Below are 72,089 nucleotides of genomic sequence, written 5' to 3'. Positions count from 1 at the left end.
AGCACGGTATCCATCATCCGCTGAAAGGTGGCAGGTGCGGAACAGAGACCGAAGGGGAGAAGTTTGAACTCGTAAAGCCCGTCAGGTGTGACAAACGCTGTTTTTCAAGATCCCGTTCATCAACTTCGATTTGCCAATACCCGGATTTAGGATCCAACGAAGAAAAAAACTTTGCATGTTGTAGAAGGTCCAATGCGTCGTCGATGCGTGGCAATGGATAGACATCGCGCTTGGTGACACGGTTTAACTTTCTGTAATCTACACAGAAGCGTAGTGTCTTGTCTTTCTTTCCGACTAGCACTACAGGGGAGGCCCACGGGTTTGTGGACGGCTGGATCACGTCGTCTTGGAGCATATCTTTCACCTGCTGCTTGATCGCTTCCCTTTCCACTGGAGACACTCTGTAGGGATGCTGGCGAACAGGACGTGCTGACTCGTCCTTAATAATGCGGTACTTTGTGATGGACGTGCGCCGTACTTTGGACGACGTTGAAAAACAGTCCGCAAATTCATTCACAAGACTCAATAGACGGTCTTTCTGATGGTCTGGCAGAACAGCATTAACGTGAATCCGTTCATTTAGGCTTGGTAACTCCGATTGCTGAGGCGATGCAATTTCCAATGTGCCAATGTCAGTAACGTCAATGATTTCGCGAAGAAAGGCGATTGTCGTTCCTCGCGGTACATGCCGATACTCGTTGCGCAAGGTTTGTTAGCAAAACGAATGAACATTTGTTTCACACCTGAAGAATTCCTCTGGCTATGCAAATATTGTGTTCAAGAAGCAGGGGAATGTTCGCCTCAGCAATTCCTTCGGCGCCGTCGTCCATTTCTCATAGGACAACGGTAAGCACGCTTCTCTTGGGTGGCAACGAGACGTTATCATCGGCTACGCGAAGCGCAATGTCACGGTCGTTGCCATTCCTGTTTGCTATGGCTTGCGTAGTAGCGAAGCTGACTCGAGACTCTTGCAGGTCGATGATGGCACCATTCGTCTGAAGGAAATGCATGCCGAGTATAAGGTCCTTTGAACATTCGGGAAGAATGACGAAGTCGCTGACGTACGTGAAGCCCCTAATGTTGACTCGTGCCGTGCACCGGCACACTGGAGTTATGAGGCCCTCCTGCAGTACGAATCTGAGTTCCAGCCCACTGCGTCGAAACTTTGTTCAGTACACGCACGAGATTCTGGCTCATAACAGACGTGTCCGCACCCGTGTCGATTAACACCGTGACTTCGTGGTCATCTATGGTAACTGGTACGTCGCAAGATACTCACACCAATCTGCACTGGTTTCTCTACATCTCAATTTCGTCATATCGCTGTTGTCGTAGTGTAGGGTCTTCAGCGTTCGCAACGTCAGCGACCTCACCTCCACAGGTCGCTGGACTCAGTTTGCCTGAGTCGCAGGGCTGGGTGAGCGACACCTTGTTACGATCGGCCTGAAGAGGGGGCGGGAAGACCTGTTTCGGACTCGTGACAGTGACCGGGGCTCACGCAATCGTGGGGCGAACGATGTCCTGGCGTCCGCAAGCCATGAACGGCGTGCGTCGAGGCCTGAAGTCACCAATTGCTTGTTCAACGGCGGCACACCATGAAAGTCCGGGACGTTACTCACACCATAAAAGATCGGGGACAAAGAACTTCGCGCAGCTTCGGCATACGACATGCGAGGCTGTGGCTGCCGTACCTCGTGCTGTGGTGTCTCGCTCCGCTCTGGGACTTGGACTGCCTGCCTGATTTCCTCCCGGACGACCTCAGCCAGAGCGAGTCGCGGTACCGATGCCGGAGCCACCTGAAGCTTTTGGAGCTCTTCTCCAACAACAAGCCTAATGAGCTCCAGAAAGGCGTCGGTATTGTCAAAGGGTACAGCGAGAGGGTCACGCGATAAGGTAGACACGTCGCGGTTGTGCTGCCTTGTTCGGTGCTGCAGTGCCTTTTCCATTGACATGGCTTCAGCGAGAAACTCTGCAACGGTCTTTGGTGGATTGCACATCAGGCCTTCGAATAACTCTTGCTTGACACCATGCATTAGGTTCCTGAGCTTCTTTTCTTCCGGCATGGACGGTTCCGCGCGTCAGAAAAGTCGGCACATATCTTCGACAAGCATTGCGATGCTTTCGTTCGGCCGCTGTACTCACGCCTGAATTGCAGATTCAGCTCGCTCCTTGCGATCGAGGCTGGCGTATGTGCTGATTAGCTGCCATCGGAATTCGTCCCAAGTCGATAGGGCCGCTTCACGGTTCTCAAACCATGTCCGCGCATAGTCCTCGAGGGCAAAGTAGGCGTTGTGCAGCTTGTGCTCCGGAGTCCAGCCGTTGTATTTGGCGATGCGCTCAAAGTGATCGAGCCAGCCTTCAACATCCTCGAAGGTGTCCCCATAGAAGGATTTCGGGATTCGCGGCTGGTTAAGAACGACTTCGGTCGGTGCAGCTGAGGAAGAAGGAACTGATGTACTCATCCTTCTGACACGGTGCATGAGGTAGAGGCTCGTGCTCAGGTGGTAGTCCTTGAAGTCGACGGCTTGTCCGTACGTGAACAAGAGTCACATCGACCGGACTTCGTGCTGGGCTTGTAGAGGGGGTTCGACCTTGAAGCGGTAGCATGTACCCAGCACCTCCACCAGAAGTGTAACGTAGGCTTAAGACAGAAGCTTGAAAAAAATAGACGCGTCCCTTTAATGGCGAGCCAGAAGAACGAGCAGGTTACGCGCTTTATTGTCTTTCATGGCGCCGACCTTCGCGCGCCCCGTCTCGCGGTGCAGGAGCCCCACATCATTGTGTCAATATGTTCGTACTCTAAATCCGTTATTAGCGCACGCAATAGTGCCATTGAGAGCCTCGTTGACTTCAGGGATGTACTATGAGACTCGCTCTCACTTTGCGGTCAGAACCCTTGCGTGCGACTCGCGCATTAAAGAAACAGAATACAAGAAACTTGCTCAAATTACGCGTTCAAACCTACAAGAAGATTCGCGCTTATTTATAAGTACTTCCACGCACTAAATGAAACTCAAATGCTGCCGTCTTCTAAATACACGTGCGAGACTCACACAGCCTTAGACATACCGTTACATATTACGTCGAAGAGAAATGAAATCTGTATAGTATACCATTACTAAAAACGATCCGTGCAGCCCGTTTCTAAGGCGCGGTACTCTCTACGTGCGTGCAGGAAGAACCATCCGAGGAGTTCTAAAATCAGCTGAAGTAAACTACAGAATAACCAGTGTCTAACCTGATACAGTGTTATTTTGAGAACTCGCGAAATGCGAAAACAACGTCTTAGTTTAAGGAATCTCACGCGAACTATCTCCATATCTCTGCGAGAAAAAAAAAAAAACACTGACTCTAGCCTTTCTCGATTCCTGAAAGCAAACGTCAAATTAACTTGAAAGTTTATCTGCCTCTACCACGATTAAGAATCGCAACACTCGAAACGGATTCTGCCACGTCAGTTATATAAGTACGCGCTCGTGAGTTGCAAGTCACGCATACACGTCGGCAGCGTGAAGTGCGCGGTGGTGGTTGCGTCGGCGGGCCCCGTCAATAGACAATTTGACTGCAAGCGGTATCGTAAAATCTTCAGCGCGGCACGCCCACCGCTGTCGAACAGAGTAGACGCTTCTGGAACATTCCCAAACCAGGGCCTTACGGAAAGCGGGATTATTTTTTTTTTTTTGCAACGCTCATTTTCCTTTGGTTCTTCATATATTTTCTTGCACCATCACTATTGCGCCGAGTTAATCTCGGCGATAACGTGTACGGCGCACGAAGGAAAGACGCCTGGGCGCAGTAGCGCATGCGCGAACACTTAATAATCGTCAGTGAAATATACATGTAAGAAGCGGCCGCCGAGAGGCCCACCCGTCATACTGAATTTGACGTGTCAGCTGGAAGAGCGATTGACGACTTAAAACGCCATAACAACCACTTCACCGACTCATTTCACCGCTGAGTTCTAAGCGGTGAGGCGTGCTCGAAGCTTCGCGTCGCGGCTACTCCAATTATGACCTCAACTTCTGCAAGCCCGGTTACCCGGCTAGCACGACCCATTGGTGCTCCTGGAATGCATATGCTACGCCCGGTGGCCATTTCATTCCTTCTCATGCATGAGCTGTTACGTTTGACGCAAACGCTTCCGTTGCTGTCTCAAGTCGCGCCTGCAGTCAAGTTTTATTTTGTTTGTGTGTGCCTGGGTAATGAACTGACTGCGCCAATCAACTGGAGAACAACGAAGCAGCTGTCGCCGCCACGTGCCTCCAAGCTAACCAACAAGGTGGGCCACTATATACGTATATAGTTTAGGGTGACGTAACCTGTATTCATTTCTTGCTGTTCTGTCTACACGATGGCCATTTCCTAGTTTAGACGTTGCTGCGTAATTACCGTATTTGCACGCATGTAACGCGTTTTCTTTTTTTTTTTTTACCCTCGACATTTCTTGCCATGGAACGCGCGTCACCTTATATTTGGGTTCGTGACACGAATATAACGTTCGCTTTTTACTTTCATTTCGCCTGCTCACTGTCAAGCTATTAACTACCCGTGTATTTTGCGCAGTCTTCTCATGATAAAGAGCGCTGTTGGTACATCAATATTGTAACGGCGCAATTGTCGCAACTCTGAGCAAGTCGATAGACGCTGTTGTGCAGGTCTTCAATGTCGCACGGTGGATCGCAGTGCAATCCGTGAAATGCATTGTGTTAAATTGTGTCGCGGCCATTTCTGAGCTGCTGTTTGTACGATAACCTTAGTGGGTGTCACAATGAACGATGCCATTCTCGCGGACAGTGCCAGAGCCCATTCTTTTACTTTATTCTGCGGCGGCAGTTCATACTGTCCGAAACAACCCCTACCAGGGGTTGTCTCGGACCAATACCTTCACTCGCGGTATTGACGTGAAAATACGGTACGATTCACGTCTCGCATGCAGTTGACATATTTTTTTCGTCTTCCTCACCCTAGGTGAATCCCGTGCGGCCTAGTGACCGTGTCAGTACGACGGGGTGCAACGCAACCAAGTGACCGTGGCACTACTCCGAGGGACAACGGAGCAACCGTCGTCGCTACGTTCGATCTTCGGCAGTTATATTCACCAGGTGCGATTCTAGCTTGTGAGGGTGGCGCGGTTATTAAATCAACTAATTGGCAATGTTAACTGTTTAACTGATTGGCAAGAGAAGGCCGCTGCCACATTGGGTCGTCGTCGTGACGGAAGCGAAGAGGACTGGGTGGGGCGATTGTAGCTTTAGGCTTAGCTAACACTCGGAAGGGTAGCTCGCACTGCGCAGGCTCCAGCTGGCAGGGGTCCTCTCTCGTTTGCGACACGGACATCGGCCCATTCCGAGTGCTATTGCTTCCCGGTCATAATTTCGCGTGTCGGCGCGCGCCAAATTCGCGTGTCGGCGCGCGCGAAATGGGGAAGTAAATTGCACCCGGAATTAATTAGTGCCAGGTTTCTTCCAGCAAAACAGAAGAAGAACGGACGTTGCCTACGGTCTGCAGCGCGGCGCGCTGCGGCGAAGACGGTGGTGGGTGGCCAATTTTCTTTTTTTTTTGTCTTCCGTATGTTCTCGTCCCTATTGCTGTGTCACGCCGTGCTTTCGTCGCTCGACAAGCCAACCACCGTGGATTGGTCCCACCGCCCAATCCAGCGATATGACGCTTGTCTTGGTGAGTACCTGCTTTCTGGTTACTTCCCTCATTTAACAAGTGCCCCCTCCCCCCTTTTTTTATCCAGATATGTAACCTGTGCCTTGGCCCCTGGCACCCAGTTCCTGCACCCGGCCGTGTCTCGCACAGATGACGTTCAGCAGCTGATCGTGTGTTCACTTCTGTTCCTGCCTCACTGCTATTGTGTCCGGGTGACGGAAGATGCCTGCAATCCCCGCCCTGCAGAACTTCCACTGCACGTAAGTATATCAAGTTATTCCAGCCCATGCTGCGACGGTGTGCTGACAGGTTATTCATAAGATGTCCGTTTGTCATTTCAGGCCGTGTCTCGCGCAGATGACGTTCAACACCTGTCTGTCGTCCAGCAGCTGATCGTGTCTTCACTTCTGTTCCTGCCTCACTGCTATTGAGTCCTGGTGAATTAGGATGCCTGCAATCCAAGCCCTGCAGAACGTCGACTGCACCTAAGTATGTCAAGTTCTTCCAGCCCATGCTGTGACGGTGTGCTGACAGGTTATTAATGAGATGCTTGTTTGTCGTTTCAGTCTGCAACCCTACATCTGCGGCCCATCAAGGTCTGTCCCACCAGCGTAGTAGGCAATGACACCAAGTACAGACCGCAGGGAGGAAGGCGTTGCTCTCGCCACTCATCGCATTGCTGCTCCCGAAGGCGTCGTGCTGCAGGACACGTTCTTCTCTGCCTCGACGAGGCCTCAAAACTATGAAGTCCCAAGAAACAGCACAACGTCGCATGACATGATCATCTAACATCCCGGTTCGAGTTGTTTGTTCCACCCTATAGCAGTGCGACGGCCACTCGATGAAGTCGCACGTTATTCAATGACTTTGACCGTATGATGTGGGTAGAGAAAGCCCAGGTAACATGCTGTTCTAGCTCGCCGTAGTAGTACACTGCTCATACTCTAGCATTATGTTGATCTGGGGATTCTTGCTTATTACGTTCATTGACATGCTGTGCTTTTGTAATGGTATACTGATGCTGGTTTGCGTTGCGGAAGTGTGTGTGTGTGTGTGTGTGTGTGTGTGCGCGCGCATCCGTATGAGTGTGTGTGTGTGTGTGTGCGCGCGCATCCGTATGAGTGTGTGTGTGTGTGCGCGCGCATCCGTATGAGTGTGTGTGTGTGTGCGCGCGCATCCGTATGAGTGTGTGTGTGTGTGTGCGCGCGCATCCGTATGAGTGTGTGTGTGTGTGTGCGCGCGCATCCGTATGAGTGTGTGTGTGTGTGTGCGCGCGCATCCGTATGTGTGTGTGTGCGTGCGCGCGCGCGCGCGCGTTCGTATGCTCCTGCGCTCATTTCATCTGGTAGTTAACATCATTCTGGCGGGGGTGCGTTTCCTATTCATCCACGAATTGTTTGACTGGTTTCTTGCAATTGGTGACATCCTTCAGTAAGCTCGTTGAATGTTCAGTAGTGATGGTTGCAAATTGTTTCGGCTACTCTTGCAACGTACAACTGGTCCACTCACATATTTAGTTTTGGCAATTGTCAAATACTTTGGTATTCCAATGCATTTCTATTGGTATCTTTTCCTTATTCACATATTCTTGGTCTTTCAAGTGACTCATTATGGACAATGCAAAACAGCCTCAATGTACCCTAACATAAAGCACGTGGTCTGAAATAAAGGCATTAAATCTTATTATTATGAGCGCATCCTTTGAAATCTTGTGCTGGCATGGCACCGAGCTCTTACATTTTTACCTGTGTGCTTTCATTAATGATGCTGGTAATAAAGCAGCGTACCACTCGCAAGTCAAGGCAGGTTCTGGATCGCTCTTCGGATAACACGACCACACATGCCTGCCGTGTTCAACAAACTGTTTTGTCACAGTTCCTTTTGTTCTACGTGAGTGTTCACTGCCCTGTGCAAATTTACCTGCCTGTGTTGATTTAGTGGACATTTCTGACACGTATTTGCTCACCGATATTCCATGGAACTGAATAAAATAGCAAGGATATTTTTTCATAGTACGTTTCTTGCACTGTTTTCCCCTATGTGAACAAGATTGTCAGAGCTACCTCCTACACAATTGTTTGCCCAGTTGCTTGAAGTGTACAGTTCTGAAAATTAAAATTGAGCCTGCTCACTGGTGTTACAGGCCCGCTGCAATGACATTTTGGACATAGACCCAGAGTAGATCGTGCAGCCACTGCAAAATTCTGCATTTGAAATGCCTCTATCAATTTTCAGCATACTTGCAGCATGCTGAAATTTGGAGGCCATGATCTAGGATCTCCATCCCAGCATTGCCGCTTAAACTGGTTTGAGTGCGTTTTGTTACATACATACTTACGTACATACATACATAGCACGTCGAAAGTACTTGTCGTAGCCTAAGAAAGCTAACACAATATTGCGCAAGCAAGTAACCCATCGTGCGATGTCATCCGACCTCCCTTGGCTGAGCCTTGCCGCCGAGAAGCTGAAGAAAGCGGAGTTCCTCCCTCGACGTGGTACCCATGGCGAGGACGGACGGTGTGCTCGACCATCTCTTTGTCCGCGAAATCAGAGTCATTAGACTTCTCATACGTATATTTCTTACGCGTATAGGTGCACTCCTCATGCGTCTGATACCTCAAACGTATACATCGCCCTCTCCTTATCGCCATGAGCGACAAACGAGAAGATGCAGTGTTATCTACTAGCGCTGCCGAACCGATAGACACTTCGTCCTAAACTGTGCAAATGTATAGAGCACACATATCGGGAGAAATATAGCTAATTGCGTTACCGTCACCAATCATCTCCATAGGATGAATCTGCCGCCAATGTTTTCTGTCTCGCAGAAGGCGCGTGACGCAGATTTTCTGGTGGCAGATGTTGTCACCAACGGGGAATTTCTAGAGTGTGAACGGGGAGTTAGGATTGCGTCACCTTGTGACAAGGACAGAAAATGTGACATTCAGTGCGCACTGGTCACAGCGTCAAGCTTATTAACGCATGGCTAGCTCGGCAAGCAGCCCGGACTAAAGGAAAGGAAGAGTCATTCTTGCTCACCGACATCAGTTTCATATGAACGTGTTTGATACCACCGTCTTTTCACCCAACGGCAACTAGTCGCCGCAAGGGCTGCTGGCTTTTATTTCATGGCGTGGCTTTGGCCATGTGTCGTAATTTTAGGCGTATATACGCGCGCGCCTGACATGCTCTGTTATGGAATTTAGCGGAAAATGAGTCCGATATTTCATGCCATTGTACTTTAAATAGCGTGTTTTGTCGCACTCCTAAAGGGCCTATTTTATGAGCTCAGCATTGGCTGCAAACGTTCACATGGTAGTGGCGACATAACGGCAATAATGAAAATGTTTATTAGGCAGCTTAATCACCAGACTTAAAGTTTTCGTTCTTGCACATTTGTTGTGGACATTTTTTTGCCTTAGAACTTAATATTGCGCATCAAATCCCATGCTTTGACAATTTAGCGGCAAATGTGTCTGCACTACAAGTGTATTTGTTGATCGTTGTGATCTTCTTAAACAAGACAAAGGTTTTTGGCCAAGAAACAAAAAAATTATCCGGAAAATAACTCCCTCGCTGGAAGCACCCTTGAAAACAAACACGCTTGACCACATCGAGGAAGGCGTAGCTATTGTACAAAATTCAGCAGGCGCCGTGCCAGTGTGTCACCACAACATGCATTCACGACTTCAAGAACTAGAGGATCACTCACGGCACAATAACCAAATTTTTTATGGTATTTCTGATTCAAAACAGACGTGCGAGCAATCTAAGGGGAATATAAGAGCGGTATAAACTCGAATTTTTTATGTATTGCATAATAGCTTTGGCAAGCGCGCTCATCGCCTTGCCAAATGCAAGCCCAACAAACACAGGCCCACTATTAATAAATTTATCTCGAATAAACCGAAAGATAAGGTACTTAGTGCTCGAAGTAAAGTGAAAGAAATAGAAGTTACAGAGGCTTTCGCTTTAAAATGTTTCTGCCACTGAATATTTTTCACTGGCCACATTGCAGGCCCGAAAGAAGCTTGTCGAATTGACCAGAAACCAACCAGGCACGCCAGCATTTCAACTCGGATACAAAAAAAAATGTTCTTGAACAAAAACCAGTACCATTACGAATCTAAAAGCAGTAGCGTAAAAGAATGCGCACCAAGCTCTGGAACTTAGAGCCGTGAATCGCTTCGCACTAGGGCACCTCGTCATAGGAATACGCGAGGGCCAGTAGGAGCACGCAGTCGGGCATTTCAGTTATTTAATTGCCATAGCAATTATACGGACACTTCAGACGCATTTCTGCCGCCGCCGTCCCTGGTGTCACCGTTGCCGTGAGGCTACGTATAAAGTGAAAGGGCGATAAAATCGTCGCCGCGAGCCGTACGCTGTATGTGTGAGTGAAGGCGTGCAAGAGGGAACCGGCGATTGCATGCTCAATCTCGCACACGACAGGGACAGAAGCGGGAAGGAAGCCCGCCGTCTTTCATTCGTGCTTAACGCTCCAGGGGGAGGGGGGCAAGGAGGGAAAGGGGGGGGGGGGAGGCGGACGTTCTAAGCCGCGCGCGCCTCGCCCGTGCACCCGGGCCGCTGTATCTTGAACGCCCTTGTGGCGGGTACAAAATCCGCTAATCGCTGTGTTTTCGTAGCAGAGACACCACCTTAATGTCGCCGAGAGCCACTGGTGTGCTTAGAAAGCAAGATTTCAAATTTTTGTTGCCTACCTTTCTTCGATTAAAAGCTAAAGCTCTACCAAAAATCTATTGCAATAGCAATAACTGAAATACACGACATAAAATTGGGAGGAAGCTTAAGCTTCGCTTTTAAGAGTCGAACGCGATAGCATTCAGAGATCCCTGACTGCTACTCATGGTTCCCGACGACTACATCTTATGCAACCGTAATGGTTACTGGCAAACACTGGCGGCGAACGCAATGCACGTAGGCGAGCTTTCTGGTGGAAACGCGGCGTCTTGCGTGGACCGATCCCGAACCAAGCCAAAGAAATTACATCATTTTCAAGTTTCCGTGTTTGTTTCGCACTTTTAATATTTCAGTCTGAGAAGATTTAACATAAAAGGCATGAGCTGTGGGTGTTTTATTTCATGCCAGTTGTTTGTGGATTGTCATTCTCAACCTTCCGAGGAATAGCTTTGCCAAGAATGCAAGACAGGGTATGAGCAACATTAATGATAGAATTGTGTGGCATACTTAAACGTGGTTGGGGATGACTTCCTCGGCCGCGGGTTCCAATGCCGACGGCGACGCCGGATTTTCTGTGACACGTGTAACGCGTTAAAATAACGTGTTAGCATTCATTAATCTACAAAGAAATTGCAACTAATGTTCTGCATAAACGATTGAACGTTTATATCCCAAATCACCTCTCCAGTCATGCGCGCGATGTTGTTTTGAATGTAGCAGGGCAAGCAAGCGTTTATCTTACTCTTTGATTTGCATGCATACATACATAATATTATTATGAATGTATAGTTCTGAAGAAACACTTGCATTGTGCTGCGTTGGTTACACAAGCATTATTTAACCTGCATCATCCTGAAGAGCAGTTGATAGGATCAGTAAATAAAATCAACAAAATTATATTTGAATATTTCTGGTGGAAGTACGTGATCAACGCCTTGTGCGCAATGTGTAGCGAAAATAGAGCTAGTTTCCCGAATCATTAAACAAGTACTAAATATTATTGAAACGACAAAGGACAGGATTGTTTCACAGCATTTGTTTTGAACATCACTGCGCTATTAGCAAACCCATGTTAGGACATTCACCTGACCATATATAACTGACACATTATAAATAACCTGTTTCGCATAGGCTGATTGCTTCTTAGTCGTGGTTGTGAATGATGATTAGAAAGGTTTATTAGCGCGAGGGTCAGTTGTGGCCAAAGAGCTTCATGGCGATGATAATGGCAAGCCAATGGTAAATGAGCTGTGAATTGCGACGGGTGGACTAACACAGCTGTATAGAGGCCTACAAATATTCACTAAACGATGGCTAAAATGTATACCGATTAAAGCTATGACAATGAAAAATGACGCTTGCTACGAACAAAATATGTAGTACAGAGACGTTACATATTTCTATACGTCGCTGTAAGTAGTACTTCTGCCTTAACAGAGCCATCATGCACAATAACTTGGAGACATGTTCCATTTAAGTCGCTACTATCGCAGCAGCAACGTCTGGTTAGAGGATTTACTACGAGTCTCGTGGACTTGTAATGTGAAATAAGCCAGTATCACATAAAAAGTTTATGATTGATTTATTGTAAAAAAACGGTTCTTATACAATGAACAATACCCTATGAAGGGAAATGTTTAATCGGTGCGCTAGGGGAGAGTGCTTTTTACGTTCAACTTTTGCTCCTCGACATTCCAGCAAGACGTGAAGGACGGTTAGCATGTCGTCACATTCATCTAGATAGGAGATTCATCACCGGTCAAAATTTACTAGTGCATGCCATATGCATGGCCTATCCGAAGTCAGTAAAAATGACCTCCGTTCACCCCATTTTTGTTGTTGGTGGCCACTTTCCTTAACACGGCATAAATTAAATAGAACTTATTTGGTGTTTGACTATCCCAGATTGTTTACCAATAACTTCTGAGTTTCTTGCGCAACAATGGTTTTAGATAGCTATGGAGCGGTTGCTAACTATATTTTCTATGGACTTTGTGATTTCAACGGACAGCATGTTGCCTTTATTCCCTCGGTGTCCAGGCACCCAGAATGTTATAACATCATCAAAGCTGAGAGCTGGGCACGTTGATGTGGTTCCATCTTGAAAAAAAAAAACTAGCGCGAAAAAGTGTTTGTCGTTTCCTGCTCGTCCACGTCTTTCTCGCGCTTGATTTTTGTTAAGATGTTATAACATGTCGGTCTGATGCGTAGGTTGTACACACGGAAGTGAACAAATATCAATAATTACAGGATTATTATGTAGTTGCAAAAACACTACACCTTTCACGATGATTACGGAGTCTGTATACAGGGTGTCCCAATTAACTATCATGCTACAAGGTATAAAAATATGAAAATGCCATGTAGCTAAACAGAACCAAGGTAATGTTCTTTGCCGTCACTTGGAGATACTCAGATTAGTTTTTTCCATTTTGTCCAAATACATATTTAGTAACAATTATTTATTCAATTTCTCAAATAATATAATTAGATAACAACTGTCAAGGAAAAAATTGTAGAGCGACATGAAAAACACCCGATAAAGCTTTCTGTTGTTAAATAGGTGCTATGTAAAAGGGTTTTCCGAGCATGAAAGAAGCCCGCGAATACACGCAATATTGCAGCCCGACTGGCCCCTCGAGGCACTTTTCATGTAATTTTAGAGACTACATGAAACTGACATAACGCTGTTGATAGATAAAGGGAGCACTCATTCAATTCTGCATAAAGACTTCGTACACGACTTTTCCTGAAGGCGCCTGCGGCCAGCCGGATGCCTAAGTGGTGAACAGGATCAAGCATCTTTAGGGCACTCGGGATAGCTGACTGATACACCACAGCGCTATTGTCCAAACAAGTGAGTGCACAATTTGAGAGACCGCGGGAGCAGTGACTAAACTGCATAGCTGCGCCTTCTTACAGCTGCGCGCCTAAGTTCGAGAGTGCGTACTGCGCACGCGTGTCCTTTTTTACCTGCCAGCCTGCTCGTTCGGTCGCTTCAACCGCGCACGCGCCGGAACCCGGGCGAGAGCGCGAGGTGCCACTTCTGCAGTCGCCGTGGAATTGCCCGAGTGATGATATCGTCATATTGTGACGAAAACACTTCATTTGTACCTGCAGCGTTCGGAGCGCGCCATCCTCTACGCCTTGCTTCTAGACGTTCCGCGGCAAGGAACACATGCTTTGCGTCACTTTTTCCGAAATCGAATTATGGGATAAGGTCAGGAAACAGCGATGTCTTTTACGCTCTACGATTCCACGGCGACTGCAGAAGTGGCACATTGCGCTCTCTCCCGCGTTCCGCTGCGCGCGGGGTTGAAGCGACCGAACGAGCAATTTGGCGGATAAAAAAGAACGCGCGTGCGCAGTACGCGCTGTCGAACTTAGGCGCGCCGCCATCAGAAGGCGCAGCGATGCAGTTTAGTAGCAGCTCCCGTGGTCTCTAAAATTTTGCACTCGACTGTACGTTGAGGCTCTTGCACATGTTCATTAGGCACTTCTTATCGCTGCCCAATGTTCTCACTGATAAAATTTTGGGAAGGTTCATTGTTATTAGACATATCTGTTTGAGGTGCTTTATGTGCGGGATGAAGGTTAGTTTCGAGTCTAATATGACGCCTAAAATTTGTGTTGTGTATTTGCAGATAATTTCTGTCCGCTATGCTTTAAATGGAATTTGTGATCAGGCCTGTTTCTTCGTGAAGAGAACACAGGGGCCTTTACTCGGATTTAGCTTACATACATTCTCATTGGTCCATTTTGATTCTTTGTGCCGACCAAGCTGAACCTGTCACTTGCAGACGGCGAGTTTACAAGACTTAAAACTCCGCTGAACGTCACCTACTTATACACACAGGAAAATGTTGCTCGTAATGATGCACGCAGATAACTATTTTAACCACGAGGAGAATGCAGCTTTTTCTGGCACGAATTTATCAAGCCTAGAAACAGATGCGAATACTTAAATCCTCTGACTGGCTAGATGCAAATTAATTACAGTTGGATGCAAATAAAACAAAGTACGTCTTTTGAGAGCCGGTAACACCGACGATAACAAACTTGCCTTACATTTTCGTAACAACTTGATAGAACGTGTGGATTCTAATAAATTCTGAGTTTTTTTTTTCATGAGAACCTGTCATGGAATACACATATTAGTTACCTGAAATTAAAACTATCCAGAGTAAAGGAGCATTATCGAAAAGAAGAAATATGATTCCGAGAAAACTCAGAGCATTTCTTTATTTTTCTATGATGGATGGATCGATGCAAAACGTTAATGAAAGTCCTGAGGTACGCGAGTCAACGCGCAGCGGGCCGCTCCCACGTTGGGACAGTTAGGCCATGCCCGACCGCCACATCGTGGGCCCTCTGGACAGCCCATAGTTGCGCCCCGGCATCGGGGCTCTTGATAGCGGAAAGCCACTTGTCCTCATTGATTTGTTCCGTGCCTAGCAACGAGGGTCAACGCCAGAGCATATGGTCTAGGCTAGCGAAGACATTGCAGTGCCTGCACGAACTACTGGCATAAGTGTCCTGATAAAGCTTGTGTAATAAAGCCACTACTTCTAATATCTAAAACATTCTTATTGCCCCCCAAAAAAGTCAATTAGGGCTTTAGAAGGTTTAAAACACAGCGAAAGCACGCAGTCTTTCCTAGACTACCACGGAATATTGAAGGTAGACCAGCTTTACAAACGCAAGCTTGCGACCTACATAAACACAGAAATAAAAAAAGACCGTCAATGTTTTCAACTATCGTTTATGGTAATGAATCAGAATTTTGGTCTTTGAACAATAAATACAGAGTACCAAAATTACGAACCAATTATGGTGAACAAAGTTTAAAATTTTGCCACGGGGATGTGAGTATAGCCAAAATGGATAGGGAATTATATTTACAAGATATATCCAGAGAGAGGCGGCTGCAGGTAAGATGGCAAAACAACAACACGAGCGCTATTCTGATCGTCGTCTTCATTCGTCTTTCTGGCGCATTCTTGCATGCTCGGCAGCATGCGTGCATCAGCGCGCGGGAATAACACGTAACAATATCACATACCTAAACTTTTGAACGAGAACAAGGATCTTATCACAATAATTGAACGGCACTCGTCAGTAGGTGTTTTTAAGGGTGCTTTGACAGAAGCAATTTTTCTGTAAGCTTATTGAGTTGTGTTTTAAACATACCCTAGCTTTCTTTTTTTTGCGACAGATCTTTTTTTTTGCGTCATATTTCTTGTTCGTCATGAGCAAGTGTGTCTGTGTGTCGCGGGATAAGACATGGATACCGTGAGCGTTATGAATTCTGTTTATTGTTTGTTTGCTGCTTTTTACGCACATTTTTTTTCTTTTTCTATGTGACTAGATATTGAAATATTTTCTTGATTTGTATTACCCTGTTTCCTCCGTAGTGCAGTTTGTATAGGGACACGGACCCAGCCAGGTCAAGGAACCACGTTTTGTCCGGGACCCTTAGGTTTCTTGTATAAGGAAACTAGAACAAAATTAATTAAAAAATATTAAGCCAACGTGGAATGGTAAAATACGATCACAGAAACCTCGAAATGATCGTTTCAAGCCAAGAAAAGGCCTATTTTACGAGAAAATTCGCGTCTGAAGCGTCCGCGTACCTCTAGCAACATTCAAATCGCCCGCCCTCCTGAGCGAGTAGTGGTGACGTCATGTTATCATAATGACGTTGTGCCGCCGGTGAGTGCAACGCCGCCCGCAGACGGCGCTACGGCTTTTTTGCGGGAAACGCAGACACGTGGCCAGAAACATAGCCAAGACAGAGCCGACGGCAGTGCGAAAGCGGAAGGGAAAGCGTGCGCCTAATGATAAACACGATGATCGTCGACGCTCGTCGCAACGGACCTTGTTGACGACACTGACAACGGCACATTGTCTCGCGATGCTGGGCTCGAATTGAGCGATTTAAGCTCCGATGAGCCTGACATGCTGCTGAGGGCTCCCGCTGCCGGTGTCGTTGCGTACTACGACAGTGGCCTCGACACCGTCTCTTCAAAGCGCGAAAGCAGCGAGGACTTCAGCAATGTGACGTCGGGCGACAAAGCTGGTCACCGCCTGGACGTGCCGTCGCGTGGACCGTTCGGGCATCCGGCGACATCACATGGAGGTGGCATTCTCTGCTGCTTGCAATTTCAAGTGTGAGTTTAGCGAGCCAGTAACACCTGCGCAGCACTACGCGATAACGGAACTACTGAAACTCGAAAGCACAAGGCGCAAAGCCAAGCGACAACGAGCCCCTTACACCACCCATGTCGTTATCAAGGGTAACGCAAAAAATTTTTTTTAAGAATCTAATAGAAGCAGACAAGTAGCATTTTCTTCCCTCTTGTAATCCAATGAAATGCTCTTTTCAATTCGAGTGGTTGCGTACTAGTGACACTTTTTTTAGTAGTGCCTTCGTCATCGGGTGTCTGAATGTCTCACCTGTCGTCACCTGATTGTCTCTGGGGAGTCTCTTAACGTGTCCTGCATTTACCTTAATTTTTTCGATTACTAAAGCTCTGTTCGAGAGCATATGGACGCCTTAGACATCTATCACTTTATCACTCTTTTACTCTACCACTTTACCTTTACTTTTTGTTTTCCTTTAGTGTTGCTTTAAGACGTTACACCACTCTCTGGCCGTCGTGAAGCTGATTCATTAAAAGCTTTGTACAATACGATTGTCTCGTTGTGTTGGCTTTTATATACTGAATACTTCTCTTGATACATGGTCTTGGACCCACGAGTTGTTAAAACAATATCACATTTGAACTAACACGTCTGAATAGCTTTGTCTTTTTTTTGCGTCGTATGTATGCAGTTAACTAGCTATTTTTCTCTTAGACGACCTTTTTACCTCACCTGAGGACAATGCAATTTTGTAATATCTATTTTTCTCAGTTTTTCATAAGTTATGATCTTGTTGGTTCCGAGATGAGTTGAATCTTTCAAATGCACAATACTAGCTTTTCTTGCACCCTTTATTCGATACCTACACCTGAAATAGCTTTTTCAGGGCTACAGTATACATTATAAAACGGTCTAGAGGTAATTCACAACTCATGACGTTAGACAACTTTCTTGCGTTTTCTACCTAGATTTACTTGGTTGGGAGGCCATGCGTCATGGAAAAAAGCCATATTGCATGGTGATCTATAATATTGAAATAAAAAGAATGAAATACAAATCAAAAAGAATCAAATCAAATCGAAAAGAACGAAAAAGATACCATGTCCCCTCAAATCTTTCTCTGCTGGAACGATATATCTATTCTTTCTGTAGGTTCCAATCAATGGAATGTGCAACGTTTCTCAGGGTTCATCGCCGATTCTTTAGGGCAGTTGAATGCGGTCGCAAACTTCTTCTCGTTTAGGGCGGGTATATTGCACCGTAACACCATGGCAGGGTATTTATCATGCTCTTTCCAATCGTAACCACCCTCCGAGCAAAACGCGAAACAGCCAGCGATAAAGAACGACTGTTCCTGGGTATATCCCAGAACACCCTTCTCTGCCGGCAGAGAGGTGAAGGCTAGCCGAGCCTTGGCAGTTCCGGCCGTGTCGGCGAATGTTTCCGACAGCGCGTTCTTGCTGTGCACCTCGTTTTCAGTGTAACTCTGTAGCTGGCGCCGGAGGCACTCTAAACGGCCGCGGAAGTTGTCGAATGACTGCTTCGACCACCATGTGCCGACTTCCCCCGTCCTAGTGAGGTTGCTAAACAATGGGTCGAAGGCGTGCGTCAGTTCGTGTCCTAATACTTTTCCCATGGCGCCGTAGTGGATCGTCGCCGGCACCTCCTGTGGCATGAACGGCGCTGCCATGATCGCCGGCAGGATGGCCATGATGTGCATTAGGGGCACGTAAAACGCGTTCACGGTGAATGCGCTGTAGTCAAAGTCGTCACGGTAAATGGTCACTGTGGATTCTTTGAAAAGGCGCTTCTGCTCTTGAAGGCGTCTCTGCTTTGTTTTAAACAGCCAATGAATGAACGGCTGCGAGACATTCGGATCCAGGAAAGCGTAGTGTGCCTGGAGTGCTTCGTTTGTATAGAGGTGTTGCGGCAGAGGAAGGACAGTAATCAGGCTGTCGACGTGCTCGATGGCGCCTTTGGCGGTTGATTCGTCCATCCACGAGAGCTTAGCGAAGTTTTCTCGAGTGGCCTTCTTAACTGCGTTCCACGTGTTGTTCGTGTGATTGATGTTACGATGTAGCTCCAGGCTGTCGATGGCAAACCGGCCGAGGGCGAATGGCGCAACCTGCGTGTGGCCAATTTTTAAAGGTGAGCGGGTTACTACAGAGGCTAAACACGTTAACTTAGGCTCAAGCAAGAACAAGGCTTTCAATTGGAAACGAATGAGCGTCAAAACTGCAGAGAAAAGACGCCTGCAATGCAAACCAGCTCAGCTGCTGGGCATATTAAAGAACAACCCGATGGCCCATGGCAAATAGATCTTGCGGTCAATCGAAAAGCTCAGAGGCACTGTTTGAAAAACAGCAGGTCACTGCATCAGCATAGGTGGCAAATCAGTTCAAAAACACAATGTGATCTATAGCATGGCATTGAATGTTTAGGATATGCTAAGGTGCTTTAGCTTTAAACATGAAAGCACGAACGACGCCGAAACAACGGTGTCTATCTAGTACGTAGATTTAGAATCAGTGAAAGCCTTAGTAAGGAGAGCACGTGTTTCTAGCGTGACGAGTTGAAACGTAGTAGGCTAACAAGGCCACAAAACATGGACACTGTGGTAAATTTGCTTGCATTTGAGCGAATGATATTGAAAACTGCTTGCGGATTAGTGGCAGCACGTACAGTGCCATATTACGAAAAAATTTTTGCAGAAAAAATTATTTAAAGGATTTTACCTGCCAAAACCAAACAATCTAGTTATCAGGCACGTGTACTGGGGGACTCCGGAAATATTTTTGCTGAAAGAAGTCTGAAAAAAAGTTCATTCACAAGGCTCCCACTTTGTAAGAGGACTAATTTAATGACGCCTGCTTACAAATGAGCCATTTCTGTGTTATGCATGGCATGAGTCAGTGAGGTTAAGTGCTGATGCTAAGAATGACACATGGCAGCCTGAAAAGAATGAGAAGAGGGCTTCTATTGAAAAGCGAATGTTTGAGAAAAGGTGACTTCGCGCTTCACTCGAAAGTTCCACACGCAAGGGAAGATTGCAAAATATGGCTAAGATGTTCACTGCTGTGCAGGCTATTAGCGTAGGCTGTTTTTTCACGATCCCTAGAAGTGGTTCAGGATCTCTTTTAACGCATCACGCATTTTCTAGTCTTGGCAACTGGTGGCTTGAAACATTCGAAATGTTCATCAACCAACACCAACGCACCTTAGCGTGAGAACGTCCAGTGTTTGGTGACAAACAGGTGCGAAATTAAAAATTACAGAAAAACACACGTCTGGCGTTGTTCGCACCGCAATACCGTTGCGAAATGTTTAAAGACAAATACATAAAATGGATGAATAAATTTCACCCTTAGGACTTCCCTTTGGTCGCACGTGATTCGGTGTTGAGATTATTGAAGCACTCATGCTTGTTCCCCAATTTTCCAGAGGCGGATTACGTGATCACTATCTAGGATTTGCGCTGAATAACGCAGCATACACGCCAATATACGTATATACTTGCCTCGGTATTACATTATTAGCTCAGTTGTCTCATTTTGCTTTCATAAATATTCCATGACGACTAGTTAATGCATAATACATGTCAGAGCTCCTCGCAGTTAAATTTTACTGTATGCCTAAGTGATAAGTTGTACAATGTCGCGTGCCTTCATCAGGGGAAACAGTTAGCAGTTCCCCAATACTTATCTCGTGAGTTTTTTGCTTATGCCATGTAAGTGTATTCTTATCACTTGGTCGAAAATTTCCTTGTTTACCCTAACACACAACTTCTTGCCTTCGGTCCTATGCTCTTGAAATGCAGTCTTAGCTGGGTAATGCATATTTAAATGCGGTGCATTTCAAACGTATTTGTGGTAATTTAGGCTGTTCCTACTGCTCGCAGCGGCAGCATGAGAAGTGAAACTGCCCTAAGCTAGCTATTTTGTTAAATATTGTTCGCACCGTATTCCCTTTGACGGGGCCGTGTACACGCGAGAGGGGTCGAACTAGTCGGGGCTGTAAAAGACGCCATCGGAGCAAGTCGTGAAAGCGTGCACAACAGTGAATGAAGGTAGCCTTACTTGTGGATTGCTTGATGCGTTATGGTATAAGACGAATGTGGCCTTGCGCTTTTATCTGTCAGTACTCTTTAAAATTTCATTTCCTTTATGATGTTGCGATACTGTAGGCTAGATACCAAACCAGTGTGGTTGCATTGTTGTTAGCCCATGATGCTTGCGGTTAAGAACATGTCTGCTAGCCCTACAGTTAAGTGAATTCGTCCGCCTGTATTACAAAACGAAAAGAAACACCCAAAATTTTTTTGCGAAGCCCAGAAATATTGCGAGGAAACTTTTTCGGCGACTAAGAGCCGCAAAAAAACATAATTTGGCTCAATAATTTGGCATTCACGTCTGATAAGAATGTGAATTCGAAATGCCGACAATATTTTGAGTCCCAAGCTTTAAAGCACACTTGCAGAATCAGATAGTCTTGCAGAAAGGCTTTAGTAGCACCATAGATCCACTCATGTTTTTGGCATTATGCAAGGATGAATGAATTGTTTGGTTTGTTTACAGTTCCCAAGCAGCAGAGAGTCCCTTTCCGCACGCTCCGCGTGAGCGAGGGCGATCGCCACTGCTAAAATTTCGGCCGAGGTGGGGGAGTCCGCGGTGGCCGACGCGGTTATTTGCTGCTGGCTGATAACGTTCACGACTGCCAGGGAGTTCCTCCTTTTAGCGCTGCCCGGGCGTCTCTGCATACGCGGCTGCGTCCGTGTAGTACGTATTGTACCTAGCGTTATTGGAGTGCATCGATTGAATATGTACGCGTGCTTTGCTCCTTTCCTTGTTGTACTCGGGATGCATGTTCTTGGGAATTGGGGCTACTGCAATTTTGGATCTCACAGAAGGTGAATGACTACACGCCTGGTCACAGAGCACGAGCTGAAATGTTAGGACGCGTCAAATATGGCCAACAGGAGGACCATTGTCGCAGTGGTCAACGCTATATTCGTTCTGTATTTAAAATGTGTCGGTAACACGCCGCCCTTTTACATCTAATGCGGGTAGTGTCCACACACGTAAAGTAGGCTCTCGCGTGTGACGTCAAAATTTACACACCGCGGAATTTAAAAAATACATAATTTAGGAGCAGTCTTGACCGTGGCCAGTGCAGCAGCAACAATGTTCGCACACAGTGACATACATCTGGTGAGTAACTACAGTACCATAGTACAGTCTGGAAACCCGATTAGGAGGCGGTGCTATGAGACTTGGAATGTACTGAGCTTTTTCTCAGATGTCACGTGCCAAAAATTTTTGATCTCCACTGTAACAACTAGTATGACAACTAGCTTTACGTGCACAAACCTCATTCACTGATTCCAAGCATTTAACCGCGGACTGCAGCTGGGGCAACACCGAAGCCAATTCAGCCACACATTTCGACAGTGGAGACGACACCGCTGTGCGCAGATTGACGAGAATATTCCAGCCTCCGTACAGAACGAGATCAACGTAGCCGGACCGCTTCGTGTTGTCGAGGATCGTTTTGAGAAGCAAGCCACTATTGTTGAGCGTCAGCACGTCCACTGTCTTGCCGACAGCCATGGGCAGGTGGTTGTTGATGACCTTAAGCCAGGCTTCCTTCTTGGTGTGCCCAGTGGTGTCGTTCGCGAGCTTCTCGATGGTAGTGTAAACGGTCACCACCCGTTGGTCGTTGAGAAACACGGCTATCACGGTAGTCAATATGTCTGAGAAAACGGTGTGGATTCGTTTGGCGAAATTCAAGGCCGAATCGCCTGTCCCAGATGGCACCACCGATGAGATGCAACTGGCTATGTCTTCAGCGTCGAATGCGTCCTCTTCAATGTTCAATGAGATTTCGAAAGAGAGGCCATACCGCTTGTCGGTCTTTAGGTCTGGCGTGAGGCTAAGCAAGGCGGGCGTCGCAAGATTGTACTCAAAGGACATGCCCAGTAGGTACTCCATCAGGTCAAAGTTCCGGGGAAGCGTTAACGAAGGCCACTCGAAGTTGAACTTCTTGAATATGTCGAACAGAACCTGCGAGGATGAGATCAGTAGCTCAGCTGCAGGCGTCAACATCTCTCCGTTTGCGTGATTCGCGAAACTCTGCTTTGGCTTAGGCAGCAAAGTGGGCAAGAATGTAGACACAAGAACAAATGCAAGTTCGCTATATTCATGCATCTCTTTCCACATATACTGCAATGCATAAGCTTCTATGCCTGCAATAAAACAATTCTCCATTATTAGGCCACCTTTGCTCAATAAAGTCAGCTGATACCAACGGCTCTCGGTGAAGGTAATATTTTAGTCGTATTAAAAATTTAGCCCCATATACCTGTGGTTACATTTCGCCTCGAAAGTCCCTATTGGATTTTGGTTAACATGCGGCTCCCGCTGGTGTTACAGGTGTATGTTTTGTGACAAGAAGGTCTCCACGAAGTTCTCGAAAGTTTGCTTTCTGTTCCCTTATCTGACCCGATGGTTTGTCACTCGCGAAAGTGACTAGCTGTCTTGAGCATTATTATCATCATGCTGACTTCTCTGCATTCCCTCAATAAATTCTCATCTCTCTGTTTTTCTCCATAAAAAAAGCTTTGCTAGCATAGCAAATTCACTCTAAAAGCTAAGCCTAGTGATATCAAGATATTTCATATGTGGCAATAGGAGGACAACTAGAAGGGCGTCGTATTTCTTTTACCTTTACATTATCTGTGCTGCTTGCCATTGGCCATCTGCCTGAGCTAGAAATATTGTCACGGGCGCGGCCAATGAAGACACTAAGGACAGTGCCGAATGCGTAGAAACAGACTTTCGTGGACCTTACTGACCATCTTGAATGCCGCTGAATCAGATTATATACACTGTAAATACAGTTCACTCTTTCGTTTGACCGTAAAGCTTTGGTAATGTTGCATGCTCTTCAGCGCGCTAGGCTGAATTACGCAGCCGTTACTCCGTGGCTAACTTTGCGAGAAATATTCCAAGATTTCAGCAACTGTGCCTTCCGTCGTCCGGGCACAACCGCGAGATGCAGGCACCTTTTCCGGCAGTGACTGCACCGTTGTTGATGAATGACTTCAGATGTGGTGGAGCTCGCACAGCCACTGGGACCTAATTCTTATGCTAATTAGGTGGTCTTCTAAGTCGTCGATACCGCACTCCCACTAAACTTCAGCACAGTTCTTCGCAAAGCTAACGGCCGCTGTTCATGAATGAGGTTGCGATGCATAAGATGTGCTAATAAGCCATATATATATATATATAATATATATATAGTCACATATATATAGTCACATATATATATATATATATACGTGCTCTTTCTGCGACGACTGCCTCTACTAATAGATGTTGGAGAACCCGCCGCGGTTGCTCAGTGGCTATGGTGTTGGGCTGCTGAGCACGAGGGCGCGGGATCGAATCCCGGCCACGGCGGCCGCATTTCGATGGGGGCGAAATGCGAAAACACCCGTGTACTTAGATTTAGGTGCACGTTAAAGACCCCAGGAGGTCGAAATTTCCGGAGTCCCCCACTACGGCGTGCCTCATAATCAGATCGTGGTTTTGGGACGTAAAAGCCCATAATTCAGTTCAGTTTAATAAATGTTGGGAATTCGAGAGAAAATGGCACCTCTCGCGGGCAAGACTAGCAGCAAGGCGGACAATAGTAAACTCCTCGTCGGTAAATTTCTGGTCTAATTAAGTAAGCTTAAGCCGCCGGTAGCCATTAGACGTTTGTAGTCGATGATAGCTCGTAACTCGACTTTTTGAACAGATCGGAAGGCTTGATTTCAAGCACGCTGGCACGAATACTTGTTGAATTCAAGTTTGAAAGCGAATACATCTTTCTTTGTGATGTAAATACGACATATTGACCGTGTTTTTGCTATGGTTTTAGAATTTAACTTCAAAATTTATCCGTAAGACTCAAACTCTTTTGGAACCGCATGTTGCTGCCTTTGTTCCAAGGGGCAACATGCTTCAAGACCGCCGAACGGTGCTAGTCAAGCTGCAGCTATGCAGCTTTTACCCTGCTATCCTCCCCATAAATGGTACATTTTGTTGTGTTACAAATGTACTGATGTAGTGAAATAAAGCAAATCTCAAACCGAGTGCGTCAGGAGCACGTGTAAATACGTCTTAAAGTCGCAATAAGTGACGTCATGGAGGGACATGTGACATTCCGTAGCAGGCTGGCCAGAAAGCCAAGTCTGCCAGCGAATGATTGGCTATCTTGGCTAGAGCGCCGCGCATGGCTCGTTGCCTTCACCCGAAAAAAGTAAAGAAACAGTGAGTGTCCAGGTCGACAACAGATTCATATGAACCTGCATCGACGGACCGTATTTAGAACCAGATAGTCGCTGCACAGTTTTCTTGCGTTTATTACGTCTTTTTTGTCATGTCATGTACAGTCAACCACAAAAGTTTGCGGACCACGCGAGCGCGTGGCCAAGAGCCTCTTCGCGACACTTCCGCTACGTCACCAGCGATCGACAGCAGCGCTACGTTGAAGACGCATCCCTCCTTAAATCTATGGCCTGTCTATTTTCGCACTGTGCGCAAATATTTTCTACCTATCTCTTTCAACGTGACGCGCTCTTTGTTAGCCAGGGCTACTTGCTTATATTTTGAGAGCAGAATATCAGTACAAGTAATCAGACAGCGTATTCTTCGGCTGTTATCAGTTCTATTTTCGCGTAGCCACGCTGTTTTTTTTTCGTGAGTGCGTGAGTGAGCGGTGAGGCAGCCATGGGACACAGATGCTTAGTCAGTAGGCAGAATTTTTCCGTTCCTCCCCCATCGCTAAGTGACAGTAGCGGCCGGTAAGTGACAGCCGCTACTCCCGGCCAGTGGCGGCCGGGAGTAGCGGCCGGGTTTTGCTGCGCAAAGCCTGAACCACCGCGCTGCTATAGTGGTTACATTTAGAAAAATAAGAAATAATCGGGTGCGATGACTCTTTTTATAACCCTTTGCGACACGGCGTCCTCGTTTGGGGACTCGAACTTCGGAGGCGCGTCCCACGCCACGTGTTTCTTCAAATGACCTAAAACTCAGTGTGCACATTCGTGTCCGCTTCCTGATGGGACAACTAGCGGTCAGTTAACTTCATTGTCCTGCGTATTGCTGCAGATGATCACTTTGCTGGAGACACTACCATGTTAGACAATCGTTCGACGTGCCGCGTTCCAAGACCAACGTCAAGAGTATTTTTTTTCTCCGGTCGACACGAATACAACCGAAAAAGCAAGTGTGCATGCGTTTCGGGCCTAATAGTTGATTCTTTTTATGCAAGCATTGAAGCTGACGGATTTCAGAATAATTAGATAATGAGTTATACGCTAATTAATTTTTTTTACTGAAACTCGCACAAAACAGCACATTGCTTCGTCTTCTTTCTTGGAATGTAATAGTGAGCGTCTTGAAATGATGCCATGCGCATTTGACGCATTTGCAGACAGTGCATCATAATTCGTGTCTGAAGGGGATGAATTTATTCACAAGACATTTACAGAAGGGTCATGAAACATAGGTCTCTCAATGATCTAGTAGGAAGTGAAATGTCCGCCGTTTTCTAGCACCTTATTGATGCGCGTGGGCATCGACTCGTACAAAGATTCAGTAATCTCCGGTCGACCGCGCAGGCTTTCCCATTCTTGTGCGATCGCTTGCCACAGCGTATCGGCCGTGCGGCCGCGGTTGGCTCGTGTGGACAGCCGTTTCTTCAACATGCCCCAGACATTTTCTATGGGATTCAAGTCGGCGCTACATGGAGGCCACTCAAGCTGGCAAACAGCATGTTCTTCTAGCAATGACTGGACGATACGTGCTTTATGGATCGGGCTGCGGTCGTGTTGAAAAAAATAGCAGCCGTCGCTGAAGGGACCGTCCAGCGCATACGGAACGAGGTGTCTAGTGATGACGTCGCAGTACCGTGACGCAGTGAAGGGCCCTTCCAGACGCACAAGGGGACCAAGGCCATCTTTGCTGATTGCTCCCCACACGCTCACGGAACACCGTCCACTGGATAGAACACTCTGTGTGTAATTAGGCAGATATCTGCAAGAAATAGCATACAATTGGGTTCCAGCGGCGCGTCTAAAAATGTTGTGATTCCTCTTGCGTATGAACTTTATAATGCTGTTATAGAGTTGCAATAGAAAACGTGCAAACATCATTAGATAGTACTGAAAGACCCACTGGCAGCTTTTAATTAGCTTCAGAGTAAGTAGTACTATGAAACAATCGTTAATGTTTTCAACATAATACCACTACAGAAAAATCTCGTAATGTCCAAAAGCTCATTTTACGTGAAACATGTTGTGATGCAGAATTAGCTTCGTGAATTAACTGCCCATACACTGTAAACACACCTGCAGTTTAGTGGACGCCAAACCCGCTTCCGTTGGTCCCAGCGCGTGGAAAAAGTTGACTCGTCGCTAAAGATGACATCGCCCCATTTCTCTGTTGTCCAATCTTTCATTGCTGTAGCGAACATGAGTCGTTCTTGTAGCTGGCTGTCTGAGAGGCAGGGCTTCTGTGCTGCTACGAAAGACTGCAGGCCAAGCTCACTCAGCCTTCTTCTTACAGTCTCAGACGATACCGTGAGCGAGAGCGCTTCTCGGATATCCTCTGCACTTTGAAAAGGATCAGCCACGATGGCGGCCGTAATCAGGCGGTCCTCTTCCTCAGTCGTGGCCCTTGGACGCCCACTGCGCTCCATATCTGTGAATCTGTCATCGTCGCGGAAAGCTTGAATAATCCTATTCACGGCAGTCCGGCTCCTGTTGGTTCGGCGGCAGATTTCGCGCTGAGGTATTCCCTCTATAAATAAACGCACAATGTGCCTTCTTTCGTCAAGTGGAACACGCAGCGGCATCTTTCCAAATAGGCAATCACCACGTGGCCTGAAGCAAGTCTACTACGTTTTCAGCGACTGATGCGAAGATGCGCCTATGTGTGAAAGAAAATTTTCTATGCATCCGCTTTTTCTTTATTTTTGATGACAGTGAAACACCTCCCTACCCTTTCTCTCAAGACGCAGAAGCAGCAACGCTCATTGGACCAAGATGCTGCCAACCAAAGTGCGCCAGTAAACGTCGCGTAAAACAATCGTCGCAGCGCTTCGTGAAACTTATCTACCCACTGGCACACCAGTCGACAAAGGTTGCAGTGATTGCTCCGATACTGCTATCAAGCCAGATATGTGGCGGTCTTATCGCAGACAGCGCTCTGCGTCAACACAACGAACTAACAATGTCATGCACGGGAATAAAAAATTAACAGGCAGGCGAGTACCAAGAGGGCTCATATCCGGGAGAGCGCCCCTGTCGCCGCTAGGTGGCGTACCGCTAGGTGGCGCGGATAGGCAGTCTGGCACGCGCTCGCGTGGTCCGCAAACTTTTGTGGTTGACTGTACATTTATGGCTGGGTTACGCGTGCTCCTGACGTGCTCGGCATGGGTATTGCGCTCCAGCTAACTCGGACATATTCATGCCAGCGTGCTTTAACTAAAGTACGGTAGCTAGCTGGGCGAGTCGGTACGTTTGCACCTTTACTTACAGTGCGAATGAATCAACAGAGACCAAGAAGAAAACAGCGCTCGAGTTGTGCCTTTTTGATTTGTCCTTGTTGATTGCTTCGCACTGCAAGTAAAGATGCTTTAACTAAGGCTCTTGTTTGCACTGCTAAAGCCAGCGTAATATAAGCTCGCCATTAGCTGCCAACGTCCACTTGTCATTGTCGAACGGGCTAATGTTAATAAATAAAATGTTTATAGGCTGCTAAATTATACGAAAAGAAGGTATCTTGTAGATAATCTATTATGCTGAGAGTATTATTGTGTCTTGACTAATCTCCAGTTTTTATTATTTAGAAGTGTCTGTCACTATCGGAAAAAGATAGAAGTGAACCGAGTAAGTTATCTCGGAGGTGGCGTCAACGAAACACCCAGATAATTCTTGTATTAGGAAAGAGAGCGCAACATCACGTGGAGGTCAGGTTTTTTGACGACTTGATTTCACTGCCTATTATAGATCCCGCTTGGACTCGAAGGGGGCAATAGCTGTGGGTGAGATGTACTATAAGAAATTGGAAGGAATCTTTGGTTTTAGTAACTTGTAACTTGTGCCTTGGAAATCTGAATTAAAGGATCAAAATAGCAGTCACATAAGATTTTTTATGAAATATGGTATAGTTCCACGTACTAGAAAGAAGTATTGGCTCTCGAGTATGGTCTTTTTTATTTACTCCGTGGTATTGGGTGTAATGCGAATAAGGTATACATTAAAGTACATGTAATGTTTTTATTTTAGGTAGTGATTTATTAAGTTTTCTTAGGATGGAAGTATTCGGTTGTTGCAGTGCACTTATTCGAATATTAGATCTTCACTTTCTTGAGCGATTTTATCCAGAAGAATGTAATTATTGATGCGATATTTGGCGACTCTTTAAGAAAAATAAAGCCCGATGCATGTGTCCAACAGGTCAGCTGAAATGAGCATTGAAGCAAAGAAAACGCTACGGTAACCCTAACATTTTATAGCGAAGCTGTCTCTGGCTAGGGTTCCATGCATTTTTCGTGTCCGTAAACACATCTGCCTGTGCAAAAATTCAGGTTCCTAATTTGATGCAAAATACCTTTATTCTAGCTATGCAAAAGCTTATATGTCTCATGAGTTGGATATGCATTTTCAGGATATTAATTATCAGTAGGCATTATTTTTAAAATTAGTAGACTCTCAGGTAGATAATAAGGGTTTCTCAAACATTTGTCGCTGTGCGACCCGCGTCGGCGATGTTTACGCTCGCACCGCCCTCTTGTCGTCGTTCTAAACGTTTGCGTGCCTAGTTTCCTTCCGCTCTCCCGGCGTGGCGGTCCCTTCGCGCGTGCCTACTTTCCGCCGGGTGGCGGTCCCGCCCCGCGTGTCTAGTTTCCTCCGGCTACCCGAGGTGGCGGTAGTTATCCACGAGAATATATGCCGCCTATCAAGACCACCGATCAAAATAATAGTGTGTGTGCGTGTGTATCCGTTCAAGAGATACAAGTTTGTTCATACCTGTGATCTCAATTCTGTGTCACCTCAATGTCGTGTGCCAAACTGATTCGCTAATAATCCACCCTCACAGCAGTGGAATGGCGCGTAAGTTTTTACGAAGCCGTCAGATTGACTTGACAAATGTGCAGAAGGCTCGGAGCCCCGTAACGTGGTCACTAGCTAGAAGAAAATTCCTGTGCCGAATTCAGAAAAGCGTTAAAGGTTTGTTAAGCGAAATGAGGAAAGGACAAAGCACATCCCTCAAAGCTACTGAAAGACGTGGGTGACGTCATTTCGTCCACGATTGGTGCTAGCCTTCCCGTTTCAAACAAGAATCTTAAGCGAACCATAAGACAAAGATGGTGGTCGTCTGCTCATCCCGTGGCCTGTTACTCGCTCTGCGCATGCAAAACAAATGGGCGCTTCCGTAGGAGCGTTATGAGTGCAGATTGCAAGGAAAGCTACAAACAATTCCGTGAGCCGCGCCCTTTTTACCAAGAACTGCGTGTCTCTAATGATACCAGTCACTTGGATTTATATGTATATTTAGTCATGCCCTTCGGCCTCTGCAACGCGCCAGGTACTTTCGAGCGCATGGTGGACACGATCCTTCCAGGCCTCAAGTGGAATATTTGCCTTTGTTATTTAGACGACATTGTGGTCTTTTCCTCCGATTTTGCGTCCCATCTAACTCGTCTCGAACAAGTGCTCGCTTGCCTCTCAGCTGCAGGACTGCAACAGAACTTGAAGAAATGCCAACTCGCCGCTCGAAAGCTTACGATTCTAGGGCATGTTCTTTCGAAGAACGGCATTCTCCCCGACCTTGCCAAACTTACAGCCGTTTCAGCGTTTCCCAAACCACGTACCATGAAAGATCTCCACAGCTTTATCAACCTATGTTCTCATTTACGATGCTTTATTCGCAAATTCACTATGAGCATCAACCCTTTGACCAAGCTCCTCGCTGGCAGTAATAACCTTCCGGCATGGTCTCCTGCTTGCGACGACGCTTTCGACGAATTGCTCCGTCTCCTTACGTCGCCTCCTATACTGCGACACTTTGACCTCTCTGCACCCACTGAGATCCACACGTACGCCAGCGGTGTCGGGTTCGGCGCCAATCTTGCTGAACGGAAAGATGGGTTTGAAGAGTACGTCGTTGCCTATGCGAGCCAAATTCTCAACAAAGCCGAAGGCAACTATGCGGTCACTGAAAAAGAATGTCTTGACATAATTTGGGCCATAGAGAAATTTCGTCCTTACGTTTACGGGCGCCCATTTGATGTAGTGACCGACCACCACGCCCTGTGCTGGTTGTCGTCACTGAAAGATCCAAGTGGTCGCCTCGCTCGATGGGCATTGCGCCTCCAGGAATACGACATCCGCGTCGTGTATCGCTCTGGTGGGAAACATTCGGATGCAGACGCCCTCTCCCGTTGGCCCCTGCCTCCCGACCCTGTCTGCTTCACAAATACCACCTGCGATACCACCGTTCTTGCCATCTCTGACATGCCATCTGAGCAGCGCAAGGACCTGTGGGTGGCTTCTATTCTAGACTTTGTCTGGCCGGACTTCAGCTCCCACTTCTCGGACGTTGCGTCGGCAGGCTGAGCACTTCACCACTCGGGAAGACGTGCTTTTCCGGCTGAATTACACCCCCGGCGGCCGTAAGTGGCTCCTCGTCATTCCCCGCCGCCTGCGCTCCGAAATATGCTCCACTTTCCACAACGACCCACAATGTGGCCACGCAGGTTTCCTGAAGACGTATTCACGTATTAGGCTTCGGTACTACTGGCGTGGCATGTACCTTTATGTTCGACAGTATGTTCGGCCATGTTCCGCCTGCCAGCGACGCAAGATTTTTCCTCAACACGCTGCCGGCACCTTATTACCTCTGCCATGTCCCGCCCGACCATTTGACCGCGTCGGCATCGACATCTACGGTCCCCTTCCCAGTACACCAGACGGTAACCGTTGGATAATCGTTGCTGTCGATCACCTCACACGGTATGCCGAAACTTCACCTGTTCCATCGTCCACTGCAAAAGACGTTGCCACTTTCATTCTTCACAATCTCGTCTTTCGTCATGGAGCTCCTCGAAAGTTGCTGAGTGACCCTGGTCATGCGTTCCTCTCCGACGTCATCACCGCATTGCTTCGTGAATGCCTCATCGTTCACCGCACCACTAGCGCCTATCATCCATATCTCACTATGTACATCTCGTCAGACCACTCCAATTGGGACCGAGTGCTACCTTTTGTTCCGTTCGCTTATAACACCGCCATTCAAAGCACAACTGGATTCTCCCCTTTCTTTCTCTTTCACGGACACGAACCTTCTTTCACCATTGACACTATTCTTTTATACCGACCCGACGCCTCAGAGTCCACGACTCAAGCAGTACATACGCTGAAGAATGCCGCCAACTTGCACGTTCATTCACATCACAAGACCAGGGGCGCCAGAAGCAACACCGCGATGCATCCGCTACAACTACGTGCTATGCTCCTGGCTCACTAGTCTGGTGGCGCGTCCCGTCCACTACACCTGGCCTTTCAACGATGCAGGTCTCCAGTACCAGGGTCCATATCATGTACTTAACCAAACGTTTCCTGTGAACTACCTCATCGAGCCGTTAGAACCGTCTTCTGACCATCGTCGTCGCGGCCAAGAAATTGTCCTCGTGTCGCGACTCAAGCAGTTCTATGATCCCCCTGTGTTTTCTTGCCCCTAGGTCGCCAGGATGGCTCCTTATTCCACGGGGGGTAATTGTACTGAAGGCCAATGACCGCGCTTCGATGTCTGGGAAAAGAAGACGACGATTAACGGTGGTTGTTGACACTCTAGCTCGCGCTCGCCAGTAACCAGACCTGCCTTTCAAATAGCTTTCTGCAACGCCAGGTCCAGGCCTGCTTGAAGACCAAAACTCCCATTTTAATATGTATATATATATATATATATATATATATATATATATATGTGTGTGTTTGTGTGTGTTTGTGTGTGTGTGTGTGTGTGTGCGTGCGTGTGTGCGCCTATACACGTGCGTGCGCGGGGGTGTCGGCTTGGCGTGTGTGTGCGCATGTCTTAATATACACTCAGACATTCCATTCCATAATAAACACTCAGACATATCAATTCTTGCCACCGGCAAGAAGAGCAAAAAAATACCTGCCAGCCTACAAGCAGCGTCTACAGCCTCTACAGCGTCTGCTCGGGCAGATAGGCCCAAAACAACTGCGAAGATACGGCGTGAGCTGGCGCTCAGCGCCACGGCGGAGGCGAAAGATACATGAGAGGGAGCATCGGCACCACCGAAGCCACAGCTAGGCTGTAGGCCTACAGCCCAGAGGATACGGAGCTACAGCCTACGTACAGCCTCATTAGGCTGTAGGTAGGCTGTAGTTTCCTTCCGCTCTCCTGGCGTGGCGGTCCCGTCGTGCGCGTCTACTTGCCGCCGGGTGGCGGTCCCGTCGCTCGCGTCTGGTTTCCTCCGGCTCCCCTCGGGGGCGGCGAACTTTCACGCAAATGTATGCCGCCGATCAAGACCGCCGATCTAAACAAAGTGGGTGTACATGTACCTTTCTTCGGTATGACAGCCGTCACCACTAGAGAAATAAAATTTCCTCATACCTGTGATCTAAATTCTGTGTCATCCTTATGCCGTGCCCTAAACTGCCCCGATGGTAATCCATCGTCACAGCAGCGGAATCGCTCACGATTTCTTTTCTTTCTTGCAGGATACCCAGCCAATCCGGACTGCAACTAGTTGGTGTTTCATGTATTCTAGAAAATTATTCTAATGATTGCTCTGAGGCTTTCAAAGCGCTGTTATATATTATTCTTACACTTTGCACTACTTGTTGTTGAATATGAAGTTTAAGGACCCGCACGTTAGATTTATTACGAAGCACGATTGTAAATATCCGTTTTATAACATCACTGACGAAGCACTCCTGGTATCTGTGGGCTGATCATTTCAATGTTTTACAGAATTTGAAAAGAAATATTAGCTGTTGCAGATTACATAATTCGAGTTATTGAGCTGGATTATTCAAAGAGGGAGACATTACTTACACGAGAAATTGAAACACATATTGACCTAAATAAGGCAAAAATCCCTGACGATTACGATATGCGAAATTGGAGCGCAGATGTATACGCGTTTTCATTTCGCGATATACAGGTAAACCTCGATATAACGAACTTCAATATAACGAAATTATCGATATAATGAAGTATTTCACTTTTCATAACCTCTTGTTCATAGAACACCATGTATATATAACCGTAACGTAACGAAGCATGTTTAAACAGGATTTCACTATAACTAAATTTCACTGTGGCCGCAAAGGAATACCGAGACAATAAACAGTTTTAGTTGGGCGTCCTCAATCATCCACGTACGCAGCGCGCGAGGTTGCGCGTACGCAGAGAAGCGCGTGCGCACGAAACGGCAAGTAGTTGGCTGAACGCAAAGTTGAGAAGTGGATTATTGACCGTGCACGCGCAGGATCCGGTAGTGTTCTACTCAGCACCGCCATACTGCCAGCTTCTGAAACTGTGTAGCCAATATAAGCCCCCACGAAGTCAAACCAAGTGCAAATCAAGCCAGAATTGAATATCTGCCACAAAAATCTCACAGAGTCACCCGAGTCACGCCATTATGGTCACGTTTTTGAGCACTGCAATGCAGCCAATGCTGTCAAGCGTTCTCTGGGACCGTCACCTGCTGTCGGTTTTGTCACGGGGGGATATAGGCGACCTTATGTTGAGCAGCGAGGAATGACGACTTCTCAGAGGCGACGACTCCTTGGACGACCTCGAGTGTGAACTCAGGCGCACAAGGGAGCCAGAACTGTTGTGGTGCCGTTCACGATGCGGACTCCTCGACGTTGAGCGGATTGATGCTACGCTTTTCAAGCTGCAGTTTCGTTTCGAGAAAGATTTCGGGGAACTGGCAAGTGCTCTTTTAGTGCCGGAAGCAGTGGTCAGGGGGCAGAACGTCACTGTTCCGCAGGCGCACCGCACTGTGTCTTGCTCTTCGGCAGGCTCGCGTATCCGAACAGATGATGTGACGTAGAAGAAACTTTTCGCCGGCACGCCTCCGTGATGTATTCTGTGGCGATAAAAATGTGTCGGCACGTTACCACTCATTTCGACCATCTTCAGGACGGCTGAAACAACCACAGTTGGTTATCTCGCCACTGCCTTGGCGCAGTTGCAGATGCAGGTCCGCTTTTTCACTTTTTATTCGCACACTACTTACTGCTCCCGAGCTTAGCACGCTGCTAATATGACGTCGAGTCATAAGGTGCAGTTTGTCTCGCATATCATGTAAGAAAGTTGATTGAAGTTGATAATGTTGACCTAACAAACTGATGCTTAAAAAAAACACTGTGGTACACTCTCAGTGCAACTTGGTACGTCGTTTTGTTTCTCTTTTGACATTCGTCAGTTTATCACTACCTATTAAACCTGAACAAGTAGTAGCTTGTCCAGTTTACTATTCTTCTAAAAAGAGGCGTCTTCTTTTATGATTATAGCAAAAAAAACAATGACTATCGAAAGCACGACGTAGTTTGTTCTTAATTATTGAAAATGCCGGTGGTGTCATGCCCACGAGTATTTTTGACAGGAAGTTTTGAACCACATTGACACCCGTTTTGTCAGGGCACTTGTTGGAACGCTCTAGCTTGTTTGTGTAAGTAAATACAATAACTAGAAGTGACAATCTCTTTTCATTGTTTTTCGCTGCAGGCTGTGAAAAGAAAAGGAGCACCTCTTCGCAAATTATGGGGGTGCATGGACGAAACGGCTCGACCGATTTGCCGACCGAAACAAAACTAGGAATCCTACTACTCGGTTCACAAGAGATGCCACTCACTGTGTGAAATACCAGTCTCTTATGTGCTCGAATGGCATGATTTGCCAAGTGGACGGGCCTTATCCCCGGAACGCGACACGATTCAGGCGAGTAAGCTTCTTGCTCTTAGCAAGGAAAAAAGGTAGTGTAGTCTTTACACCTACATTACAAAAGCAACGTCACCTTTGCAACATTACTACTTCAGTCATGTCAGTGGATTGTGCCTTTTCTTTTCGTGCAACGAATCACACGCCTTACTTCTTATCTCCCTAATCATTAGATGACGCTTAGGGTTTTCCGTCCCATTCTCACTTCTTGCAAGAGCAACACATGAGGTGAAAATCTTTAAATTATTCTGGTTTTCAGGCAGTCCTTCACCCATGCAGCAGTTTGAGTTACTATGGCATTTGCCTAAATTTATGAGCCTTTCCTTTTCTTTAGTTTTGCTGCATGAATTTTTGAAAGCAGTGGCATATACTCGAAGCTAGAGCGGCTGTCTAAAGACGAGGATTTTGTCATATACGGTGACCCAGCGTATCCTCTGATGCCACTCATAACGAAACCGTACGATGGAATCGTGGTCACACCAGCGCAGCAAGCATTCAACCATGGGATGAGCTCCGTTCGCCAAGCCGTTCAGTGGGGCTTTCGCAAAACAGTTGCATAATTTCCATTTCTGGACTTTAAGAAAAATTAGGAACTTTTAAGGCAGCAGATACCTGAAATGTACAAAGCCGCCAGAATCCTAGTTAACCACTCACATGTTTGTATGACAGTCAGGTGTCGCAATATTTTGCCTTGCAGCCACCTTCTCTACAACAGTACTTGAAACCACGCTGCACCTAATTTATGGTGCATGCGCATTATTTATTTAGACGCCAATTGATAGTGCACACAGCTGTCTTATCCCAAGGTGTAGCCTATTTTGTGACTCTTGCTATCTAAGTATGTGTTCAAAGTTTACTTTTAATGATCTCTGCTAGGCTTGTGTCAGACCGGAAGTTATCAGTGGCTAAAAAAACGCTTCGTATATTTTTGCTGCGTTTGATAATGGCGCAAAGTGGCACATTAATGCATGCAGGGTGTAACTACATGACCACAATACCACCTTGAGTGGTTGCTAGCCAAATAACACTAAGGTCATAACAGTGTGTATCCACCTGTGTGCCACTGCCTCAGTTCAAAACATAATTGTGTGAGCTGCAGCTTGGCCAAAACTGCTATGCTGCTTCCATATTGTCACGGCTCACTGGAGACAAGGGCGGATAGCGGTATTTAATCAAGACAATAAGAACAAGCGCTCAGTTCAGGCATCTTCTTTAAAACCTCGCTTGCACACTCAAGGTCGTCATCTTTGTCGTCAGCGGGGTTGGGCACAGATAGAGTCGCGGCATTTGCCCCCCTCCAGAAGGAGCATCGTCGAAATACTCGGCGGGTAGTACCCTGTGTCTAGCAAACCAGACAGTGTCCATGCCAATAAAAAAAAATAAGGTTTCATGCGCAACACGTGCACTGTCTCAGGCAGGTCCTGAGGGCGCCTCGACCAGGATGGGCTGTCAGGAACGACTTCATAGTTTACGTCGCTAAGGCGTCGTAGAACCTTGTGTGGTCCAAAGTATCGGCGTAGAAGTTTCTCCTCGAGGCCTCGGCAGCGTACTGGAGTCCAAACCCTGACTCCTTGACCGGGCTGGTAGACAACGCATCGATGGTGTTGATTGTAACGTCTGGCATCACGGCCCTGCTGGCTAGTTATGCGAACGCGCGCGAGCTGTCTTGCTTCTTCGGCGCGCTCTGTAAAATCTGCGACGTCAGTCTCGGAATCGCTGGAACCATGAGGCAGCATAGCATCCCGCATTGTAGCCACTTTTCGACCTTAGAGGAGACTGAATGGCGTCATTCTTGCTGTTTCATGCCGAGCCGTATTATAAGCAAACGTTGCGTAGGGTAACATTTGGTCCCAGTTCTTGTGTTCCACATCGACATATATGCACAGCATGTTTGCGAGAGTCTTGTTGAGGCACTCCATAAGTTCATTTCTTTGCAGGTGATAGGCTGTAGTCCTTATGTGTGCCGTGCCACTGAGCGTGAGTACAGTTTGCAAAAGTTCAGCCGTGAACGCGGTTCCCCTGTCGGTTACCATGACCGATGCAGCACTATGCCTCAGGACGACGTTTCCGATGAAGAAATGTGCGGCCTCGGCTGCTGTGCTGCTCGGAAGTGCCTTAGTTTCCGCATATCGCGTGAGGTAATCTGTCATAACTATGATCCACTTATTTCCGGCACCAGATATTGGGAATGGGTCCAAAAGGTCCTTCCCAATTTGTGCAAACGGTGTTTCCAGCCCTGGAACGGGATGTAATGTCCGGCAGGTTTCGTAGGTGGCACTTTTCGTTGCTGAAAGTCAAGGCACGTTCGAACGTAGTGCTTCACCTGTGCTGCAAGCTGTGGCCAGTAGTACTTCTCTTTGATCCGTGCTAATGTTCTTGTGTATAGTCTAGGTGGCCTGAGGTAGCGTCATCGTGACAGGCCTGCAAGATTTCATTGCGGACAGTTTTAGGGACGACTAGTAGATATCTCTTCCCTGTTGAAGAGAAGTTCCTCCTAAAAAGAACGCTGTTGTGTATGCAGAATGATGACAAGTCCCTTGTTAACTATCCAGGCTTGTTTGTGGTGCGGCCTTCTAATAAATCAATTAGTGAAGCGAACTCCTGGTCCTCTTGCTGTTGAGAGATGGAGGCCGCATCAACAACTCACCAAAAGCCTGCAGATTCGTCATCCTCTCCGCCTGACGACTCGATCGGCGATCTGGCATGGCAGTTAGCATCTAAGTGCTGCCTTCCTGATTTGATGACCACTGTCATGTCGTACTCTTGAAGCCGTAGGCTCGTGCGTGCTAAACGTGCAGCTGGATATTTCATGTTGGTCAACCAATAGAGAGAATGGTGGTCAATTGTGACTTGAAATGGGCGGCCGTATATGTACGGGAGGAACTTGGTAACTACCCATACGGCAGCCAAGCATTCCTTCTCTGTGGTGCAGTATTTCGACTCGGCACGTGACATTGTTGTACTCGCGTAAGCGACTCGCTGAGCGCCGTCTTGCCGGTGAACAAGGACGGCGCCTAGACCTACGTTGCTGGCATCGGTGTCGATCATTGTCGGCACATCCACGTCAAAGTGGGCAAGAACAGGCGGAGTTTCTAAACGGTGATGGAACTCGTTGAATGCCGCCTCCTGCTCCTCGCCCCTCTTCTCTTGTTTGGCAGGTGAGTGGTGAGGCGATGCGTGCAAAACCCGCAATAAATCGCCGGTAATATGCGCAGAGGCCCAGGAAGCGTCTGACTGCCTTCTTGTCCGTAGGCCTTCGAAACTTTGCGACGGCTGCGATTTTCTCGGGATCAGGTCTGACACATGTGTGAATTACAACGTGGCCCAAAAACTGTAGTCTTCATAGCCAAAGTGGCGCTTTTCAGGTTTTAAAGTAAGCCCAGCGGACCGTATGGCTTGAAGAACTGACCGTTGCCGTCCGAGATTTTCATCAAATGTGGCAGAATAAACAATCACATCGTCTAGGTACACTAAGCAAGTCTTCCACCTAATGTCTGAGAGAACATGTATCCATTAGCCTTTGGAACGTGGCTGGGGCGGAGCACAGACCAAACTGGAGAACTTTGAATTCATAGAGCCCATCAGGCGTCAGAAAACCAGTCTTTTCGCGATCCCGCTCATCGACCTCTATTTGCCAGTATCCACTTTTCAAGTCGACCGATGAGAAGTAACGTGCATGCCGTAGCCTGTCGAAGAAATCGTCGATGCGTGGTAAGGGATACACACCTTTTCGGTAACCCAATTGAGCTTTCGATAATCGATACAAAACCGCAGGCTACCATCCTTCTTCTTAATGAGCACCACGGGCGATGCCCAAGGGCTTTTTGACGGCTGGATGGCATCATGTTCTTGACTTGCTGCTGTATTTCTTCACGCTCTTTCCCAGCCACACGATAAGGATGCTGTCGGATGGGTGTTGCTATTTCCTCCGTAATGATGCGGCGTTTCGTCAGTGGCGTTTCGTCAGACGCACTCAGGACGTTGTAGAGAAGCAATCCTTAAAACGGTCAAGCAGTTCCCTGAGACTTTGTTTCTGTTGCGGCGCTAAACCTAGGTCAAGGTCGACGACGGGTGCATGTGGCATCGTATCGGTGGTTGATTCACCTTACAGCAAAGCAGTGTTGAACGTGGTCACTTTCGTCAAAGTATGCCACAATATGCTTCACAATCTACCATTACAAAAGTGCTGAATTGCTATTCATGTAAGAGAATGCATGTCAACTGTGAAATAATTGTCCAATGACGAGGAAATAAATGAATTTCTTGTACTTTATTGTGGACACCACCTTTTGGATGATGCTGGTGAGTGAATGTTGCTGGGCTGCGGCCAGAGCACGTTCTTCTGCTCTTCCCTTCCTCTTTCGCTGTCGTTGCTCGGCTCGCAACCTGCGCTCCTCAGCCCACGGTTCGGCAAGCTGGCGCCTTGTGTCATCAAGCAAGTTGACTAGCCAACCTTCGTTGAAAGTCCGCTCTTTTCCCGAGGCCAGCCTGTCCTCTTCGAGTGCCAGATGCCTCGACTCGAGGGCAAAGTCTTTTTCTTTAATGAGCAAGTCGTGCCGCATTCTTTTTTCAAGGAATTGATAATTTGCATCCTTTTCACTAGGCCTTCTAGCTGCCATGTAAAAAAAAGAAAAAGAAACGTTCACAAAAAAGTAGAATGCAGTGCTACAGCTGGGAGGCACATAAAAGAGTGTTAAAAATTGCGAACATGAGAAAACAACCATAAGCTTCATTTTCATTTCAGATGCAAATCAAGGGGCACATGAAGTTACTGAAAAGCACATACCACGTGGTGTATTTCGTGCAGCAGGGTAGGACGTGGAAGGGGTCGCCTCAAGCTGGCCATTCTCAGTCCCTGCGTCTCCTGTTTGGTTGGACGAGGCATCTCTGCTGGGGCCAGCGAAGGGGGTTGAAGGCTGCTCAGCGATTACGGGAGGCTGTTCATCCAAACCTTGGATTGAGGTGATGTCTTCGAGGTCGTCGCTTCTGGCGTCTTCGTTTTTCAGAATTTCTTCAAAGAGCTGCGTGGCGGTGTCTTCAGCATTGACATTTGCATATACAAGGAAAAGTACCTCCCGAGAGTGACACGAGAAAGAAAATTGTGCCAAAGGAATTGATACCGTGACAACATTTGCGCAGCATGCCGAGCACAGCAGCATAATATGAAATTGCAAGGAAGAATTACTATGGTGCAGTGCAACAGCTAGGTAGGTTGCCGACAGGGACATTGCCGAATGCACTCACAGGCGCCGTCAACAGTGTTCTTCGGAACGTGCAGCTCGGCAGCGGCATCCCTAGCAAGCGGCGCCGAATTTTATGCTGCCGCTGTAGTCGCGCCATTTACGACGGTGGGCTCTTGCAACTTCACGGGCGCTCGACGCGTTGGCCCTTCGTGGAGCCCGAATCTTCACTCCTCTTTCCCGAGCTAGGCCGAGTGTTTCTTGCAAGAGTGACTCGCGCTGACTGTAGTCCTCCTCCGTCCCCGACCTAAAAACAGACACCAAAGAATGCGCATTAACTAATTTAAAGAACATATTTCGCACAGTTAGCCAACACTTACCTGCGGAGGGCTACACGGTCTTTCGCGACGAACCGTCCGAGCAGTAGGTAGGTGTGCTCGCGCAGTGTCCAACTTGTGAATGGCTGGTTTGTTAAATCCTGCATTTTCGCTACTATATGTGTCCACATCCTCTGGTCGCGAAAAGGGTACGCGTTTCGCACATACGAGAGCATCTCCAGCTCAACTGCAGGGCTAAATTTGACCCGCCTAGTAGTGTCACCCCAAGCACTCGCGCGACATACTTCGGCCGAAAAATTAAAGAAGAATTAAATTATGGGGTTTTACGTGCCAAAACCATGATCTGATTATGAGGCACGCATTAGTGGGGGACTCCGGAAATTTGGACCATCTGGGGTTCTTTAACGTGCACCTAAATCTAAGTACACGGTTGTTTTCGCATTTCGTCCCCATCGAAATGCGGCCGCCGTGGCCGGGATTTGATCCCGGGACCTCGTGCTCAGCAACCCGACACCACAGTCACTGAGCAACCACGGCAGGTTGGCCGCAGCCATATCGAACACTGCGCTCTCATGGAGGCGCGAGATATTGAAAACCGCGCTCTCGTAGACAAGCGAGAACACTCGAGAACGTCCCGCAAAGCCCGCAGAACCCGCAGCGGACGCTACGCAGCTTTCGAAAAGCTGCGGGTGCACGCAAGAGACTGTGTGTGTTCCTACGTACTGCGCATGCGCACTGTCGACTTCGCTGGTTTGCTGCGTATACGCAGAGCTGTTGCGGACGCCTACCTAAAACTGTCTAATAAATGGAAACTTCCGCGGACGCAGATGGTGAAATAATTTAATTACAAGCGGCGGCTTGCGAACGCACCTCTCTTAGCGCGCGCCGTGCGACAAGAGCGACTGCCGATGTGGAGCAGCATCATGTTCCGTACAAAGTGGATAAGGTCCGGTCGCGCCCTGCGCAATGTTTGCTTTTGGTGCGAGTGAAAGTGTGCGAGGGTGAGACAAGAAAGATGGTTGCTTCACGAGTGCCGCCTTCCCGCGCTAGCAAAGGGAAAGAGGGGGAGGGGGCGATCTAGCGGTAACGCGATCAAGAGCACGCGAGGGGGCGCGGAATTAGGGAGTAAGTTCTAAAGCCCCTATATATTGCCACCTGGTGTTTTGAGCCAGCAAACGATCAGCATTGCGTGCCCAGCAAGAACGGCGAAGAAGACGACGAAGTCGAAGATCCCGCGCCAGCTGGAGAACCGTCTTTTCGTGTCTGGCATTCTTGGGTGTTACAGCGAGCGCACGCGAAGCTTCTCTCTTCCACGGAGAAACAAAGAAAGGCGCTCGCGTGCGGCCACTTCCTGACGCGCGAGTGTGCTTATATATATATATATATATATATATATATATTGGCCTTAACTCAGCGTCCGATCGCTGTTTAGCGAGCAGATCCGGACGGCTGAGGGCTCCCAGGAAGGCGCTGTCATCTTCCTCGTCAGGATTCTGGGATTCAACAGGTGCTCGTGATAGCGTGTCAGCATCTTCATGTTTTCAGCCAGACTTGTATACGATGGTGATGTTAAATTCCTGGAGTCGCAGACTCCAACGTGCCAATCGTCCAGAAGGGTCTCGTAGGTTGGCCAACTAGCACAAAGCGTGATGATCGGGCACAACTTTAAATGGCCGCCCGTAGAGATACGGCCTAAACTTTGTAGTAGCCCAAATGACCGCGAGGCACTCCTTCTCTGTGGTGGAATAATTGGACTCGGCGCGTGACAGAGTGCGGCTCGCGTAAGCTATAACTCGTTCAGTCCCGTCTTGCCTTTGCACCAGGATAGCTCCGAGACCAATATTGCTGGCGTCAGTGCGTACTTCTGTGTCAGCGTCCTCATCGAAATGACCGAGCACGGGAGGAGAAGACAATCGACTTTGTAGCTCGGCAAAGGCGGTCTGTTGTTCATCAGTCCAGAGGAATGGCGAGTCGTCACGCGTAAGGCGAAATAGCGGCTCTGCAATCTTCGAAAAATTTTCAATGAAGCGTCGATAATATGCGCACAAGCCCAAAAATCGTCTGACACTTTTCTTGTCGGTTGGAGCTGGAAAAGCAGCTACGGCAGCAGTCTTCTCGGAATCGGGCCGAACACCTGCCGCGCTCACGACGTGACCGAGAAACTTCAGTTCCTCGTAACCGAAATGGCATTTCTCTGGCTTGAGGGTAAGGTCAGCCGATCGAATGGCTTCGAGTACGTTCCGAAGGCGTCGAAGGTGCTCGTCAAAAGTTTCCGAAAAGACAACGACATCATCGAGATAGACGAGGCAGCTTTTCCATTTGAGGTCAGCGAGAACGGTATCCATCATTCGCTGGAATGTGGCTGGAGCGGAACAGAGGCCGAAAGGAAGTACTCTAAATTCGTAAAGGCCGTCCGTAGTCACAAAGGCAGTTTTCTCGCGGTCCCGCTCATCTACTTCAATTTGCCAGTAGCCACTTTTCAGATCAATAGAGGAGAAATACTTCGCGCGCCTCAGCCTGTCCAGAGAATCGTCGACACGAGGCAACGGGTATACGTCTTTCTTTGTGACGTTGTTTAGCTTCCGGTAGTCAACACAAAACCGAAGCGTGCCATCTTTCTTTTTAACAAGCACGACAGGCGACGACCAGGGACTGCATGAAGGCTGTATTACGCCGTCTTGAAGCATTTCCTTCACCTGCGTTTGAATGGCATGTCGTTCGGTCGGGGAAACACGATAAGGCTGCTGCCGTATGGGGTGCACGTCGTCATAGGTGATGATACGGTGTTTAGTAATCGACGTTTGACGTATCTTCGACGACCGTGCAAAGCAAGAGTGGAATTCGAGCAACAGGTCACGCAGGGGTTGTTTGTTGTCTTCAGAAAGCGTTGCACTAATGTCGACGTTGCTTAGAGGTGCTTTAGTAGTGCCGATTGCCTGGGCAGCAAAACATTCAGTGACGTCGGCGATCGGGTCGGCGTAGGCGATGACAGTACCAGGGAAAAGGTGGCGGTGTTCGTAGCTGAAGTTCGTGACAAGAACGTCACAGTGACCATCATGGAGATCAATAAGGCTTCTTGCTACGCAAACACCTTGAGAAAGCAGGAGAGGGTGATTGCTTTCTGCGACCGCTTCACCGTGTAAGAGTCTGTCACATGCCACTTGAACCACGATACTTGCACGCGGTGGTAACGTGACAGCGTCGTCGATGACACGAAGAGGTGCTCGAGCGTGGATGGTGTTGGTCGTCGCAGCGGCGCTCTTTGTCGAGAAAGTGACGAGGCGTTGTCGAATGTCGATGATAGCTCCGTGCTCCCTGAGAAAGTCCATGCCGATGATTAGGTCACGAGAACACTGAGGGAGAATGCTCAAGCTGGCAACAAACGTAGAGCCGCGAATCTGTATTCGTGCCGTGCACATGCCGAGTGGTGTGACGATGTGCCCGCCAGCTGTACGAACTGGCGTTTGATTCCAAGGCGTCGTCACTTTCTTCAGAAGGGTGGCCAGTTTTTCGCTGATTATCGAATAATCTGCTCCAGTGTCCACTAAAGCAGTCACGTCACGACCGTCGAGCAATACAGGAATGTCCAAGGAAATTCGTCGTCTGTAATCAGCAGGTACTGTCGTCGTCGATGTATCGTCGGGTCGCGTACGGGTCAGCAGGGGTCCTTGAGTACGTCCAGACAGAGCGGCCTCGCCCCCGAAGGCCGCTGTGGTTAGTTTTCCCGGCGCGGACTGGGCGACCGACCCTGCACCACACTCGAATACGTACGGCGAGTCGGAGGAAATCGCCGCGGCGAAGGGGAGCGTGACTGGTGTCGAGCTGATGAGGATCCGCGCTGCTGGGCAACGTATTCTTCAATCGCAGGAGGACGCTGGCCGAACCTAGGTCGCGGCGAGTTTGCCGAGAATCCGCGTAATCCGAGCTCTCGATAAGAGCACTGTCGGTAGACATGCCCAGCTTCACCACAGTGAAAGCAAAGCGGACGGCGATTAGGTGCCCGCCACACGTCTGATTTCCTTGGGGCCTGGCGGTGGTCGTGGTAATAAGAGGTCGCTTGGTCGGACTTTAGTATGGCCGGAGACGCGCTCCGAAGCGGGAAGGAAGGTGGGGCAGGTTGCCGCAAAGCTTGCGAATATGACATACGGGTGCTGTCAGTTCTTAGCGGTTGAGCGTCTGTGCTGAAGGGTGGTTCTCTTAACGCATGATGCACTTCGTCACGGACAACGCTGGACAAAGAGCTGAGCGTCGGCTGTGTGGGTACGGACAGTTTCTGCAGTTCTTCGCGGATAACGGACCGGATGAGCTCTCGAAAGAAATCGACGTGGCCCCCGAGAGCTCCGAAGAAGTCCGTAGGTGAGGCAGCGTTCACTTGGCGTTCGTATGATGGTGCCCGCTGCCGAAGAGTCTGTTCCATGGTGACGGCCTCGGAAAGAAATTCTGATACAGTCTTTGGAGGACTGCGCACGAGACCGCCGAACAGCTGCTCTTTCACTCCGCGCATCAGGTACTGCACCTTCTTTTCTTCCGACATGCTGGGGTCGGCTCGTCGAAAGAGACGTGTCATGTCCTCGACGTACATTGCGACACCTTCATTCGGCATTTGTATACGGGACTGGAGATCACGCTCAGCTCGTTCTCGGCGATCAGGGCTCGCATACGTCTCAAAAAGACGGCGTTTGAATTCTTCCCAAGAAGTTAGGGCATCTGCACGGTTCTCATACCAAACACGTGCGCCATCGTTAAGGCTGAAATATACGTTTTTCAGTTTGTCTGCATCGTTCCACTTGTTGTACGAGGCAACACGTTCATAGTGCACCAGCCAATCTTCAACATCCTCATGCATGGCACCGTGGAAAGGATTCGGCGTTCGCGGACTAAGTAGCGTGCAATGAATCGGCGTAGTGCCTTCCATACCGGTTGGGGTGGTCGGAGCTGCCATTGTCTCTGGGAGGAGTCCAAACTCAGGGGCTTGTCCACGGATCCTTCTGCTGGCGCGGTGTACAGGCGTAACCACCGGTACAGGACTGGAGCTCCTGCTGCTCGGAGGGGTTTGGTGCATAGATTAGATTACCCAGCACCTCCACCAGTTTGTCACGCGCTAAGGCAAGATCAATCAACAGTACAAGCAGCCAGACCCGATGAATGCCAGACATGAAAAGACGGTTCTCCAGCTGGCGCGGGATCTTCGACTTCGTCGTTTCTTCGCCGTTCTTGCTGGGCACGCAATGCTGATCGTTTGCTGGCTCAAAACACCAGGTGGCAATATAAAAGGTAGCGCCATTCTTAGATCTTGCCGCCACCGCGTTCATCCCGGCGTTTCCTCCTCGCCGCCTCCTGTCACCCCAGTCTCCTCCGCTCCCCCATCGGTCAATCCGTGTCACGTGGAAGCACGCGTTGCGCTTTTGTATATTTTTTTTCTTTCCAGCACGCTCCGACTGCCATTCTCGGGCCTGTGCGACGAAAGTGCTGTACGCACAAACGGATCAAACGTGTTAGGGACAAGAACTTCGTTGTGATAGCATGCTGCTGCGCCTTAAGTTGCCGCAACCGACAAGGCGAGGGCAAAAGACTTTTTTAGGGGCGAAGCTCCTTATAGCGGCCCCCGTTCCGTCCCCGTCGTCGTAGTAGTAGTGTGTAACCAGTAGTGTGTAACCAGTCTGAGAAAAATGAGAAAAAAAATTCCGAAGTTGTGTCCGTAGCGCGGAATCGAACCACGAACCCCTCGCTTCCGAGCGCGCGGCGTTAGCCCACTACGCCACGAAGCGGACATGGACACACGCACCACGATGGCAATAAATACCCAACATTAACGAAAGGCCGCGTTTCTAGCGCGTTTATAACGCGTTTGTGCTAGCGCGTTACGGCCCGTGTAAGAAGCTGGTGTAAGACGCTGTGGCCTCTCCGCCTTACCTTCAACGCGTTTCGAACGCGCTGCCCAAAGCGGTGGCAAGTCAAGTTCAAGTCGAGGAGAGTTTATGAATACGGGGGGTATACTCTCTCAGCAGTCATGTGATGGCGTCGGCAAACGCGGTGCACGTTCCGGCATGTGTAAATGGCTGCGTAAGACGCTGTGGCCGCTCCCCCTTACTAGAGAGTACTGCACGTTTCTAACGCGTTTGTGCTAGCGTCCCCTTAAGCGGGAGATCCGATGATTCCCTCCGGAGCTTCGCCCACTCATCATCATTCACCCCGTGGATATGCTGTGATTTTTTTTGTTTACCATCCGGCGTGCGCAAACGCTTGCTGCACACTTGATATTTGCGCCGCCTCGCATCGCCACGTTGCTACTTCCAAACCGGCATTGTTAAGACCAGTTACTAACTGACGAAGCAAAATCGCGCCTCAAAAACTTCTCCGCAGGGCGCGATCGAAGTTTTCCTCGGATTTCCTCTGGTAGCGCGTTAGCTGTTGTCTGCCACGGCAGGCCCGACGCAGGCGGCGCCACTGTCGATATCGCGCTTCGATCGCGCTGGTCGCGCCGAGCGCGATAGTGGAACGGAGGAGGAGGGAAGTGTATGGCGCTACTTTTTATATATAGGGGTTTTAGGTAAGTTCGCGCGCGTCTTGGCCGTGGCTGCGCGTGGCCGTAGACGCGGCTGAGCGCATACGTAGGCGTGCACCGTATTTTAGAGGTAATTTGCCGCGTGTGCAAAGAGTGGTCGTGCCGAGACAGCGTGGCATCATGTAAGCTGTCATCAAGCGCTTTTATTATTGGAGATTGCGTAATCTATAGTTTCGGAGACCCGTTGAATCGAGAGGCCGACGAAGCATTCGCTCCCCGCTGACGGTGCCTTTCAAGGTAGCATCGTCACACTGCGGGCGACGCTATCTATCATCCGCGGGGGCAGAGTGAACCCGAAAGCGTGGCTAGCTTCGCTTAATTCGTACCACCGATGTGAACATATCGTCGACGTGGCATGAAGCCGTATCATTCATCCCCGATTCCCAAATTAAACAAAATGAAGTGGTTTCTGAATCAAATTTCCTTTTTTCTACTGGCCGATAGTTCGGAAAATATTGCGGCCCCTTTCCATGCAAGAACAAATTGATCGCGACTGTAATTATTTGCACTAAATGGTCGAATTTCAAAACAACAAAATTTCGATATAACAAAACATATTGCCGATTTTACCGACTTCCTTATATCGAGGAAGTTTAACTGTATTGGCTGGCGCGGACAATAAGTCTCGTGCGCCACGTTGCAAACGGAGCCAAGTACAGCGCGAGTGCCTCGTTAATCTGGAGATCGCGAGAGCTAGCGCGTGGGTTGACAGGTGGGTGGGACTCACAGCAGCCTCCGCCGACAAATCTACCAGACGACGTGCGCTACTATGGCGCCATATAGTAGTCATCGTCACTGAACCCTCCTCTTCACTTGCCTCCTCGCGTCTTTCATACCCCGCCGCGATCCGCGTTCGATTTCATATTTCGCTGTGCTCGTTCGCTTGGTTTACGCCGCCGCCGCCGCTGCTCACCGCAGGAGTGAGCTAAAATTACTTAATAACCTATTAATTCCACAACGTAACATACTGCACCTTAAGAATTGTAGCCATTGACCTAACAAGGTGTCCTTACTTCGAATGAAATTTGAGAATAAAACCAGTTCCGAGATCTGTCCCATCAAAAAAGCCGTATAAATGCAATGTTGTGCCACATAATTTAACAAAATGCTCTTTATGCATTACAGCGCAAAATTAAGTGGAACGACCACGTATTTTATCCAACATTTTCAGAAATATCTTGAAACTGTTCTCATCATGGAAATTCACTTCATCTGCACACGTCTTGTAATCTTTACCGGCCACAACCAGTAAATTGCAATATGTGCTGTAAAGTTAGTAATTAGGAAGGTAATTAGTTAATGTTTGGTAATAAGTTAAATATGTGTTTCGATTTCTCGTGCTGTTACTGTCTGCATCTTTGAGTAATCCAGCTCTAGAACAATAATTATGTAACTGCCAAAGACAATTCTTGGAAATTCCGTAAAACATAAATATGATCAACCCGTACAGAGGAGAGCTTTTGTTTGTAATGCAGCGTCAGAGAGTGATCGACTTAGGTGAATTTACAAATTGACTATTATTATCTATAAATAATATGCATCAGTAAATCTGGACCCACGTTTCAGAAGCTGCGTGTGCTGTATTGCCATCTACGACGGACCATTAATTAAATTAAATTTAATGATGGGGTTTCACGTGCCAAAACTACGATATGATTATGAGGCAGACTGTAGTGTGGGGCTCCGGAAAATTTGGACCACCTGAGGTTCTTTAACGTGCACCTAAATCTAAGATCAAGGGTGTGCTTGCATTTCGCCCCCATCTAAATTCGGCCGCCGTGACCGGGATTCGATGCCGCGACCTCGTGCGTAGGAGCCCAACGCCATAACCACTAAGCAACGACGGTGGGTTACGACGGGCCATCATTGTCCAGTTCAGCATTTTTCTCATACTCTCAGTCATAGCTGCCGTTCACTAAGAAGCAGGTTTCTCTGGATGCGCTCATTCACTAGGAAACCTTTGTTAATTACGACTGTGATGAGACGCCACAAATCACGCCCCCCACCCCCTTTTTTGTGTTGTCGCGTTCAGTAGCTCAATCGTACCAAAGCCGGAGCTCACCTTCGTGTCGTCTCTGCGCTCCGCGTAAACTTTGAGGCAGCTCTGGAAGCCGGAAACTGTCCTCTGCATCGCCAGGATGGGCTGCTCGCTGGGCGACTGCTGGAGCTTACCCAGCAAGAACGACAGCACGCGACCTTGGAGCAAACGTATTTGGCCCCAGGTTGACGGATGGTCTTGCGGGTGAAGCCTGTCCCATTTGGCGCAGACGTGATCGTACAGGTTATCGCACGGGTCCGCTTCGGGGTGAATGCTGGCGGCTAGCTCCTCCTCGTAGTCGAAGCACTTCGTCGGGTGGTCGCAGTGGGGGAACGCTAGCTGCGACAGCTGGTCAACCAGCAACCTGCTTGCACCATACAAGACCCCGAGAACGAAGACTACCTTCACGTTCAGGAGAGTCATGACGTCGCGAAGACAGGTGCCCTCGCCAGGTTTCCGAATCACTGAAATGGCGACGAAGAAACACGCGTGGTCGCCTTCGTTCTCTTCTTTTCTTTTTCCTGGCGTCCCGCTGTTCACGCCCACGCGTTAATTTCGTTTCATTGCTTTCTTGCTTCTAATACCATGTCACTTACCCACTGCGGGAGATTAGCCACGATGGTTGCGTCTAAACCGAGAAGGGAAGATGCAACATCGGACAGAAAGTATAAGGCAGGGTAATGTGATTTATATACAATATTTTAGGTAGTACTAATGGCAAACGTGTAATTTAGAAATGATAGCTTGTTAGGAGATAATAAATCATTTAAAATTAAAATATTAATATTGCAACTAATGCCACATCTGTTCTCTAATTTCCCCTATTTTTTGTGAGACAGACATATTAGTACTTTTTTTTGCAAACGTTTCTTTGGCTAAAGCTCTACGCGTAGGCCCCAAATGGGACACTATGATGAGCATTAATCTTAATATGCAAATGCGGGAACTTAGTTTTTTTTCTAGTAAATACACATTAGGGTCGTAAAAATATGTCCGTTTTAGGCTCTGTCACATTCGCTACAGAAGCGATGGCGGAAGACAAGGCCTTATTACATGTTGCCGTTAAGTGCGGGAGTTGGCCAACGTTGGAAGAGGACTTAGAAAAATGAAGATTTATTTACATTAAGTGCTGGAATATAACTAAACAAAATAACAGTAAAAAAAGTCATCGTTACGGTCGGCAGCAAATCGGACGCTCCGGGCCACGGCCAGAAGAACGTCTCTCTTTTCTCGATGTTTCTCTGGCTTATAATCCTTTCGGTCCGTCGGGGACTGAAGGACTGATTTTCAGCGAATCGTCGAACCCGTACAGGTGTTCTCATGTTCATCCAATCCTAGGGCCCGTGCAAGTGCCGTCATGTTCGGCCAATGGAGACAGTCCTTGGACTCTATTCTCCGAGCACACGGAGTAAACCCAGGGAGTGTTAGCCAGCGCCACCACTCACAAACGTAAGGGTGCACATGGAACACCCTTTCTGCCGTAGGCGTCACGAGTATGCGATCTTTTTGGGTTAGTCCCCGGGTTAGTTCAAGTTTTAAAAACAGAAACACTCCAGAAATTGAATGGAAAAACGGCGCCGCGGTAGCCCAATGGTAAGAGCATCGCACGCATTACGCGAAGATGTGGGATCGTTCCCCACCTGCGGCCAGTTGTTTTTTCAACCATGTTCATTTCCATTTTTCATCATTTCTTTAATTGAATTAGTTAGTGCAAATAATTTCCCCTGTGTTGTCCTTCATGTCATTGTTTGTTGGCTTCTTATGACCATGCTTTCTGACGCTTCTCACTTTCTTAGGCCGCGTCATGCTCTCTGCCGCATTCTGATCTTTACATCGTTGCTTTCTCCGGCGCTTCTTTCTAGGGCTCACTTTCGTGCTATCTTCTCGTGCATCGTGCTGACCGTTATAGAATTCGTCAGCCCAGATCCCTGTCTCACACAGGCAGTCTGAGTGATCTCTACGTAAACTATCTCTTTCTTTGTGTGGACTGGCGGACAGCTTAACCGGCTCTGAAACAATGCAGCAGTCTTTATTCGAGCTGCGCAACTCTCACTGCGGCGAACTACTGCCTCATTCCCTCCACTCTATGCATTGGCACACATCTCGTTGGTCTCGATCGGTGTCTCACCCGCACAATCCGAATTATTCTCCAAATCATCGCTCTTTTCGCCACCTAGAGTGGCGGGCAGCTTCACCGATCCCTCAACAATGCCTTCAACGTCATCACTCGGTCTCGGTTTGAGCTACGCAGCTCGCACTCCTGCGGACTGCCTTCAACTGCGTCGTACTGCTTGCACTGCGCTTCGGCACACAGCCAGGACTCGTCATGGGTACTTTTGTCTGTCGGGTCATGAGCACTCTGTACTTCGTGAAAACCCCGTTAACAATACCTGCAACGTACACACACGGTGACTATGCCAATTCATTCACAGCTGGCCTAGCTGGCCCTGCACTGCTCGGTTAACACAGCATCTCGTCGCTCTTATTACAGCCCTCAACGGCCTCCGTTGCCACTAAGCATCGTTAAGAGATAACATATTCGGTTCACTTATGAACGTGCTGCTAAACTCACAGGTACTACTCCCCTCTACTCCACGAAAATCTGCTAGCGACTTTCTCCTACTTTCGCTGCGTGCTATCTGCAGATTTACCAGGCTGTCGTTGTATTTGTTTGATCGAACCTTCAATCTCTTTGTTCAATGTTGTCATTACTCTTTCATGTTTTTGCCGTTCTCGCTCACGTTCACTCTGGCGCTCTTGACGTTCTCGTTTGCGCTTCTGCGTTTGCTGTACCACCCCTCAAGCAATCTTAATGCTCACATTGTCATTGTCACTATATGTAATTGTCTATTGGATATCTGGTCTTTTAATTGTTTTGTCCGCCTCAGCTCCCAAATCTTTGCACAACAACAAGTCTGACCTCGTCAACCATTTAATATCCATGAGAGCGGCCCCGGCTTGTAGATAGAAGTGCTTCCTTAGTCAATTTGCACAAACCTAAAATATGCTCTAAATGCCTGATCCACAGAATAATCAAAATGAACCCATAAATTTCACATCTGGCGAATAAATAAATCTGGCGAATAAGAAATCAATATTTTCCCTGCTTTTTTCTCACCAGTACTCTGAAACGTCTCTTGCGTATCTCGAATGCTGACCGGTTGATTCTTCCATCCTCTTTAAACCCAAGCCCTTCCGGAAGGCGCACGTTAGCTACGGTTCTCACTGGGTGAATTCCTTAACATTGTATTAGTATGTGCTGAGTGGTCTCCGGATTTTTGCTGCAGTATACACATGCCTCATCTAGTTCCGAATATTTGCTCTGGTATGCTTTTGTCCGTGGGCAACCGCCGCGAGCCTCAGATAAGAAGTTACTACCCTTTGTGTTATCGTACAGATTTTCCCTTCTAATTTCTTGCTTGTGGATACACGGACATGAGCGCCATCTGGTGGTGGTGCAATGAACCCAGCGTCAGTGACGTCCCGCGCGCCCTCCGGTTTGGTCTAAACGGTAAGAGAAGAGCCAGATAGCACCCACGGTCACTGAAACCCGGGGAGGTCCACAAAGAAAAGCTTCGCTTTAAAAAAAATAGCGTTACATAGTCTAGCGCAAGGCTAGCAGCACCTGCGCGTCCAGTGGTATTCATGTGCGTGCTCTGTACGCGTTTGCAGGTGCGGTTGGATTGCCTTATATAGGCCCAATATTTACTTCCTAGGAAGCCGGTACCGTTAAGTATCTGGGCGACGATGTTTTAAAGCGCCAACCAACGAAGAAATGTAAGCTCACTTCGCTAGTTCCACTCCCATACTAGAGCAGGTGCGCGGAAAGCTGTGCCGGCGCCGGATCACGTGACGCGCTCGACCAATCAGGGTCGTTTGGTGTGTCACGGCGAGGGAAAGGACCGGGGATGGCGTGCGCTCCGCCGGGCTTCCCTCGCCTCAGAACAGTTTCGGGGCTTCGGATGGGAAGGCCGCTCGTGGTGTGTTCCGCCGAGGACCAGGCTGCGTTTGAGCAATGGCGCCGCGAACTCGCTCGTGAAAGGGTTCGTCGTCGACGCGCCGATTCTAGCATAACTGTATCCGAAGCCCAGGCGAAACATCAGCAAAGATCCGCGGAAGCCGAGTTCCGGGACCGCGATGTTGCGGCCAAACGTCAGCGAAGAGCCGCTGACCGCGAGTATAGGGCAAAGAGGAACGCCTGCAACAGCGTCGTCTTGCCACAACCTTCGCTTACCCCCATTTTCTCGACAGGGGAAGGGCGGGTGGTTTTTATTCGATGATAGCGATTATTTATAGACCTTCTTCACGGTCGCACAAGACCTGTAGTTTGTTATGACACACATATCTAGTCGTTCTCTTTATTTTCTCGCTACGACATCTCCCGTATCGCCCGCCAGGTAGTGCCCAACTACGTGCACAGGCTAGATGCATTCACTGTCGGCACAAAACAGCGGCACAATGCAACGGTGGTGCTGTGGTTAGCGCGCTGGGCTACGGCGCGGTAGCACTGGTGGTAGGGCCGAGGATGGAGTCCTCATGGTCACCACTTCTCTTTAAGCGTAAGCGTAGATAGCCTGTCAGTAAAATTGGGGATATTGTGTTTGAAGCTCCGAGAGAAGCGAGTGCCAGTGCAGGAAAGCGCCTGGAGGTCGAGAAGCGAATCGCCGCTTTCGCGCCCTTTTTCGTTTGTGCTTCGACGCTGCGGTGGTCGCTGTGCATGTTCGTGCCATCCATAGGCGTTCGCGAAACCCGCGTTCACGAAGTGAAACGTCACGGTAACGTTTTCCTTATGGTATATGAAGATGAAGTGATGTGTGTGCCGTTTTTCTGCCACGGCTTTCTAATGACAGGGGCTCGCATAAATAGCCACGAAATACTCTCGCGTTAAAAAGTTTGACATGCCCTGTAAACAGGTGATCACTGGTGTTCATAACATAGTGCGTAAATCTGCCGCCTGGTCCACACGCTGCGTCAACGTGAAAAGAGCACACATGAGGAAGAAATGGGAAGCGAGTGGGGATGCATAGCTAAAGAAAAGTTGGCTCTTTACTCGATGTGACACCAGGAGAATGAAAGTCCCCAAAGGAAAACTGAGGTAATGAACTGTAACATGATTGAAGGACGTTAGGCTCATCGTACACCCGTGAGCAAAAGTATACGGACCAGGGGTTGCGCGAAAAAGCCGATTTTTTACTCTGCCTAAGAACGCAACTTGAAATTGAGGACTGCAGTCCGAACTTGGCATTGCGAACTTTTCAGTGCACTCATCAATTTCAGTTTATGCTTGTTAATTACGAAGAAATTCATTTTTTTCGGCGACCCTGTGGTCCGTATACTTTTGCTCACTGGTGTGCATATGATTTACGAAATATAATATAATATAATATATTATATAATAAATATTATATAATATAATAAAGAGTTTGGAGGTCGCTAAGAAACACCTATGAATATTTCCTGCAGACCTATTTTGAGAATATTGCTCGCACATTTGATGCTGGTGTTAGTATCAGTGAGTTGCAAATGCAAATATTTGCGTACGGCATGTATTACAACACTGCCTCCCTAATGCAATGCGTGATACAGCGGTGTAGAGCGAAACACAAACCCTCTGGTGCCTGGCAATTTCCTTGATTTTTCATTTTGAGGCCATTGCTATCGCTTTATCACGATTCGTGTTCCACTACACCTTTTGAGCGGGAAGTGGTATAGTTCGTATGAATAATTAGCATACCCATGTTGGACGGTTACTGATATTTTGCAGTACGGGTGGACCTAATACAAAGAAAATAAAACAAGGCATGTGTTGAAACTGACTGCAAGGAACATAAAATACAGACCCGTTTGTCTAAGTGCATTCTTCACTGAAGTACTCGAGCTTCTTTTAGTGAAATAGTAAATTCACTGCAATGTTTTACTGCGCTGCAGAGGTGTGAAAAAAAAAAAACGTTCCTGGGACGCTTACTGGAGCACTTGTAGAGAGCCTCCTATATGACTTTTCATAACGTTAGCTCGCACATGTTCCGAACGATTGCAAAGGGAGTGAAATCTAAAAACATAATCTCTCTACATCAAGCCGTCATGCTGGCAGGGTCAGATATTTTGCTATTACACACACTCTCATTGGAATTTAATTCGCTTTTGTAGAAACAGAAGGAGCTCGACGGTGTTTTTTATGGCACTCATTTGCTTTTACTTATAATAATAGGCCACTGATGTCCTCGCAGCCTGCATCACCTTACTTACGTTTTCACTCTTGCTGCTGTGTAGAGAACAATGAAAACATTTTTTCTTGTGGCAGGTGCATGGCGTGGGATAAAAATATGCAGGCATCGCACTATTGTCTGTGTCGTGGTGAAGTGATAGCCACTCAGTTAACTAGAAGTTAAGAAACATTTCAAACTTCAAACCAACATGCCCTCTCCCCCCCTCCCCTAATCTAATCTAACAATGCGTAAATCCATGAAGAAATAGCACGGCATATATAAAAATGCGACACCAGCTGAATGTTATTGCAGCCATGGCGATGATCGTTCAAATATCAATGCTGTGTTGGTTACTGCTCTCGGTGTCCTGTAGCCCGGGAAGCGATAGGACTGACCGTAAGTAAATGTTCTCTACCCATTCATTTGCATTGTTGATAAAAAATTGTGCTCTACAAAAATCTAAAACTAAAAATGCTTACATTAGAAAAATACAAGTCTACTCTTTAGGAAGTACAAAATATTTAAAGCAAACGAAATATACCGATTGGAACCATCTGAGTATTTTTTTCCACGTGAGCGATAAGCGGCATTGACACTGCGGAAACTCGTCATGTATGGCACTTTTGCTACAGCTGGCTCCTCTCTTGAGTTTTCCTCTGGCCGCGATGCGCCACCTCTAGCGTCAGTTCAATTCCGCCAATACCGTAGAAAATCTAAGTATTATTTTGTCCCTGAATTTCCGCACCTACCCGATGCCCCAAGTTAGCGTCAAAGAGCTTCATTGAAAAGTGGAACACATTTATAGCGACACATGCTGTAAACCAAATTGCAAGGAAAGCGATGCATTGAAGAGCGGCTCCCAACCAGTGGCCAAACATGGCATGAATGTGGTCCATGATACGTACGCACTGGCATATACCTATTGATCCAGCTTCGTCTGAAAGAGGTTAATGGAAGAGTGGCCTCCTCCTGGCGGGATGAAGTTTAAGGCTTTAAGCTATGGGATGATGGATGGGTGGTTTGGGGCATTCCCACGAGAATTGGTTCAAGTTTGGGTGTACCCCACATAAGCCACATGGGTCTTGGTATCAAGCGGTGCGACAGACATTAACATGACTATTTTATTGCGGTGGTCGGAGTGCATACGCAGTTACCCGAGTATTGGTATTACGCTGCAATAGTAATTTCATGAAAAACTGCCAGTTATGTAATTTTATTCACCACCTTAACTCACCGTGAAATGATTCCTCAAGCCACAGACTCAGCAGGCGAATGTCAATGGCTGCGCTAAGCCTCTCCACTTTTGTGTATTGAACCACATCTCCTAATATACTCTCAGTTCTGCAGCTGGGGTTTCTTTTTCAGGTAACCTGACAGACCTTGTGGTCACGCTATCTTGAACCCGGGTTCCCCAAATTTAAGTAGACGAGAAGGCGCACTACACAATTTGTATGCTATTCTTGTGCATTTCAGGCTATATATAAACAAATCAGTGTGGAATTTCATATTTAATTCATTGTTGCGACACGTTCGATTAAAATTTTTTATACTACTTTGTTAACTTGTTGTCAATACGCTGTTTGAATAATACTTCGTTCGGTAATAGTTCGCAGAGCTCAGCAAGGTAAAAAAAAGCTATTCTTCGCTTACAATGTGAAGGAAGACGACCGTGTTGAGTGCTGTTTCTCTGACGGCCCCTTGGGACTCACAAGACCTAATTATGAGTCTGAAAGAAATAATTTTATACTTTCGGCTGATATCTTTTGTGTGACCTTTACCACATTTGGAACTTGAGCGAAGAATATGAACATAATGCAACTTTTCTGTGGATAGGCTGTTGAGTAACTGCTTGACAGCCCTGCAGTATTCGTTTCCACCCACGGCTACTCTGAAATTCTTCTGTTCTTTTATTTGCGTTTACGAGGCTTCAAGCATTTTGGTGAAGGGTGCCGTGATGTTAAGCTACTAGAGCACCTGATGTTATACAGATATCCGGATATCCCAATATTACCGCTTAACGCAGTACGAATGGGGATGTTCAAAGAAACGTGGTAAGTCTGGCGAACTTTTGTTGCTGTTGTTCCACCTAAACATATCTTGTGCTTCTAGCCCAGTCACGCAAAAGATTTAGACGTATTCACGACTCTACGTTAATGCGAAGCTTTCCCGTGACAGGTTGGTTGCCGTGTGCTGCTAGGCCCACCGGTATCTCGGTGGTTATATTTATGGATACATACAAAACATATATGCACGCCGAAGGCAAGTACCAGCAGGCAGCAAACACGTATTTCGCCTGCGACAATTCACTAATTATGTTACCGTGGCGTACCTGTGTGTGCGTCTACAAGATTAGCTCTGGAATCCAGCGCTCTAAAATGCCATAAAGGTGGATGTGAAAATAGCTTGTGGCGTTTGACGTGCCAAGACCATGATCCCATTATGAGGCACTCCGTAATGGTGGATCCACACGACGGACTCACTACGTCTTTTCCTCGACGGATGGTGCATAACGTGACTACGCGTCACAGATTCAAGCCGTCCGCGCGTCGTCCGTGACCCCCACGGACGGAAAATGCTGAGCTATTTTTCGCATCCAGGTTCTGGCAGTCGAAATGCTGCGGATTTAGCCTACGATGCTGTGTAAGTCTGGCAACAAGCGCAACACACAGCCTCTGAGATCAGCCTGGGCCGCCGCAACGTCTTCGTGGCTATGTTGAGTCATGTTAGGCCGCTATAAGCCTACACGCCAAGAACCTGAGCATGGCTCTCGGAAACGGTGCCAAATCGTGACGTCGAAGCTTCTGGACACAAATTTAAAGCAAATACAAGCGTCAGTTTGAAAATTACGGGCCACACAGTGAACGACGACGACTTGATGGGTTTGCGGCGGACGGCAAGAGGTTCGGGTGGTGCCACCACGTTTATTTTTCCGGCGCGGTCGTCTGATCGCCCCGTCCGTCGTCTGGATGCGTTTTGCTGCCGGACGGGCGGCGGAATAACCGTCCGTGCAACAGATTTTTCGTGGAGCCGTCCGTCGTGTGGATGCCCCATATTAGGAGCCCCCTCTAGAGTAGTTTAGCCTGCCAGATTTGTTTACCATTCAATGAAATCCAACTATGAGCCCGTTCTTGAAACTTGGTTTCATCGAAATGCGGCACCACCGCCCGTATCGAACTCACTGCCTCGAAATCAGAAGAAAACTGGTTTTGACCGCACATGTGTTCACACCAATACGGAAATAAGAAATCCATGTCGTTATGAGTCCTCAGTGTATTACATCGCTACACGGTTGAAAGCCCGCAGACTATTTACTGAATAGCACATTGTATGGAAAATACTATATTATCTGGTCAACTTCTTTGTATTTAGCTATTCCGCGTGTGGCCACTGCGTGTGCTTTCATTCCTGGCTAGTTTTATTGTAAGGTTACGTGCCACTGTGACACAACAGGTACTGAATCATTTAACTCTGCTAGCCATATGTCGTATTTCTTTATAGATGCCCATGCCTTAGCCATTCTTCCGCCTACAAGTATCCATGAATTAAAAAAAACAAAAAACGACCTATCTTATGCATGGTGCAAGCAAAAATATCGCAGAATGATAAAGATATGATAAACTCGTGAATAGACATTGGAAGTACTCGTAGCATCAATTTTATCCTGTTCTTTGCATGAATAAAATATTTTCCTCATTTTCACAATCTATTTCTAAGACTTCTGTTATTGAGTAAACTACACATAAAAAATCTTCGATGTCTGTGCTAAAGGCTTCACTCACACGAACCGTATTTTGTTAAAATTAGGTGCATATTTTGTGATGATCATATATGACCGAATAATTTTTTTCTTTCTTTTTCAGAACACCCGTCGAAATCGCCAATTCCATGTATGTGTCTTAGGAATAGCATTGACAGAAAGAGAAACGTATATTTGCCTTCTAGTAATACATACCCAACTTTTATTAATCTGCACTTCGTAAACGAAGATAGACGTTGCTACGTGTTGTGTATTGTGAACAATTTATGTAACTTGGATGCTACTTTTAAAACTTTTTCTAGCGATAATTCTGCCCAAAGTCCGTCTAGTAGCCAAACAAAGCGGTAAGCGTGGTTGAGGTTCGTCTGTTGTAGTGACGGTGAATAATGAGGCAGTGTCAAATCTGTGTTACAAATTTAACTATTTATTGAGCAAACTTGTACCCAGCAAAACAAGTAACACTCTATCTAGCACAACTATAGCAGCAAGAAAAATCAGCTTTCGTCGAAAATCGGATCTGCGCGTCAAGTTTTGTGTAAGTGACTCGTCCAAAGTTCCAAGGTAACCGCTGATGCCGGAGTGCCTTCCAGAAACTACTATACACAATGCGTGTCGCTCATGCAATCTGATTATGCAAAGTTCATCGAGAACCTACGCAACAAATTGAATCAACGATAGCATTCGAGTAAGTTCCTCATCATGCAAGCGCGTCTTGTGCTGAGCGATAGCGCTTAACATATTTGTTAGTCGGTTAAAATCGGTCACCGGAGAAAGATAAACAAATACACATGTCAGTGCCCCCCTCTTAGAAACCGTCATTCTGATGCTGCAAGTACGGAAGCAAAAGAAAATTAGCAGTAGTAAAGAAATTCAACTACAAAATAACAAAGAAACCAAGTCCCAAGGATCGTCAGCGGGCGTACAAAGGCTTAAAACGCACCACGTGGTTGAATTGAGGTCATGGGCTGCGCCGCTGTGATTGGGTAACGCCGTCTCCCACGACCTCGTAGTCCAGTGGGCCAATACGCAGGGTGATCTTGTAGGGTCCGAAATGGCATCGCATAAGATCCTTACGAAGACCTGGTCGGCGTATGGGGGTCCAAACCCAAAGATGTTCACCGGGATGGTGTGTCACGTAGCGCCGTCGAAGATTGTAGTGCCGGCTGTCCGTCCTTTGCTGGCTTTTGATCTGCAGCCGGGCAAGTTATCGTGCGACCTCAGCGCGCTGTATATAGGCGGTGACATCAAGATTTTCTTCGTTGGTAACATGTGGCAGCATGGCGTCGTGAGTCGTTGTCGGGTTCCTTCCGTAAACCAGCTTAAATGACGGGATCTGCGTTGTTTCTCGCACTTCCATGTTGCATGCGAAGGTTACGTACGGAAGGACGGCATCCCTCGTCTTGTGCTCGACGTCGACGTACAATGCTAAGACGTTAGCGAGGGTCTTGTTCAACCGCTCCGTAAGACTATTGGTGTGCGGGTGGTAGGCAGTTGTCCTCCTGTGGCTTGTTTGGCTGTATTGCAGAATCGCATGGGTAAGTTCCCCTGCAAAAGGCGTTTCACGGTAGATGATGAGCACTTCCGGGGCATCATGCCGTATCATGATATTCTCGACGCAGAATTCAGCAACTTCGGCCACACTACCTTCCAGCCGAGCTTTAGTTTCGGCGTAGCGGTTAAGATAGTCGGTAGACAGAACAATCGCTTTATTTTGGGATGCTGATTTCGAAAATGGCCCCAATAGGTCATTCCCGATTTGTTGGAGTGGTCGGCAAAGAGGGTAGATATTGATTGTAGAAGTCCCGTTGGTCTTTTTGCTGGTGTCTTCGGTCGCTGTCAGTTCTGGTACAGACAGAGAGACAGACGGATGGATGGACGGACGAGAAACTTTTTGTCCTAAGGCACTACTAGTCGCGGGCCGCACTTGCACCGGGGCCGGAAGACCGTGATCTTCAGCCCTGTCGCAGGCCCTTTGGACAGCCCGAAGCTGGACTTTCAGGTCGTCGCTCTTGACGCCTTCTTCCCAGTCTTCTTGCCTGTATTGACGTAATAGGCCACTTCGATGGTCAGGCGCCGGCAATAGTATTTCTCTTGTATTCTTGCAAGGGTGCAGGCGAGCTCTAGGTTCCCGGCTGTCTGATCATCATGCAGGGCGTGCAGGACGTCTGGCCGGAGTGCTGCGGGCACAACGAGAAGGCAATTTGCGCGTACTGGGGAGAAGTTCTTCACGAGTGCATGGTTTTGTAGCAAACACACTCGGGACAAAATCTATCTTGCCTTTCAAGTACTCAGCCAGGCTTCTTAGTTCTGGAACTGCTCGCTGTTCGGCGAAGACATCGGTGATTATTGTCCAAACGAAGGTGTCTTCGTATTTTCGTCTTGTGGTGGCCTGTCGATGGGGGCGCGAGATAGGCAATCGGCATCAGTGTGTTTCTGTCCGGACTTGTAGACCAAGTTGACGTGAACTTGCAATCTAAGGCTCCACCTTGCTAGGTGCCCTGAAGGGTCGTTTAAATACGCCAGCCAGCACAAACCGTGATGGTCGCTATAAACTTTGAAGCGTCTATCATATAGGTAAGGTCAAAACTTTTCGGCTGGCCAAATGATGTCAAGGTATTCCTTTTTCCGTCTCGAAAATGACACCGTGTGAAAACCGTGTTACAAATTTTACCCTTCATTAGGCGAACTTGTGCCCAGCAAAACCAGAAACGCTCGAGCACAACGATAGCGGTGAGTAAAGTTGGTGATTGTCGAGAATAAGATCTGCGGGAGAAGCACGTCCGCTTTTATATATTACTTGTCGAAAGCTTCAGCGTAATCGCTGGTACCCGCATGCCCTTACTACACAATTCGTGTCGCGCATGTAATCTGATTACGCAACAAATAGAGTCAACGATGACACTCGAGTAAGTTCCAAATCATGCAGGCTCATCTTGCGCTGAGCGATATTGTTAACATTTGCTAGCCAGTGAAAAGCGGTTACCGGCGAAAGATAAAACGAATACTCGTGTCAGCATACTGCTCAATACCTTTTTTTGGGCAAGTCGGTGTTCCCTGAACGACATGATATTGTAGAACGAAAATCCTGAAAAGAAAGATTCACATCTCGTTCGGTTATCCCCTCGGTGGAAGAAATATTGCTGTAGATGCTCAAACGTAGCATAATCCTAAGGCGGGTGAGAGAAGTGATCAGCCCGGCCCGAATTGCCTATGCCCCGAGTCACGGGATGTGCTGTACAAAGGTGCGAAGTCAAACACGCAAAACGCTGCGTTCAGTGTTCCGCCGCAGTTGTCTACCGGGTACCGTAAAATTCTCGAAAATTCTACGTCGAATAGACCAGAAATAATGTGAACTACCGCATGTGGGAACACGCTGACAATTTAGGAAAGGATGGGAGCGCACAACTTTTTGCGCATTGCGGGTCGTGCTGCTGTAAGCCACGATTTTCTAAGGTGAGGCTCCTGGATAGGACTAGAGATAAAACCATGCGGGAAGTGCTAGACGTTTATCATATTCATATTAGTGGTTAAACTTGTGCTAGTAAAACAACTGTTTCGTTAAAGGATGCGGAAATGAAATTTCTAGGTCTGCCGCAAAAAAGATGACTTGTCATTTGCTCTTTGCCGCGCTCTGGTGTAGAGAGTGTGTGTGCGATATATATGTAGCAAGGTTTGCGCCTAAGAAATAGTTGAGTGAGTGCCGTCTATCTTTCTGCTCTGTCGGTCGCTGTGAATCTACCTTTTAGGGATTTCTGTGCGCCAATGTCATGTTGTTAAGCGTGTCAATATTAAAAATTTTAATTATCGCGTTTCACGTGCCAGAACCACGATCTGATTATGAAGCACGTCGTAGTGTGGGAGTCCGGAATAATTTGGCCACTGAGACGTCGTGCTTAGCAGCTCAACTCCAACGAAAATATATACTAGTTAGTCTTTTTGGCTTTGAGAAGTCATTAGGACATTAGTTAAACTGGGTCATCATTATCATTATCAGCCTATATTTATGTCCACTGCAGGCTGAAGGCCTCTCCCTGCGATCTCCAATTACCCCTGCCTTGCGGTATCTGATTTCAACTTGCACCTGCGAATTTCCTGACTTCATCAGCCCACCTAGTTTTCTGTCGTCCTCGACTGCGCTTTCCTTCTCTTTTTGCCCAGGTAAACTGAGTAAACAACAACGAAGTATTTATTCGGCTATGTGTATTGAACAATAAATTACTTTCAGATGGCTCAAATTTGTGCACAGGAATCGCCTATTAGCGGGTTTACCGGCGCTTTAAGAGTTACGGGCACGCTAGTTCATTTTAATCTTTCTACCATATTGACGCTCGGGAGAGTTAGCTGAGCGTACATACGCTGCTAACTTAGGACTAACGTTAAGAGACAGGAAGAGAGCGGTGTGGATCAGAGAACAAACAGGGATAGCCGATATTCTAGTTGACATTAAGCGGAAGAAATGGAGCTGGGCAGGCCATGTAATGCGTAGGATGGATAACCGGTGGACCATTATGGTTACAGAATGGATACCAAGAGAAGGGAAGCGCAGTCGAGGTCGGCAGAAAAGCAGATGGGATGATGAAGTTAGGAAATTTGCAGGCGCAAGTTGGAATAGGCTAGCGCAAGACAGGGGTAATTGGAGATCGCAGGGAGAGGCCTTCGTCCTGCAGTGGACATAAAAATATAGGCTGATGATGATGATAACATACGCTGCCATTACAAATTACTTGCTACTGGAAATAAGCAAGTCCCATTGTCGTATGTTGGCTCTAGCGACGCTTATTTTCTTTACCTCTGTTAATTCGGGAAGCCGCTATCTTTCTGTGAACTTTGAAATCAATATCTGTTTTTTTATTTGCCTCTAAAACGTAATTCGTCTAGCTTGCTGTTTCAGCGTTGACTTATGAAAAGACGAAAGATACGATGAGCGACATATTTTGCCGAAAAAAATGACTACATCGTCTTGCCTTTTGTTTGCAGTGGAACTACACAGCCTCAGAGTGAAAGGTAAGTTTGAAAATTTCAAGTATTCTCCAAAAGCATTTTTTTAATTTCTATATAGTAATGAACTTTCTAACTACCTAACGTTACTCATACCAACATTTTTGCATCTCTACTATTTTGTACATAGTGTCTGGCACGCACTTCAAACGCTTCTTGCGTGCGATGAGTACGCGTGACAGTCAAGTTCAGGACTCCTTCCATGGCGCGGTCATCTCACGCTCTAATTGATTAAAGGCGCCTCGACCTTAATTGTTTATATATGTGTGTGCGTGAAGTAGCAAATATGAAAAATGAATGATTTAATTATACAGGTATATTCCACCTCCATTTATTCCCAACAGAAAACGGGCTTATCTTCCTCTGCGATTGGCCTAATTATTTCGCTCACACTATTTCGATTCGCTTGGTTGTAGGCAGGTTGAACATTTAAGGCATCAGCCAGAAAAAAAAAGAACGAACATTTCGGGACGATCTTTTTTTTTTGTAATTGCATGAGCATGTAGTAACAACTAGCTAGAAAATTGAGATTCTACGAATGTATGCGTAGTGCGGCTTCGGCAGGATTTTGCATTGGACCTGAAAAGAGTTTCGTTTTCTGCACAACTCCATTACACTGCAGTGCTAGAATTTATAGATAATACGAAAACACAAACACTTCTCTTGATTCTGGCTTCGGAACTGAATAAAAATCTCCGTTTGTGTGCATAGATAAAGGCGCTTTAGTTGAAACCTCCGTTGTATGTTTCTAAAAGAATAAAAGTTGCATATTCGCTTTATGACTAACTTGTACACGAATGTTGATATTCGTTCAAGGACCGAAAATATTAAGGTTGGTATACTTAATTTACACTGAAGTGAAAACAATGCTTCTTTTTATAGCAGTCATTACTTATAGTGATCAGAACACTCATATTACGCATATTTTATGCGGCATGTACATTCACCGATTGCTGATGGTATTTCACGTAGCATTGTCTTAGGAGCTGTTCTATGTCATTGCTATCGTGAAAAACAATGCAGAGGCTGTTCAGGCGGAATTGTGAGGCAAATATGTACGTGCATCACAAGGTGGGGCCCCATTGTCAACCTCAAAAAAAAAAAACGCAAGGGAATATATACTTATATTTTAAGAAATACCCTCTCGTCAAAGAAGATGTCTCACACGCCATATACATTGACAAATCTTGATGTATTCTATATAAGCACGGCTTTAATAAAATCCATAGCCAACTGCATGACAGTGCTGCAATGACAATACTTGGTCGTGTGTCACTATTATGTTGGCTGCTGCTCCTCGCGTTGTACGGCACGGCAAGCGATAAGGTTAAATGTAAGGTTTCTTGTGCCTCTCCCTCACCGTTCGTCTTTGCTAATTACCAGATTTATATTATTGCGCCAGCTCAAGGTAATCAGTATTGGGTTCGCGATACCTATACAGGTATTATAACGTATTATAACTCATACTTACAGCGTCACGATGCAACTTAAACGACTGTATGTGTTGTATTTTTGCCGAAATACCTCGCAGTACAAGAATATCAAGCAAAGTTTTCATAACGTAGAGCGCGCCCAAATACTCAACAATTACGGTCACATTCTGCGTCTCTTAACACGTTACTAATTGCCGTGAGCATATATTTTTACCAGAGTTTAGTTACGCCCTGTATATTGCGATAAGGGTCTAGTATTTTCGGCCTTACTAATTTTTATTTCTGTGTTCATTCATTGCGTTTACTTGCGCTAGGAAGTAATTTTTTGGTGAACCTATGTCCATAATAAACTTCCGTCTGCGTTTTCTTCCTTTCTCTCTTTTTTTTTCTGTCGGTAACTCTTATTAATTACTACATCACCTTTTCGTGAGTAATGGCTCACTAATTTTGTTTGCGCTCCAAAAAGTGGCAATCCTGGTCGGTGGTCTATACCGGCATTTCATACTCTTGGACACTGTAGTTGCATTCAATGCACAGTTTACCGTAGCTGTAGGAGAGCATTATAGTCAGGGCACAATGTCTTACTGCAATGTGACTATAAGCTGGAATTATGAGTGAGTACATCCAAGAGCCTTACACAAATAGAATGAGGCTTGAAGGCTTGATTTGTAGTAATTAACGACTACAAAGCTAGAATAGCCTTTTACAGCGGAGCTGCTAGAACTTCACTATATCGATCATTCCGCCGTCCACAGCATCGCCGAGCTTGGCGAGAGAGAGCTGAGAGAGAGTCAAAGCAAAGTATAAAAATAGCATCGCGTAGCATAGCGGATGCGAGGTGGAGAGGAGGGGTGAGGCAGGTGGTAGTGGGACGCGTCGAGCTGCTACCGACGCCGACCGCGTTTCCCCGCGTTCGCGCCGCACGCGCCGGGTGTCCGTGACTGCAGGCGATGCCTCTGGCGGCGTCTCGGCAGGTTTCAACCAGAGAAGAGAACTGGACACTCGTCGCTCCCGAATAACTGAAGCGAGATCTAGGGAAGCTGAAACCAAGCGTCGCAGAAGAGAACATCCCGAGTTTGGATTGAGGGAAGCCGAGAGTTCGCGTAGGCGGGTGCTCAGGAACTTTCGCAACCTGCAACGACTTGGGACTAGCGGTGCTAATTCTCAATCTGCATTGGCATGTCAAAAATATTATGCCTGGCTCTGCTATCGCACACACCAGAGACCAGCGGAGATTAGGGAATCCCAGCAAAACTTCGACTAAAAGTGTGGTTTTCGACTACATTAGTAGGCTTTCCCCAACTCCAATGATCTCTGGTGTTTGCGATAGCAGAGGCGCGCATAGTTTTTTTATGCATGTGCGGATAACAATACAAAACACTTCGTAGATGGCACTAGGTTTTACGAGCGGTTGAGAAAACAAAGCATTGGAACCGTTACGTTAAGGAAGTTAAAAATGAACAATATCTTTAAAAAGAACTGAACAATATTTGGGTGGCAGGCTGATGTGTGACCAAGCTAGGCTAATTGCATCGGAAAACCTGCAAGCTCGCAGCTGTACTGCACGCATGGCAACCACCGAGACGATCTTACTGACCATTATCATTTAAACACAATTTCGGCGAAAAAAAAACTCAGTCACACGTTATTTGTTGGTTACACTGGCCACCAGAAATCGTGAAGCCTATTTTGCTTCTCCGTGGCCCACACAACCTGCAATGACGCCGAAGCACGCCATTTGTTGCTTATATTTGTTTTCTACAAGGGTCCGAAGTTACATCTTTAGTATGTTTAAAAATACACATGCTCCTATGTGCTAAGAGACTTGTGGCTACACATATCAGTTGCTTTCTGAAGAGAAGAAATCTCTCTTCAAGCAGAACTCAACACTTGAGCAATCCATGTTCTCCTAAGCAATCGCCTTTGAGTGGCGTTTTTTGGAGATGGCAGTAATTTCTTGATATATAAGGTATATGCTTACTGTAAGAAACCAACTTTCCAGCACCTCCAGATTACATTATCTAAATTTATGATTACCTGTGTAATTCACTGTGGAAAAATGCCAAAACATAATAGACTGTTTTAGAATTGGGGACCCAAGACTCTGAGCCCCCAAGCCGCGTTGCGTTAGTTGCTCTTGGGTTTAGAGGAGCAGCAGAGTTTGAGAATTCGGTCAAACGCAGACAGCGTTGGGTCGAGCCCTCGTGACGCCGCAGTCGGGAAAATAAAAAGGTGCTTGAAAGCAACAAAAAAAAAGCTTTTCTTGCAGGTGAAAACGAACAGAATGCATTTTTGAGCAAAAAGAGCGAACAATAAAATGTCATAAACGTAATCGCTTTGTTAGTACTACAAATTAAGTAAACTATTTTAAGTGAAGCAACACCAATCGCAGCCAAGTACTCTTAAATTGTGTTTTCTTTTTTCGTGATTCACTTCAACACTGCGAGTTCGCCTGTGTAAAATGGCTAAAATCAGTCGAAGGACAGCAAGTTTCCTCTGTGATCATCTGCTGTACGCTGATTTGAGTTGGGATGACGTCAAAGGTCTGTTTCTACCGTTGCCAGAAGCGATTTATCGTCGACATGGCCGGCGGCAGTATACTACGTCTCGCAAAGGTTGCGTATTGACCGCAGCGAAAATGTTTTCTTCGCTCCCTCTGCAAGATTATTCGCAACTTGTGGCCACAGCTTAACGTCCTGAAAAGGGTTCGTTGCGAGCACTTCATGCAATATACGCGCACTGATGTCATCTTCTGCTGTGTAGTGGGAGCAGCGTGCGCGTACGTAGCTCTCGGAGCAGTCATACTTACCGCCTGAGAGATAACGGCTTTGGATGGCTGCGGCTCGTACGGCTCTTAGGCTATCTCGCGATTTCTCGTCACCCGCGACGGTGAGATATATACGGTGGGCCAAGACGGCTTGGGGGCCCACGCTAGTTTTCAATTTTCGGGTCTTGGGTTAACGCGAACGCAAAAACCGAAGACTAGCCTGGGTTCTGCGCATGCGCACTTGCGGCCCGCAGTTCTCAGTGAGTCCCCAAGCCGCTTGGGCCTCTACTATACTCTATTAACTCTCTATTATAGGGACACAAGAGGTAGCTGCGCAATACAAGCACAGACCATCCATTGATTTATTCTGAAATAATAATTAAAACGAACGTGCGAGCATGCATCACTGACGCCTGGGAAATAAAATTGCTCTAAAATAAACTGGTTTGTGGCTTACCGGTTATCAATAAATAAATTTACCATCGTATATTACACTTAAAACGAACCTTTATTATTGTAGGACTTTTAGAAATAGTCACGTACTTTCCGGATGTGTTTATGCATGTTTCTATGTTCGCCTTTAACCGTCTTCCTATAGTACCTAGCTTCACTGGGTAGTTCGTGGTGTAATAGGTAGAACATCACCCTGCTGTACTGAAGGAACCAGGCTCGAAATAAAACAGATCGCCCAGCTTGTGTCTTTGCTTATGCGACAATGGTCTCATATTTCACAATTTCAGGTTTATTTCAGAAGATTGCATGAAATATTACAAGGTTCACATGTACCGTAGGAAGTTCCATTGGTCAAGAACCCTATATGGCGGCACCTCTTGTCATTGTCAAACCGTGCAATAGGCGGCACTTCTTGTCAGTGTTAAAAAGTGAAGTAAAGACAGAGAGCATTCGCGATGAAACGTTTGCAAGTGTGAAGTAAAGGTTATAGCCCTCGTTTCAATGAACCCTTTAGGCCAATATGAGTCACTCGGTATGTGCCACTCGGTGTGTGACGTATGTCATGAACTCTTTGGCGACAACTGGGGCCTATGGGTCGCTCTACAATGTAAAAAACTATTCTTTAAAAGTTCTCTGTTACTGAGCGGAATCACACATACGTCATATATATTGAGGCAATTTTGTCTGCATATATATCAAGAAACGCGTCACACAAGGTCTTCGCCGTGGCGTCGCTATAGATAGCGCAGCATATGCTGTCCGGATCGATGCGCGAGACAGCGGCCCTGCTACATACAGGCCTCATCCGTGACGTACATACGTGTTTCGGCCGGGTCACTAATGTGTGCCACTACGTTGCGCAAGTTCTACTGGCATTAACATCAATATTCTTTATGAGATGGGCTCTGCAGAATGTTTTACATGACTTGCGTAATAAAGTTCTGTACGATAAGGAAATTTACAAAGCATGTCTTTTTTATATAAGTGCTTTTGTAACTTTCGGTTGTTGCGTTTCATGGACAATGGTATTCGATGGGAGCGGGAACTCCGTCAAGCGGATTGTTGCTTTTATTCCCGCCCCCTCCATCATTTTTTTATTGATGGGAAATAAAAACATTATTATTATTAATAATTTTATTATTATTATTATTATTATTATTATTATTATTATTATTATTATTGTTGTTGTTGTTGTTGTTGTATTCATTTAGATAAGGCACGGCTGATGGTGCTATGCTACATTACAAAAGAAATGTATTGTTTTGCTTTTCAGCGCCGCAGGCCATAGAACTCATCCCAAGTATGCGTTCCAGTGTCTTTACAAAACAAATCTATACTTGATTTCCACCATACCACGTGTTTTCTATAATGCGCGAATTTAATAAATATACGCTCCTATATTTTGCGGCAGATCAAACAATTTTGTCAGTGAAGTATGTTGCTCGAAAAGGTTGATATAACTTTCATAATCAATCAAAGTACAGCATTGAAAGAGTAACAAAACTCAGCAAGGTGTTTTAGCAAGTGTTTCGCTTATATTTAGCAAATATTAACAAGCATTTTGCGGTACATACTGCAATTTGCGCATTATTGCTCATGAGTGGGGAAGGTATATGCACTTTGAATAACATCTGAGTATATCGTCTTAGGGTATTCATCATGAAACTTGTTAACATGCACTGTTCTTCCGCTTACGTTTTCATCTAAACGCTTTTTTTTTCATGGCAGCGGGAAAGTTACTGAGTTAACAACTTCAATGTATTTTGGCGGACACATTTAGATTTAATATCTCGACTGAGATGCGATGTTTACAATTCATTCCAAGATCTCGGCAATTCACCGGACACAATTTGTAAACTGCAATACAATTATTAAACAAATTTGGTAATAATTAACTAGTGAAATTTACTACTATACGCTTATGACTGTCTGCTACTCGTGCATGTAATGTCCACACAATAGGGTAAGTAATCCATTTCAATGAGTAGAGAGGCCATTTGTTTAAATGTGTGGTGACATATAGTCAGTATCGTTAACTTGAAAAAAAAAACTACTTTTTTTATTCTGGAGATTTTTTGCTACATTTAAAAATAATTGGAAGGGCCATGACAGAGCCTAACTATATTTCTTGTGAGTGAGCAAGTTCTATTACACACGAGCCGTCAATCAGTGAAAGCTCTAATCTTATTTAGGCATAGCAGATATGTGCTGCCGTAAAAACAAATATTGCAGTTGTTTAGATGCAATCGCCTCTCTAGAACTGAGAAAAGTGTGAGGTTTACGATGCCTTTGGGGAACGTTTATTGCGAAATGGTGTCTCGTGAATCGAAAAATCTAATCGTTTATTGAAATGGCAGGGCTATACGCAAGAAACCGCCGCTCCACGTGCTTGGACAAAGTCTCGTCTTTCATATTTGTTCTGGTAAAGCGATTTTGTTTACCTAAACCCGTGAAGTGGTTGATTTCACGTTTGGTTTCGTTGATTTTTATTTCTCGGTAACTGCCGAACCTGATAACATGAGATATTTGCTTCGCAGGAGGTCTTCGTCGTCTGCCATTAACTAATTTCATCATGGATCATGAATGAGTCTTAGAGCTAGATTAAAGCATTCTTCTTTTCTTAGTTTCAGCGCCTTTTCCGCCTTTTCCGAGCAAGAAATCTCCAAGTAAGTGCTAGACACATCAAAGTGATCTCGATAAATTGCATATTTATACATAATTGTAATATCGAGTACAATATTTATATTATGGATGGGCAACCGCGAGGGCCAAGCGCATGGCTTAAGGCCGCCTTAAGAAAATAAACGAAAATAGTGACTA

The 72,089-nt window shown here is 47.0% G+C and overlaps 1 protein-coding gene and 2 long non-coding RNA genes across 3 annotated transcripts; 2 read left to right on the top strand and 1 right to left on the bottom strand.

Moving 5' to 3' along the window:
• Nucleotides 1-3,953: 3,953 nt before the first annotated feature.
• On the top strand, nucleotides 3,954-7,599 carry LOC119464835 (uncharacterized). Its single transcript, XR_005194623.2, has 4 exons — nucleotides 3,954-4,279; nucleotides 4,969-5,915; nucleotides 5,997-6,144; nucleotides 6,222-7,599. It is a non-coding gene; the product is annotated as an uncharacterized LOC119464835 (long non-coding RNA).
• Nucleotides 7,600-17,623: 10,024 nt separating this feature from the next.
• LOC119463718 (uncharacterized) lies at nucleotides 17,624-50,078 on the bottom strand. The gene is made up of 6 exons (XM_037724543.2): nucleotides 49,680-50,078; nucleotides 40,321-40,555; nucleotides 39,988-40,146; nucleotides 38,559-38,680; nucleotides 21,870-22,562; nucleotides 17,624-18,628 (listed from the first exon to the last, which is right to left on the bottom strand). Exons 1-6 carry the CDS (start codon nucleotides 50,076-50,078, stop codon nucleotides 17,663-17,665), a joined length of 2,574 nt encoding a protein of 857 aa, XP_037580471.2. The 3' UTR covers nucleotides 17,624-17,662.
• Nucleotides 50,079-56,098: 6,020 nt separating this feature from the next.
• On the top strand, nucleotides 56,099-64,622 carry LOC125940368 (uncharacterized). Its single transcript, XR_007463594.1, has 3 exons — nucleotides 56,099-56,257; nucleotides 59,722-59,748; nucleotides 64,596-64,622. It is a non-coding gene; the product is annotated as an uncharacterized LOC125940368 (long non-coding RNA).
• Nucleotides 64,623-72,089: the final 7,467 nt, after the last annotated feature.

The sequence above is a fragment of the Dermacentor silvarum genome, chromosome 9, assembly GCF_013339745.2.
Source record: "Dermacentor silvarum isolate Dsil-2018 chromosome 9, BIME_Dsil_1.4, whole genome shotgun sequence".
Classification (NCBI taxonomy): domain Eukaryota; kingdom Metazoa; phylum Arthropoda; class Arachnida; order Ixodida; family Ixodidae; genus Dermacentor; species Dermacentor silvarum.
This window is presented reverse-complemented; position numbering and strand designations above follow the sequence as displayed.

Excerpts from the sequence above, each read along its gene's own strand:
- LOC119463718 (XM_037724543.2), bottom strand. The coding sequence starts at position 50,078 with ATGACTCTCCTGAACGTGAAGGTAGTCTTCGTTCTCGGGGTCTTGTAT. Across the intron at positions 40,556-49,679 it reads AGCGCAGAGACGACACGAAG|CTCTTTGAAGAAATTCTGAA; the intron begins GTGAGCTCCGGC and ends ACCGCCACGCAG. Across the intron at positions 38,681-39,987 it reads AGAGCGGACTTTCAACGAAG|AGAAGAGGGGCGAGGAGCAG; the intron begins GTTGGCTAGTCA and ends CTGCCAAACAAG.